The 71,573-nt window shown below is 39.7% G+C and overlaps 3 protein-coding genes across 6 annotated transcripts in view; 1 reads left to right on the top strand and 2 right to left on the bottom strand.

Moving 5' to 3' along the window:
* The window catches only part of EBAG9 (estrogen receptor binding site associated antigen 9), a 19,520-nt gene extending 13,826 nt beyond the window's left edge, over positions 1-5,694 (bottom strand). For both annotated transcript variants that reach the window (XM_039548187.1, XM_039548188.1), the window contains exon 1: positions 5,524-5,694. The gene's annotated coding sequence lies outside the window, so the exon portion shown is untranslated. The remainder of the gene's footprint in view (positions 1-5,523) is intronic.
* Positions 5,695-16,161: 10,467 nt separating this feature from the next.
* On the bottom strand, positions 16,162-22,599 carry ENY2 (ENY2 transcription and export complex 2 subunit). Its single transcript, XM_039548931.1, has 5 exons — positions 22,490-22,599; positions 22,041-22,134; positions 19,709-19,779; positions 17,309-17,383; positions 16,162-16,402 (listed from the first exon to the last, which is right to left on the bottom strand). The coding sequence occupies exons 2-5, from the start codon at positions 22,106-22,108 to the stop codon at positions 16,326-16,328; spliced, it is 291 nt and encodes a 96-aa protein (XP_039404865.1). The 5' UTR covers positions 22,109-22,134; positions 22,490-22,599; the 3' UTR covers positions 16,162-16,325.
* Positions 22,600-22,699: 100 nt separating this feature from the next.
* NUDCD1 (NudC domain containing 1) lies at positions 22,700-59,865 on the top strand. Of its 3 annotated transcripts, none has more exons than XM_039548929.1 (10): positions 22,700-22,949; positions 32,971-33,125; positions 42,958-43,143; positions 44,883-45,063; positions 48,166-48,351; positions 50,355-50,562; positions 52,614-52,758; positions 54,070-54,195; positions 56,278-56,437; positions 57,665-59,865. In XM_039548929.1, exons 1-10 carry the CDS (start codon positions 22,832-22,834, stop codon positions 57,955-57,957), a joined length of 1,758 nt encoding a protein of 585 aa, XP_039404863.1. In that variant the 5' UTR covers positions 22,700-22,831; the 3' UTR covers positions 57,958-59,865. The 3 variants fall into 3 exon arrangements, with proteins under 3 accessions (XP_039404863.1, XP_010403149.1, XP_039404864.1); XM_010404847.4 differs by lacking the exon at positions 22,700-22,949 and adding an exon at positions 29,028-29,121; XM_039548930.1 differs by lacking the exon at positions 22,700-22,949 and adding an exon at positions 37,580-37,798 and having other exon boundaries at positions 33,040-33,125.
* Positions 59,866-71,573: the final 11,708 nt, after the last annotated feature.

Here is a 71,573-nt window from a genome sequence, read left to right as displayed (position 1 = left end):
ACAGAATCCACAAGGATGCTGGCTTGCAGAGTCAGTAGACTTGTGAAGCCCACTGCTGACAAGAATTAACCACCAGAAGTTAATCCATTTGCCAGGTCATTCCCATACATGAATGACTACACTTCCAGTATCTCCCGTGTGTGCATCTGGCAGAGTTCAATAGCTATCACCATTCCCCATGACAATCAGGTAACTTGCACCTCTCCACTTTCCTTGTGGAGATTTTCCAAGCAATGATTTCAGAGTTAAAACGAGACATATGGCCACTTAACATATTTGTGACAGAGCTGCATTTCATTTCAGCTGAGCTAGAATTAGGCCCTTGTTGGGGTTTTAGTTTAGTCTTAGTTTTTTCCTGTTAAAGGAATTTTCTCCCATATGCATGTTGCTAGGGGACAAATAGCTGTACTTAAGAAAGACAAAAAGGGGAGTGGGGCGGGCCTGGCTACTCCTTTGTCTACACCTGGGTGTGGGGGTCAGTTCGCTCGGAGCGTCCGGAGAGAGAAGCTGCAGAGAAAGGAGCTGCTGCTTCTTTCTTTTTGGCCGTTCTTTCTTCCTGCTGGAAACAACGCCGGGACCCCCAAAAAGCCGCTTTCCCTGCCCTGCTGGAGGCTGGGCTGCGGCTGCCCTGCCCCGCTGCTGCTTCGAGCTTTCGCTACGCTGTAGCCCTGCTCGCCCTGCCTGCCTGGGCCTCCGTGGGGTTTTCCCATCTGGATACATCTCACCTGCCACCTGGGATTTGGGTTCGTCCCTGCCACTCCAGCCTGCCGCTCTAGCCTGCCGTTCCCGAGAGCCCGGGATCGGCTGCCCAGGGGTTTGTGAAGCCTTTGTTCCATCCTTCCCGGGATCCCGGGGCACCGGTGCCGCGTGCTCCCCGAGCTCGCTCCGGGAGCGCCCCCTGCAGCCGCGGGGGAACCATCGCACCTGCCCTGCTCACCGGGAGCCGCCAGCGCCCCTGCCGGCTGCGAGCGGAACTGCACCGAGGGGAAAGGGCCCGACAGCCGAGAAGGCTGGGACTGGGTTCGTGATTGCTGTTACTGCCATAGTTATTGTTGTTTTGTTTGACTGGTTTATATACATATATATATATATATATAGTAAAGAACTGTTATTCCTATTTCCCACATCTTCGCCTAAAGGCCCTTGATTTCAAAATATAGTAACTTAGAGGGAAAAGGGGTTATATCTGCCACTTCAAGGGGGGGCTTCTGCCTTCCTTAGCAGACACCTGTCTTTCAAAACTGAGACAGCCCTTCAAAGGCTGGACTTGATGACCTTGGAGGTCTTTTCCAACCTTAGTGACTCTATGGTTTAAGACAGTAAGTACTGTTTTGCCCACCTCTTCTCTGAGCATTGATTGCAGTCTTCCCCATTAAGCTCTATACACTATGAACTGTCAGATGCACAACCAGAGATTTGTCAACAATATGCTATCAGCCAGCCATACTAGTGTTAGCAATCATTCGTCTTTAAAAAGAACTTTTCTCAGTGTACCTAGGTTTTATACTGCTATTTATGATATGAAGCAGTATATCTATATTCATTTTAGCAATATGCTACAAGCTGTTTAAACACAATCTTGAACCAATTATTGTCTCAAGGTAAGGACAAGTCAAGCATTTTCCCCTTTGTCTGAAACAGCACTTGAAACATGTGCATCATTGCTCTAAGAACAGCACTACCTGAAAAGTTAAAGGTTTGCTAAAGGTTTTGAGTTTTGTTTGGTACCTTTTGGGGTTAGGTTCTTTTGCATTCGGGAGTTTTTTTAAGTTAATTAAAGTTCTCAAGCTAAACCATTTCATATTCTAAAGTAGTTGTATGAATACAGATGTACACAGAACCCTAATTTAGGCCACAACATTGTGTCTTTCTTTTCTTAAGCCTTTCCTTGATACGCAATCCCAAAAGGAACTACAACTGTATCAGCAGTCAATTATAACACAGGATGACAGAGACATAATACAAAGCTGCAGTGCTACATCAAGAATCCTAGAACATTTCTTAACTGATAGAGGCAAATGTGAAACAATGGACTAAAATCCAGGAAATCTGGAAAGAGTTGTCTGCCAGCCTGATACATCCTTCTGCGTATCACACCTCATGCCTTAGCTTGCCATTTATAAAACGGGATAGGGATTTTCTTCTCCCACTACTGAAACTGTTTCTAATGCATTATATTTATCAGACTTTGTGTCAAATGAACTTCCGTTTCAACAGACATAAACAAGGAAATAAGTCAAGACATGAATCCTAATCAATTTAATACTCATGGTCAACTCAACAATTTCGTAACAGACGCCAAATTTAGCTGGAATTTGATTTGTGCATCTCATACTGCCTTCCATTGGTAAAAAGTCCTAACAGGTGTTCACATGGAATATGAACACAGAAAGGACTAAAGGACAGCAGCCACGAGATGTTAAACACTTCAGAGCCAAGCCAGAAGAATGAGGCAACTTAAACATTTTAGGGACCCATAAAGGAAATTGAAGGGAGGGAAAGTTCAGAGATTTATTGAACATTTTTACATTTTTTACAGCTTGCAACAGTGGCCTCATTAGAACTCCTGGCACCTCTGACTTCACTGACAGTAGCCAGTGTAGTCCACCCTCAGACGGACTGGTTAGTCAACTGTGGTGCAATAAGCAAGACTCTCACTGTTTATCATTGAATGATAACCACACTGGCACCTGGAGAAACACTTCCTCTTTCATATCTAACTGTACACGCAAATACCACTTAAACAGGATTTCTACAGACAGAGACAACCCTAAAATAAAGTCTCTTTGGGGCACTAAAATTATTTTAGAAACTTGTTTCCTCTCAGTGAACTCATCTTTAATGTCAGTGAAAAAGATGCAATACAGTCATTATAGAGCACCCATCCTGCTCTCCTCTGATCCTCTACAACGCCAACTGTTTGTACAGTGCAGCTTTCTTTAGATATCATCATCTTTGAAATGCAATTTCCACCTTGTATTGCCAGTGTCTTGTGAATTGATTACATTTTCTTTCACATCAGCTCACTTGCGACTCTGGAATGTAAACAGGAACACACCTTGGAATCAGTGATTTTAGCCCATATTGAACACAGCTAGATAAATAACCAGATGATGATGCCTAAAATAACTTGTCTGAAACTGAAAGGCTCCCCTCCAATTTACATAAGGAGACACAAAAAAAGCTTCACCTTCCTAAAGCAAAACAAGAAGTTCATTTCCTAGTACAGAAGATTAACACAGCCTTGAGTGTTTACACTTGTCAGCACCAAACTCCACACTGGTGCAGTGGTGTTTTTGTGTTGTCACCAGAACAGCTGATAAAAACCTAGCAAAGTTTCAGTGGTAAGGATAGAATTTCTTAAAAGTTTATTTTGTATGAAGATTTACGTTAAGTAGAACGGCCACAACAACTTAAAGATGAGCAAGTAGGTTTATAGGGAGATGGAATTTTATGAAGATTAGTAGATAGATAAAAAACCTGTTTTCAAGCACACAAATCCTCCTCCAAATCATGTATGTTACAAGATGTATAGATACTCTGTATTTTTAAAAAGGCAATGTAATGATTCAAGAACAGCTTTCAACCATGTACTGAAAGACACAACCAGCACTTCCTGCATTTCAAAGACAGCAACCATGACTCTGTAGCCTCATGAGAGGATCCACTGCCCTCCTCCTGGTTGGTTTGTTTGGTTTCTTAGTTTTTTCATCACTTTACAAAGAAACGTAAAATTGGAAACATTTGTGTATGGAGGGAAAAAATCTTACCTGTCTTGACCACTGAGTTTGATAAATAGACACATTAAGTGGCAGCATGACTGAACCCTAAAGCCATGCTATTATGGCATTAGTGAGAGAAGCTGAATCAAAAGGGAAGATTAGGAGGCATATCCTCTATCTAATTGTAGGTAAGTGGTTGTGGGATGTTTGTAAAGGTACTGTAGTTTCAACACTGATGTTCCAACTTTCAGTGCAAATACCCTAACTACACGGTTAAAGTAGCTGGGACAGAAGAAAGTTCCCTCACACAAATCATAGGCAGAGTAAAGTCACCTAAGACACTCAAATCCAGAAAGAGATACTATCAAAAGCTGCAGAAGATACCAAAAGACAGAATGTTTGTCGCTCCAACTAAAGGCAGCAAAAATTGGTGACTGCTGGCAATTCTTCAGTTATTTCTAGACTGATATACAATGTACGGAGTTTCAACTCTTTTTTTAAAGATGTTACTCCCACAGCCATAAACTTTCTATAGTAATACCACCACATCTCACCCCTTCCTCTCCCAGAAACTGAATATAGCTCCAGCCATACTAATGCGAACTCCTGAAGCTTTCTGTTCTGAATTAGAAAAAAAAAATCTACTCTTCAAGCAATATTAATTAAAACAGAAAGTTTATGTCCACTGCCTGATCAGTTATTCTTTGACAATTCCTTATCTGTTGCCACTGTCTTCTGAAAACCATAAAAACAGCATACAGAACACTGAAGTAATGCAATCTTGTAAGACTACACTGTAACTTCATTCACCTTTGCAACAAGTCTTTCACATAATGCAGTAATTCATGTAACAACTCACTTCATAAAACTGAAGTTCTCAGACATAAAACTGGAGTTTAAGAGACCCCAATTCTGTTCCAGTCCTTATTTGCCATCCTGGACCTAAATTTTCTGTAACTACATGGAATGCCACAGACAACAAATTTACACACTCATTGTTACTACCACAAAATCATCTTGCAATGCCTGTCTTGACAAGAACCAGCTATTTACAAACAATGCACACTGCAAGAGGGCCTAAAGAAATCTCTGCACATCTATATTTCCACATAGCTATAAAGCAGCAAGCTATGCAATTTTTCATTAGATATGCAACTCAGGCACTTACTCTGTGAATTCATGATCAAAAAACAGTGCCCTACCAGCCATGGTACTACCGACCAACCAAGGCTTAAATATTACTAGAGACGGCATCGAGGCCAGATGGCAGCACTTAATTTTTCTGTGAGCTGTTAGCGATTCTTAAGGCTTTAAAAGTGTGCTAAGAAACCGTCACACTACGTATTATGAAATTTGCCGCTCAGGGTGAACAGTAGGTAACCCCAAGCAATGCTATCCCACGACCAGCTCCGACAGGACGTGTGCCCTCACCCTTTGCCACAGGGTGCCAAGCCCCCAGACCCCAAACACTGCCTATCTACTGGTCGGCCACTTCATGTTCTTCCCAGCCCATGAGATGCCCGCCTCTTCGCCCCGGAAGGGGCCCGGACCAGCCGGGCAGAGGCCGCGGGGCCTGGCGCTCCCGGCCGGCCGAGCAGCCCCGCCGCTGGGCGAGGCCCGTGGGGTGGCGGCCCCAGCGCGGCGGGGCAGGGGCGCCCCGAGCACGGAGCGGGGCGGGGGCGCCGACTCGGGAGAACCGCGCGGGAGGCTCTGCCCGGGAGAGAAGGCGCCGAGGCCGGGCCCCTGCCCAGCAAGGCGGAAGCGGCACCCGGCAGCGCAGCAACCGGCCCTCCCCGCTCACCTGCCCCGGGGGGGAGGCCCTCGCCGGGGGTCGCGGGGCTCCAGGGGCCGAGGCGGCCGCTCCCGCAGCCTCCGGCCGCCCCTCATCCAGAGCAAGGCGCGCGCCGCTCCACCACCGCCTCGCGCGCCGCCATCTCGGCCCCGTCACCCGGGAGACGCGCCCGCCCCTTCCGGCCGCACCGCCTCCCGCCCCGGCCCGCCCCGCTCGGGCCGCGGGCACACGTGGCCGCCCGGGGGCTGGGGCAGCGGCCGAGTGCGGCTGTGCGGGGATGTGCGGGGCTGCCCGCGGCCCGCCCCGCCACCGCCCCGCCAGCGGCCTGCGCCCTCCCCCGCCCGCCTTCCTCCCGCGCCCACAGTGGCTGGAGGGGTCTTGAGCCGGCTCTTTGTCCCTCCGGGGAACTGCGAGAAAACGGCGTTGGACTTTAACCGTGCCGGGTTGCTGCACACGTGGCAGTAAAGGTGTTCCTCTGTGGTCGACAGGATGCTGAGCTGTAAATTTGGATGTTACTAAAAAACAGACGTTGCTGAAGTTTCTTCTGACAGGTGCAGCCCGTGTCCCAGTCTGTTCACTGAGTGCTTGTCCATTTTAATGGCTGGTTAAGTGATGTTAAGGTTAATGTAAGGTATTACAGAGCTCTGTGTAAACCTCCAGTTGTGTTACACTCGGTAGGTGAAGTAAAGGAATATTTTGTCCCTTTCTCCCAGGGAAATCTAGTCAGTTCTAGAACAGTGCTAATACAGCACTCCTTTCAACTCCAAGCTGTAGCACTCAGTTCTTTGTGTGCTCTTTAAATATCTTCCTATAAAGACTTCCTGTCTGCCACTGGATTTACTCAGCTGCTGTGTTCCATAGGTGAGTTGGGCAGTGAGGAGATGGAGATGGATGATAGGAGGATGGCTCTTGTGAGGAGGCACTGGTATCAGATAAATTTCCTTCATTTCCCTTTTCCATGTCCCGACAGACACCATGACAGCATTTCCACAACTCTTCATCAGGAAGCAGGCTCCAAAGGGTCAAGGAGCCAAATATGATAAAGTTGGCCATGGGGCAAGGACCCTGTCAGCCAGGACATGAGCAGGGTGGTCTGGAGGCAGCGCAGAGTCCAGACTACCAGGCAGGTTTCTGGTGATGAGGCAGATCTGAGGACAAGCCAGTGAGTCTGCACTGGTCCAAGATCAGTAGAGTCCATAGCAAATCGGGACACGGTTGTGGCCATGCTTAAGGGCGTCACTCCTATGATGTTGCTGAAGTGGGGATTGACACCCTTATGCCTGCAGAACCCACCTTCAATAAGAGAAACTCATATGCAATGCTGGTTTTAATATTTTAAAACCATTTCAAAACCATTTGTGTAGCAGAGGTACACCTTTCAGTATAACTTTCTATCTGAAGCAGAAACTGGAAAATAGTCTTCATCTGCATTCACACAGAAAAGCAAAACTGCAAGCATGACACACTGGGAAAAGTCAGGTTATGAAGACAGCCAGTTACATTTCTTTTGAGAACACATTCAAGTTTTGGCATTACAGTGTATATACTCAGTAGGGAATATGCCACGGTGAGAAGGAAGCATTTTAATATATGCATATAAAACACCTACACTTAATACAAAAACTGCCAGAGAGGCTCACCCACACTACCCTCCTAAATGCACAACAGACCTGTGTTGACTGTTGCATTAATGAAGAAATGCTGGAAATTGGCTGACCACTGATGGAAAATAACTGTCTTCTCTAAAAACATAATTATGCAGTTTCAAAATTAGTAATAATATAAACATATCTTAATTTCTAAAAGCAATGTCCACAGAGATAAGTACTTCTTTGTTCAAAAATGTCATTAGCCCTCAGCTCTGAAGTTTTAAACTTGGATTCCTTTGGCTCAGTTAATTTTCCTCAAGAGATCTCCGGAAACCTTGTATATTTCATTGCCACATCGAATGCAGTACTGCTACGGTAAACTAATCAAGTTTGTTAGAGAACTATACTTTTTAAATTAATGCTTTTCTTTTACAGATATTAAGACTCAAACGTATTAAATCACATTACCTGACAAATTGCAAGTGTGCTAATGTCACTTCTTTTACATCTATAGCAATTTCCATCACTTCGAAGTTTGATAGTTCCATCATCCTGACACATTCATGTTTCTACTTAATAACCTCATTCTGTCTGTAAAAGGGATACAGTCTCTCTTTCAATATGAATTCTCCCTCCTACAGGATATGTGCTCTATTTGTTTGTTCTCTCACTTAAGTCCTTTTTTAAAGCTACCATAGCTTTTTAACTAAGAGTACCTTTCCTCAATTACAGTTCTGTTTGATTGTGTAGTAATTTGAGTTTTACATTGACAGAAGAAATTATACCTTCAACAAGTGTTCGATTCTGGTCAAAGCAGAGTTTTCATAGTTCGAAGCACAGAAAAATTGCAGGTTTTTAGTGTAAATTTCAGAAGCAATTTTCTGTACTGCTGCTACAAATTTAATCATTAAATCATCTTGAAACTCCAGATGAGAAGAGGCAGTTCCATGGTTAGATACATTTTCTATTCCTTTGTAGTATTCCTATGTACCTATTTTGGGTAATATCTAAGTACCATCCAAAGAATTTGCTTAAGTTTAGACAAATGTGTATCCTAGCCTGTGTGAAAATCTGACCCAAATAAGTAGCCAAGTAGTCACAAAAGCCCCTTTTCTCTCTGAAGGTCTTCCTGGCTGAAGCTGTACTCTCCTTTGCCTCTGCCAGCATATCTTAGATTCCTTCCCTTATTCCCACTAAGGCTTGATATACCTTGTAAAGGAAAATTCCAGACCAGTGATCTTGGTAAGAGGCCTTTGTATGCAAATTCAACAAACTGACTTTTAGCAAGCATATAATATATAAAAAATAATATTCGCAACTTTGAAATGGAGCACACTCCAAGTAGCTCTTTTGGAAGCAATGGCCAAGAGAGGCCAAAGAGCAGCAGTGACTGCCTTGATCTCCCTTAGCTCAGACAACTCTGCAGATTTGGTCTTCTGCTGGACTGGGCAGCTTCGTTGCACCCCTGAGAATGTTTCAGGGGTTCCCTCTCCTTTAAGCATCTCTCTCTGAGGCACTGACCTTCACACTGGAACCTGGCCAGCTAACAGGACCTTTTATGGGGCAGAACCTCTAGTCAGCCTAGAGGAATACCCACCTCAGGTTGAAACTGGCAGGCTGTTTTTTTCAGTGTTACAAAGAACTTAGAGGTGATAAAGAATGTGTGATTTTAGCCTAATGCTGAGTAATTTCCTGAAGAGACTATCCTGGGTTCTTCTCTCTGCTGACAGCGTCAGCTCCTTCTTCCTAGGGTGTTTCTGTATTTAATGTGGTGAGTTAATATGCAGAATAGATGGTAGGAGTAGGTACCAAAATCCAGTTTTCCTTGTCCCTGCAATATTACTCATACTTCTCAACTAAAAATTCAGGAGAGGATAATGGGACCTCTTTTTTTATACCGCTAGTTTACCACTTCATTACTAAACAGAAAATCTTCCTTTCCATCCTGTTGTATGCAGCCATTAAGTAATCTTTCCTGACTTACACACACAGCCTGTCTTTTTTGCCTGTAAGGAAAAAAAAGTGCATTAAGTTCAAGTTATCAGAAGCTAGATCCTAGGCACTGTTCTAGCATTTGAATTCAAATCCTCTAAACACTTGAGTACGTAGCATGTTGCTTTATAAAAATATTTATCGACATGGATATATTTGTGTGTGCATGCCTGCAAGTGTATTATTTGCAGGAAAACTGGAGAGAGAGAGGATAGAATGGAAACAAAAGGTCATGACATTTTGTTGGAAAAAGCATTTAGAAAAGCAAAGGATTTTCTTCTTAGGGTGGTTTTTGGTTGGTTTTGGTTGGTTGGTTGGTTGGTCAGTTGGTTTTGGAGAGAAGAGATTAATGAAGCTGTTCTTTGTTACTTCATACTTCAGTATTTGATAGAGTAATTGCTATGAATTTAGAAAATACAAGTTCCTTTCATTCAAGCCCTTTGCCACATTAAGTTATCTAATTTCAAGAAGAATTATTCTGAAGTTAGGGAAAGAACTTAATAGAAAAAAATTAATAATGAATCCTCCCTTTTCCCATTTTAAAACAATTCAGCAAAAAAGACATATTATAGCCCCAAAACTTCAAAACTTGTGTTCTTATCTGAACACCTACATGCCAAGGCCAAGTGGCTTTTGGAAGTGTTGAGTTCCCAAAATTTTTCTAAAAACAATGCCAGCTTCAGACAAACCTTACTGTCTCAGAAAAATTTGGACTGGAAAATGTAGATCCCAGTTGTGATGGGGGAAAAAAAACACAGGTCATTTTGAATATAACTGTGTGACCTCATGTAGATACAGTCTAAAGGAGAGAACAGTCAAAGAAGGGATATGAGGAAGTAAAACAAATACATTTTTAATTCATGATACAGCTTCCTCTTGAGGGGAAGAGGAGGGGCAGACACTGATCACATCTCTGTGGTGACCAGTGACAGGACCAGAGGGAATGGCCTGAAGCTGTGTCAGAAGAGGTTTAGGCTGGATATCCAGAAAACGTTCTTCAGCCAGAGGGTGGTTGGGCACTGGAACAGCTCCCCAGGGAAGCGGTCACACACCAAACCTGACAGAGTTCAAGAAGCATTTGGACAATACTCTCGGGCACATGGTGTGATTCTTGAGGATGGTGCTGTGCAGGGCTAGGATTTCAACTCAGTGATCCTTGTGGATTCTGTCCAACTCAGCTTATTCTGTAATTCTGTGATTATCAAGTTTTCCTGTTCACTTCATGATAGTGAGGAAGCATTTTAAGTTATATTTATCATTACAGCAGTCAGTAGGCTGAAACTAGGCTTAGATCACACTCTTTTTAATCTTTATTCAACAGAGAAAGATCAGTCCTCTTCTGGCCAATGACTATTTCATGAAACTCCTCCTGCAAAATACATTTCAATAGGTATTTTGCAATGTAAGCGAACAACTCAAATATTAGCAAATTGATCCAGGGTTTGGGCAGAAACTTACCTCAGAATGAAATGTGCATGAAAAAGTCAACAGATTAGCTAGAGACAGCATTTTTCAATCCAGGTTACAAAAAAAGATTTTGTAATGCTTTACTTTTACTACCTCTTCCATTGTAGCTTCCAAGGTCAATGCATTCCACCCAGCTACACCTGTGTTTGGGGCTAACAACTTATGCTTGTGTTCAACTAAAGGAGCATTTCTCTTTGTGGAAAGTGTTTATTTCTGGCTTTCCTTTCTTTTCTGGAAGAAACTGAGCAACTGCTGCCAGCTCCAGGGAGTATGCATAGGTGAGTACTGCATTTCCAGAAAGTTTGATTAACTGGACTAAAGCAGTTCTTCCTTAAAGACATGTTGTACTCAGGAAAGCATTGAAAAATGAAGGATCCACCATACTTCTTCGTAGTTTGTTCTAGTGATTAGCAGTAGTACTTTTAAATTTGAATTTGTCTGACTTCTATTTTTGTCTACTCTTTAATCCTTTCTCTGTTAAAGTTTGCTTTGTTTTCGTTTTTCTCCCTGAGAAGATTATGACACATCACAGCCATACATCGGCTTTCTTTTCAATAGAATAACACTGGGAGATTTTTCAAGCTTAGCTAGCAGTGCTAGCCCTCAATAATTTCCTTTTCTCTTTCAGTACTCCATTTTTTCCTACTTCCTTTCAAAATTGCAAGTTGAGCATCAGACTCACCATTGCAGCACACAAAGCTAGGATCAGTGTTATGCTCATCTCTGCTCGTATGTATTCAAAGAACCCTTGGAAGCAGATGCTGAGTTTTTCCCTATGATTTCCAGTGTAATTGCTTTCAAGGGAATTGTGTTGCTTTTGCCCTGTGCACTAGATGCAAAACCCCAACGCTATGCTGACTTTGTACACAGACAGTGGATGAGAGCCAGGCAGCAGAAGAGGCCAGGTTGCTCTGCCCTTGTCAGTGTTCACACACAGGCTGCCAGACACAGATTTTATCAGCAGCAACTTTATATCTTACCTCAGGATCCGTGATTGAAAGAATGGATATCTCTTTCCTAGCGACTCCAACAAACAGAAATTAGCAGAGATTTCTTAGAAGGACATTTTTTATGATCTGTTACTAAATCACTTCACTAGTTATAAGGTAAGCATAAAAAACATTTTTAAGAATAATACTATTCAGATGGAAAGCATCATGGTAAATGTGAAATAAACTAAATTGAAATTAGGCCTTTTGTTATTCCAAGCAAAATACCAATTAACCTATTTATTACACTAAGGTGGTGAAATATAAATTATTTATGAGGAAAGGAATTTGGTTTTGCTCATTTTGAGCTCCAGTCATTACACACTTGGCTCTGCAGCCACAGCTGTTTCTTTTGGAAAATGAATAGCTGAGAAAAACAATCCAAGTAGAACACAACTCTGATTTCAATTGCAAATATTTAGAAACTTAAATAAAGCCAAATAGACCCAGCAGGTAGAAACACTGGATATTTTTCACTGCTCCAGTGAAAACTCAATCACTAAGTTAAAGCCAAACACTCAAGGGGCTACCATTGTTACAATTAAACATATTCCATAAGATGATGGCATGGATGAGATAGTGCAGAGCTGTCACCTCTAAGGACCCTCCAGAGCGAAATGAGAAGCAGCAAATATTTTGTAATAGCACTGAACAGACTTCAGATGTACTTGTTCTCTGAGTGATAAAGGTCCTTACTGAAACATTATAGCAGTAAACAAGAATGAAGAAGAATGGGGGGAAAAGAAGATAAATAACACCCCACCACCCAAAAATGGAAAAACCTATGATAGCAAAATCATTCTATCTAAGATGTGAGTAAATGTTTGACATCCCAGCAGAAGTTCTTGGTGATGTCACTGGTTTGTAACATTTTTTGACTGGACTATGTCAATATAGAGAAGTATTCATGGGAGAATAATTATTAAGCAAATTTCAGCTCATTGTGCATTTCAGACCCCTCAGGGCCTGACTAAGGGATAGGCTAAGCTAACTTTTTTCTGTTGGCCTTTCATTGACAGTAGCAGAACTATTCAATTTGCTGTCACATAGAATTTGGATTACTGCACATCCGGAGCTATATGAATTCATTCTCATTCTTATCCAACCATTATTTCAATGTCTGTTTACAAACTGATTTTATTTTTTGCAGACTTGCCTACAAAAAGACAGAGCTGAACCAGCTACCAGAATGTATATGCACTGGGCCAGCTAAAAGAAGTATATTCCCACAGTTAAGGTAATTCACATCAATCCTGAATTCTCACTTCATGGCTGTTTAGTTCTGGGTGCTGTCGGCCTTTGTAAGGAATCAGTGCATTTCATGACACTGAAGATGCAGAAATTTTGAAGAAAAATTAGTTAATGCATCTATCTGTCTGTATATGCTAGAGGTATGGAACCTTTAAAAACACAAATCATTGTATTTTTCAGTGTGTGAAAAAAAAACCTCAGCAGGACAATGTTCTGACTAAATCCTAAATGTTACTGTTTTCAATACTCAAACAAGTGAGTAGAAACTGAGACTGTGCAGGGAAGTTAGCAAAACAGGCCAGCCTATGCATCGGAGAATAAACCTGCAGTTAAAACAAAAATATGAGGCCTCTAAGAAACCATCTCGCATTGCTGATATCACCGCAAATCTAACTTCATTCTTAGAAGATCCACTGAGATACCTCTGACCAGGACACTGCAGTGTTATTTGGATCTGCACATGTCCAACATGCTCTTTGCCTGGCTACTGAATGGAGGCCTCACTGGTGTGATTAACAGAACTCGTGGGGAACAAGTGGTGTTGGGCTGCTTACATCAAAGAGCAGCCAGTGGTACCCTGAGACAGGAGCCAGTGGTGTATTTCTGGAATGCAGTCACTCTCCTCTTCCTCCTGGGTCTCTGAACACTCTTGCATTTTAAGCCAGTCTGGGCAGAACTTTACAGCTTATTTTTGGCAGCATGTGAAAGAGCTTGTTGTCAAGCCTTTAAAGTCAGATTGGTCAGCACAATTTTCTGAAAATTTGTACAGTGTTCAGTCTTTATTCTGTGCCAAGCATGAGCTGCCTGCAGAGGACTACATTGCACTTAGAGCAACTGCACTTCAAATGTCATGTTCCAGGTGGAACTTCAAATGTTTACAGATCAGACAACAAGTCTTCCACAGTTCAGTGTATGAACACCTTAAACCTGGCCCTCTCCTACCACAGTGAAGGAAAGCAGGTGGTAGCTCTGGAGCAAGTTAACTGTGTGCCCATGACATGCTGCAGCCGTTCATTAAGCAAAGAATTTTAAAGTCATGTGCAACATATTGAAGAACATCAGCAAAGACCTCTAAGAAAAAAAGAGTAAAACTACAGATGGTATTTTACAGCCATGACATATATAATATTCTGCTAGATTGTGTGAAGAAACATTCTGTACTCCATCAGTTACTAGCATTGGGTAAATCAAGTCTGGAATTAAGAACTCATAATAATTATACATATATGCAATTCAAATAGAACATACAGCAAATTTACAAATTTGAATTAACTGTGCTGGTTTGGCTGGGATAAAGTTGATATTCTTCATAGTAGCTATTATGGGGCTGTGTTTTTGATTTGTGCTCAAAACAGTGTTAAGATATTTTATTATTGCTGAGTGGTGTTTACACAGCATCAAGGCCTCTTCTTCTTCTCACCCCACCCCACCAGTGAGGGAACTGGGGGTGCACAAGGAGTTGGGAGGAGACCTACCCAGGAACAGCTGACCCTGGTGACATACGGTGACATGCTCAGCTCATAAAGCTGGGGCAAGAAGGAAAGCAGGGAGATATTTGGAGTGGTTGCATTTGTCTTCCATAGTAACTTATGCAGAATGGAGCCCTGCTTTCCTGGAAGCATCTGAATACCTGCCTGCCAGTGGGAAGTGGTGAATGAATTCCTTGTTTTGCTTTGCTTGTGTGCATGGCTTTTGCCTCACCTATTAGACTGTGTTTATTTCAACGCATGAGTTTTCTAACTTTTACTCTTCCGATTCTCTCCCCCATTCCACTGGGTGGGTGTTGGGGGAGAGTGAGCGAGCAGCTGTGGGGGGCTGAGTTGCCAGCTGGGTTTGATCCATGGTACATACTGAATGCAAAAACACATCTTAAAAAACAAGATGGATCTTTAAGTGAAATAAAAGAATTTTCTTCTTTCCGACCTCCACCATTATTTTACAGCACAGAGGCAATGACATACAGCAAATATGCTCAAACTAACATGAAGATAGATTTAAAACAGCACAGGCAAGGCCCTCAGGAGGAGTATCTGCAGCAGATCCACGATCCTGGCTCCAGTTACAGTCTTAGCAGGAACTTGGTCTTTGTAGACAAAAGATTTCATGACCAGTTACATCTTGTCCCGTTGATGCTGGTATGGCCCTGTTTATACCAGCTCCTGTCTACTGCCAAACTTCACCTTTAGCTGTTGCCAGACTTCTCTCAGGCCGGCGCTGTCGCTGCCGTTCTGCCCAGCCCCGCGCAGGGCTGAGCGCAGCCTGTCCCAGCGAGCAGGCAGCGAGGGGAGCGCTCACTGTGCTCTGCGCCACAGCACCGCAATTCCCTCCTCGAAGACCAAGGGACTGGGCAGCAGCAGAGGAGCTGCAGAGTGGAACGGGAGCCGCCACCACCGTCCCCATGCACGGAGCGTGGGTACCCCCGGGCGGCTCCTCAGCTGAAAACTCGCAGCAACAGCACAACCCACTGGCACAGGAATGACTTTCTAAGTGAGAGTTTTTACAGTATTCTTCCAATTAGGCGTATGAATATTATGTTGACTCAGTAATTTTTCACAGTAGCCACCGAGTCACAACAGTATCCGACTGCTCGTTCAGTTTCTGCTTATGCTTCACCTCCACTTTACAGCCTATTCAACACCACAAATAGAAGCTGGGAAAAATTAAACATTCTCACTTCAAAGCCCCTTTCCTGATCCTCTCTATTAATGGAATTTATTTTTGCAGCTATTTATAGACCTGGCTGATTTTTGCAGCTATTTATAGACCTGGCTGATGTTACAGTTCCAGATACAAGAATTTAAAATGCATCATGTTATGAGACTTAGGGTGGTAAATTATTGAATTATACTTCAATTTCAAAAGGCCCCAAAGATCCACATTAAAAAAAATAACCAGTAATATGGGCAAAGCTAGAAAACAGTAGTTGTTCAGAATTAGAATAGCAACTCAAAGTAAATGTGAAAAGAATTGCTGAGGAAAAATACAACTCCCTTTTTCTTGAAGAATTGAACCTCTTATGAATTGCTGAGTAAATACTTCCAACCCACATCAGAGACTTCAAACAACTCATTTGCTAGAAAAGAAGTACCAAAGGAATGTCACCAACAGTTTCATGTAGTCTTAACTTTCTCCTGCTTACTCTGCGAAAATCAGAAAGGATATGCTCAGCAGTACATCATATCCCATTTTCCACATTTTTTTAAATTGTTTTCTGCATTTCTGGTCAACACACTTGTTAATTGTGCTTCTTTTCTGAAAACCTTTGCAAGGTTTCACAGTTGTATAAAGTTATGGATTATTAAAAACTGGAACAGGTGACACCACATTACAGTCCACTGAGAGATAGAAGCACCTTAGAACCATGAGTCCACAAAATTTTTTATTAAAATAACACCAAGTTTAAGAAATCAATGCAGTGCAAAGAAAAAGTAATGATTTTCCATCCTTAAGTATGTAAACTGCATTCCAATCCTGACATGACTGATGTAATGCAGAAACACTGTACCCCAGATGAATGTCAAAGTTAAAGACTGGCATGCTGAGCAAGGAAGGTTCTTATTCTTTGCAAGAGTTCTTTCTTTACACTGTCTGGTACCAAAGCTGAAACACAAATAAGAAAGTAAGAAGTAAAAAAAGACAAAACAAGAAGTATGCTAATACCATACTTTTACAACAGCTACTTCTATTCTTTCATTGTTGCAATTCCGTTAATACCTAAAGTAACTGAAAATACTTAATTTTCCTATAGCACATCTATACTTTTCCCATTTAAAATAGACTAAAATTGGGATCTATTGAGAACAATGTTGTTATTGGTAGGTTTTTTTTCCTATTCATCCAGAAAATTGGAAAGTTTGAGGAAAAGGATTATTCAACAGGAAACAGGATATAATCACCAGAAGAAGTGTGATTATCCTACCTTTTTTCTTCGCAAATTTAAGACAAAAAAAAATCTCAACCCTGGCCTCTAAGTAAGGGTCTCCAGCAAGCTATTTTGAAGGCCTATTTTTATTTAGAACTTAATGAAGTTACTACCACTAACATCAAAGCCTGCTAGAGAGCCCAAGAGGAACAATATAAAGAGGACTGCAGTTTCCTTAAGTGATTCAATTTTTTTTGTATCTGTATGCTATGTCCTTTACTCTTCCCATTCCCATTACACTGTTAGTTCTGATTTTCCATCTTAAAAGATTTTGAATTTTAAAACATCTGTGTTGCACTCACAACTTGGGACCATTAAGTCAATTATAAAAATGAATATAGACATGACTAAATAATGTAATCTGCAAAAATACTCTGAAGGCTGCTACGCAATACAAATTTGCATGTTTTATTTGTAGTTTATATCAAGCTATTAACATTTTATTTGTAGTTAATATCAAGCTATTAACGTGTTTCCTTGAATCCAACACAGGCAAGTTCATGATGCTGCTTTCAAAATATTAATGAAATAGAGGTAGGTATGTTTATAGATGTAGTATTACATCCACATTTGTATTTTCTTACCTCTGCCTTTGGGAGTGATTTCTGCCACCAAATCATCAACAGTAACATGTTCTAATCCTTTTTCTTTAATGACATCTGGGGAAGACCAAGACCGATATTTTAAGTCTTTTAATCCATTCATAAGATGACGAAACCTGTGCTGGTGATTAAGAGACAAAACCTGCCTACATAGTCATGGGAGAACATGAAGAGCATGGGACCTAAATATAGGTTATTAGCTCAGTACCTACTGCATTGTACAGTGGATTTTAGTCTCTCACTCATGCCATAGGTTTAAGGATGGGAACCTGTCACTGCTGATGCATCTTGATCAGCTTATATTTTAAAAACAAACATGAAAATGTTTTATCTCATCTGAGCATTACCAGATGTGCCTATTACTGGAGTGTTGGAGCAGTTCACAATTGGCTCACTTCTCTCTTAAAACACATTATTTATACAGTCCTAAGAAAGGTGCAACTGGGAAAAAACTTTGGAACATACAACAAGGAAGAGCACAGTAAATCCTTACTCTTCTTCCAATTGGTTTAAACAAGATTTCTGTACATATTTCAGCCAAGTCAAAAAGTATGTCAGAAAGAAAGGAATACACATTAAAAAAAAAAACCAGTAATATAGCAAAATAAAGGTTATTTTTAATACACATCAGTATTTAAACAATTGTTCACTTATTGTGCCTTGCACACTACTGAAAAGTGCAAAGTCAAAGCTGAGAAGTAATCTCAATACAGTAGAGCATGAACTTAAAATATTGTTTAAAAATAAATGTTTTTAACTGTATGTCAGTACCTAGGATTGATTGTCCCCAAGACACTAAATATGTTTTCTGAACTGACATCACATGAACTATTTGTAGAAACAAACAAACAAAAAAAAACCCCAAACGCCCACCCCCACTCCCCAGATCACAGAACGCATCAGGTTGGAAGGGAGCACAGTGGCTCATCTGGTCCAACTTCCCTGCTCAAGTAGGGTCATCCCAGAGCACATGGCACAGGATTGCATCCAGATAGTTCTTGACTATCTCCAGTGAAGGAGACTCCACAACCTCTGGGCAATCTGTTCTAGTTCATGGTCACTGCACAGTAAAGAAGTTCTTCCTCATGTTCAAGAGAAACTTCCTGAGTTTCTGCCCGTTGCCTCTTGTCCTATTGCTTGGCACCACCAAGAAGAGCCTGGATCCATCCTCTGACACCCTCCCTTCAGATACTGATAGACATTGACGAGGCCCCACTCAGTCATCTCTTCTCAAGGCTGAACAGGCCCAGCTCCCTCTGTCTTTCCTCGTTAAGAGGAGATGCTCCAATCCCTTATGCATCTTTGTCACCCTCTGCTGGACCTGTTCTAGGAGCTGCATGTCTCTCTGTCCTTCCTTTTGAAGGTTATTATGCTCTTAACACAGACAAATAAACTTATTTTTCAGAGTATTTTTCAGTCTCAGCAACTGCAGTTACAGTCCAAAGTACTAATGTAAACCAAGTAATTTTCCGTAACTTTACTATAGCAGAGTATGAAGTGTGTGGTTAAGAAAGCAGATAAACACCCCTCTTGTTTTCTGTAGTACTGAAACGGGTGATCTCTGGCAGTGCCATTAGGTGGACAATGGCAAACATTAATCTTTTCAGGCTTCTTTGCAAATCAAGCTATGAAAACAATTTAACACACTCAGCCCTACACTTGTCGTGGAATACACACTTGTAGTGTAGTTCCCTACACACTTGTAGTGGAATATTGAATTTCCAGGCACAACAGACAAAAGCAGAATTTAAGCAAAAGCTCAAGGGATTTGTTACTTGCTTTAAGGAAATTTCATCATGCAGCAATATTTCTGGATGCTTAAGTACTATTCATAACAGTTTCATACAATTTATAAGTCATTAAATTCCAGCAATGCCAAACACTTAACGCTAAAGATTTGGGTATTCAGATGTCCATCTGCTTGTTTTCTCTCCTCTAAGGAGATGACCTTAATTTCAAGAACTGTATTCAGAAAGAGTACAAAGGCACTTCTTTCTCTCCCATATGCAGATAACAAAGTTCTCCAAGTTTAAAGGTTTTAAGTTGCACACCACTGTATTTGTTCAATTCTCCTTTGTCTTTTTTCTTCTCCTGTAGCAACAGTCATCACTCTCAAAACAAAAAGCTGTTATCATCATAAATATTTAGGGAATCAATTCCTATACTTGTCTGAGAAGCTTAATAAGGTTCAGATCAGAGTTCTTTAAAGATTTTTTTTGCCAAGACAGCAAGATGCTTCCTTGCACGCAAACCCAGTTGCCAGGGATACTTTCCTCTTGCCTGCATCTTGTTTAAACTGGCAGTAAAGCCTTCATCTGGGACTTTTATTTGGCCAGAGTCTCAGCTGACTACAAAGGATATTAATTAATTGACCACTGTTACCTTTGCAATGTGCCTTCAACTGATCCTTCCAGCCACATTCAATTAACTTGGCTCTCAGCAACTCTTTAAGGCTGTTAAGACAATATACAACTTGTTAGAACAGCAAACATTCCTGACAGCTTAAATATGCTCCAGTGTGAAAGTTAAACCTATAATTACTACCCAAGAGCTCCCAGACCAGCAGCAGAAATGGCTGAACATCAGGTGAATCCAAACCCAAATGAGTTCCAATTTCAGTTCACCATATTGGACTATGAGGATTTGGTGCCTCAGGAGCTAACCCACAGAATTGCTCAGGCAGTGTTGATGCTGCAGCCACTGAAAAAAGGTAGAAGCCCTTGAATTACTCGACCTGACTGAGTCTATTCTGGTAGCAGATGTATGCAAACTTTCTAAGTTGGAGTATTTCACTTGATACCAGGTCTTCAAAATAAGTAAAACCTTCCCACTCACCTTTCAGAAACATGAATTTTGCACTACTCAACTGCAGGTTTATCTTCCCAGTTACACATTACCTCGTTTTGGGTGAAAATGAAGGGATCCTATATCTTATCTTCCTAAGCATGGTTAGCTATGTAAGCTTAAGCAACAAGGGTTCAGGCATTAATGGAGAAGACAAAATCTGCCATAATGAAGCATCTACTCCATATATCAAAATAGAATATTGAAAGTTAGCTAAAAAAATGAAAATTAGTACTAAAAAACAGAAGAAGGGAAAATGAAAGTAAAAATATGATAAATAACTTTAATATTTTTACTGTTTTCTCCTGCCTATACTGTACTATCCTAAATAACTCTAGCAAAACCCTGTTTTTATGAATGAAATGACTGCAGCAAGAGGCTGAACTGTGCAGGTCTAATCCCTTTTACTCAGTGAATTGTGTAGAGGGCAGATGAACTGATGACAAAAAGCAGAGTAAGAATACAGGTGACATTGGCTGCTTCTAGATATTTCTCAATTCAAGAAATCCAAGTGCTCTGCCTCTGATCATAGTACAGCTCTGATAAAGCTTGTTTGTAAGAGAGCTTTTGACATCCTGATAAAACCCTTCCAACTCTTAAATTAGGATAAAATAGATCTCAATACCATTTCAAGAAATTGCTTGCTTTGCTGAAGCTCTGTGCAATCTCCAAGGGGATGGTGAAAGCCAGGAAAGATGTAGAGCAGAGATACCACATCAGGCTACAAAAGGTTACACCAGGTACAAGGCTATGACCCAGGAAAAAAAATTGCCATACAGGCCTTTAAAAATGAAGCTTCTGGTGCATGGTGTTACAAGCACAGTGAAACAATGATGAGGGAAATGGCACAAGCACTCTAGTGATATGTGAATACAATGTCAATAAAACAGACTAAAGAGACACCAAAAGGCCAAAAATATTGTGCAATTTACTTGTTTGCCTGTATTGGGATCTCTACAATGACTTGTACAAGTGCTGTTTTATGTATTCTACTGTGTGTTGCTTTACCTAACAAGCGAAGAGCTAGAAACACAAGAAAAACTTAAAAGCAGAAAGGAAAGTTTTGTTTCATTCTCCTTATCAGGAAATAACAAGACTTAACTGCAACAAACTGCATGGAATGATGATTCTTACATGAACCTAGGGCATTTCAACACAAAATACCTGAATAAGAGAAAGTTTTAGAGTTCATAAGCCAATCACTCCCCACCATCTCTTTTCAGTTGTAAAACTAAAACAAAACTGTTCAAAAGGCATTTTTAAAAATAGTTTTGTATAACACTCAAGACTTTCATGTGCAAGCATTTAAAGAATTTAGAGTTGAGTTTACTTTACTTCTAGTGATGCCTTTTCTTGGTCTTAAAATCAAGAGTCAAACACGGTTAGAAGGGGAAAAGGGATTTTACCTTGGTATTTATTTTAAGGATCTTTAGGTGCACACACCTAGGTCATATGCATCGAAATGCACCCTGCCAAAATGCTTACCCCAAAAGATCTGGTATAACATTATAGGTTTTACTAATTAGCACATCTATCAAAGATTCCCCAGTGAGAGGCTCAAGTGAGCCCCCCTCCCCAAGGAGCCTTCTCCTGGATGGTTCTATCTTGGTTTACAGAATATGTTCTGGAGAGGACCTTGGGGTCTGGGGCACACTGATCCCTAGCTACGAAGCTTCTAAAATGTTTAGCCTCTTAGCTTGACAAACAAGTCCAAGAATGTAGGCAAAAAGCACTAAGAATACAGAAGTTGTAAAAAGGTATAACAGGGGTATAAAAGAAAAGGCAAAAAATCTTCATGACATCACTAGGTGTAGTGCAGTTTTGATGTATTTAAAGCCTCTCACCGGGATGGAGTAGGAAGTCAACTTACCGTTCTCGCTCTCCTGTTTCTATTAGCTTTTGGTTAATGGTTGCTCTCATCTGGGCATCTTTATTCATGTTGGAAATCTAGGTTTTCCACAAACCTACCCAGAGCAAAAGAGAGTTTCGACAAGTGCTGGTATCATTCGCACAATAAAAAAAAGTCACCAAAACAGAATGACATGCAGTGTTCTGTTCGCTGACACATGCCCGTGGTTAATGACCGGAGCACCAGTGTGTGACCGGTTCAGGGGACGAGCTCGGTACAGCACCCGCCCGACTGCTCGACTGCCGGGGCACCGGCAGTTCGCCGGGCCGCCTGCGCGGGCGCGGCCCACCCTCGCCGGGCGCGGCCTCTCCGCAGCCCGGCCCTCCCGCCCGGCGCCTCCGGCGCTCGGCCCGCCCAGCGGCGCCCCTGGAGCGAGGGAGCGGCGCGGGGAAAGGAAGGGAAAGTCCGACCTGGTTCGCTCCCGGCTCGCTCCCGGCTCACCGCCCGCCGCAGCGCCGCCGGTCCGTGCAGCAGGAGGCGGAGCCGCCGGCAAGACGCGCCACGCGCCGCCCGCCCCACCGCTCCTGCGCGCGGGCTCCGCCGGGAAACGTAGTCCGGGCTCGGCGACTACAGCTCCCGGCGCGCCCCGGTCCCACGGCTGCCTCCGGGCCCGGACTACAACTCCCAGCACGTACTCCGGCGGCCGGGCGCCCGCGCACCCTCTTCCCTTGGTGCTCCGCGGCCGCTGCCGCGCGTTCCCCGAGGGCCCGTGGAGTTGCCGGCGATTCCCGAAGTTTTCCCGGAGCTGTGGGATGGCGGGCGCCGCCCACTGCTCCCTGCAGGCCAAGCGCCTGCTCCTGGACCCCAAGTTCGAGGGATACAAGCTGTCTCTGGAGCCGCTGGCCTGCTACCAGCTGGGGCTGGACGCGGGTGAGGAGCGGGCGCGGCGCGGGGCTGATCCCGCCGGGCATCCCTTGGGCAGCGCGGGGGGGGACGCATCCCCCAGCGTTTCCCTTCGTCCCTTCGCGGTGCTCCGCGGCCGGGCAGCGGCCCTCAGTGCAGGGTGCCCCGAGCTGGGGACAGCCCGGCCCGCAGCAGCGGAAGTCCCGCGCCTCTCGAGCGGCGGGCGTTTCAGAGACCGAGCGCTTCGTCTCGGCTTTTCTCATTATGATTGCTGCAGTTGGCCAGGGACGTCTGTCGTCCTCCCCCCCAGGTGGCTTCATGGTGGACAGAGGTCTCCGACTTGTCAGACCTCTGCCTTGTAGCTGTCTGTCCCTGGTGCGCTTAGTTCCCAAATGAGTAAGGAAACCTGTGTCCTAAATCTGTGTCCTAAATCGCCTGCTTGTGCAGGCGAGGTGAGGCCAGGTTACCAGCTGAGGTAGTCCAAAGCGGAGTGTGAAGGGAGCACATGCGATTTAGAGAAATACATATTAAATCAACATCTTATACAAACTTCAGCAAATCAGCTGTTTTTCTTTCTTACTCTGCCCACAGTTCAGAGGTGGATCTTCAGGCCATGCATTCCATGCCCTGCTTTCTCTGCCAAGCATCATTAGTGTTTGAGATGCTGCTCCATTAACAGGCTAATTAATGTACATGAGGAGTACATTAGCACAAAGTCCTGTTGGATATGTGCCTACAGTCTTAGCCATGCCCTGAAATCTCTCAGTACCCTACGTTTACCGATTCGTGAAATTCAGGTCTTTTTGTAAGGTGGATGAATTAGTTTGGGGTTTTTTTGTAAAGCTGAGACAGTAAATACAGTTTGTAATTACACAATTTGTGTAATCTCTGTCTCGGTATATTTACTGAACGATATACCTGTCTACAGAGTTACCCATTATATGTTACTTTAGTTTTGTGTACAATACATTGTATTTGTAGTGGATCAGAAAGGTATGTTTGCCATGCTGAATTGTCAGCAGTAAGAAGGAAGTTTTTCAATAAATTTTGTATTGAAGGTCAAATGAATTAGACTGTCAGTGTATCTACGGCAGGACTGGAAAATTTAACAAGAATAACATTTTTACTGTAAGACTGCTTTAGGTGTCGCCTTTCAAAAGACAGTCCAAGTGCAGGTGAGTGGGTGCGTGTTACGAGAGTGCTACAGTTGTGTCAGAGATGTACAGAGATGTGTAGCATAGGTGCAGTGCCTTAATTACTGCCTTATTTCCTGTTCTGCCTATGGTCAAGCTACCTCTGTGGTTCCTGGATAGTCAGTTGTGCACCTGTTCTAAGTAGGTGAGGATTACAGATTTTCATTAGAGTACATGAACAGTGGAGTTGCTAATGGAGAGATGGATCTTCTCAGTTCTTGTCCATTCACATATTTTACATAACAATTACAGGAACTCGTGTTGTCTTGGTTTGAAAGACAGGTGTCTGCTAAGGAAGGCAGAAGCCTCCCTTGGAATGGCAGATGCAACCCCCCTTCCCTCCGAGTTATTATAATTTTGAAATCAAGGGGCTTTTAGGCAAAGATGTGGGAAATAGGAATAACAGTTCTTTACTATTATATATATACCAGTCAAACAAACAACAATAACTGTGGCAGTAACAGCAAACAATCACAAACCCAGTCCCAGCCTCTCTCGGCTGTCGGGCCCTTTCCCCTCGGGTGCAGTTCCGCTCGCAGCCGGCAGGGGCGCTGGCGGCTCCCGGTGAGCAGGGCAGGTGCGATGGTTCCCCCGCGGCTGCAGGGGGCGCTCCGGAGCGAGCTCGGGGAGCACGCGGCACCGGTGCCCTGGGATCCCGGGAAGGGATGGAACAAAGGAGCTTCACAAACCCCTGGGCAGCCGATCCTGGTGTCCGGCCGGACCCTCGGGAACAGCAGGCTGGAACAGCAGGCTGGAGCGGCAGGGACGAGCACAAATCCCAGATGGCAGAGGAGATGTATCCAAACGGGGAACCCCCCCGGAGGTCTGGGCAGGCAGGGTTAGCACGGCTACAACGCAGCGAAGGCTCGAAGCAGCAGCGGGGCAGGGCGGCCACGGCCGGGCTCCCGGCGGGGAAGGCAGGCTTGGGATCCTGGTGTTTTCTCCAGCAGAAAGAAAAGCGGCAGTAGGAAAAACAGCTTCCTCTCTCTCTGGACGCGGAGACCCAACTGCCCACACCCCCAGGTGAAACAAAAAGAGCAGCCAGGTCCTTTGTTTTCCTTATGTACTCAGCCATTTGTTCCCCTAGCAACATGTATAGGGGAAAATTCCTTTAACAGAAAAAAAAATAGGACTAAACTAAAACCCCAACACGTGTGATACAGGATTGGTATGTGTGACTGTGTTCTTTTCTTTCCCCACTTCTCACAGCGCAAAGACCCTGACTCATTTCAGTCTAACCACTCAACTGTCCTACAGAGTCGCTACTACTAACTCACTTGTTCTGTTCTGTGTGCGCATACAAATACTGGTCCTCTGGAGAGTGGAAAGCTTTTATTGTTGTTACTGTGTTTTGGAATTAATAACAGGAAACATATCAGGCCTTAGATCTGTCTTCCAGACATTTTATTTTCAGGCTGCTCTTAGGCTGTACAGCTGCCTCTTTCGCCTTGCTGGTTTTCTTTTGCTTCCTTCAAGGCAGTTTCCTCACAGTGCAGAGGTGTTCTGTACCTGACTTTTTGTATTTCTCAGTGTCAGTACTTTACATGTGTGTTAGATTTAGGGTATCCTTCCAAAACTTGATTTCTGTTTTGTACAGGAATAATGAGGTGAGTTGTAGAGACTATGGATGGGTGTGAAGGCTGGGGCTTTTTCAAATTACTGCATGGGAGAAGAAACCAATATTTTGTGGGAAGGCCAAGAACTTCTGCTATTCAGCACACTTGTGTGCACATTCAAAGCCTCTGGAACATAATGAAGAGCTTGGTAGTTTTTTGATTATTAAAATAATATTTGTCACTGTGTGAAGAATTTGATTTGATTTCGTCAAAGTGGGACTGAGTGCAATAGCTGAAAAAATGTCAAATGTTTAGGAACACTGTCAGCATAATTATTTCTGATTTTTTTCACAATTGCTTGCAAAAATATCATAGTAGAATCTGGAAGATTAATGTAAAAAGGCTGTTGAATTTGTTGAAAATGAGTGTTGAAAATGAGTGTTTGTTTCAAATGACCTGAGATTTATAGTTCTGCCTGTTTGGCATCCCAAATTTGGTGGCAGTTAAGGTAAATATGTGAGTTTTAGAGTACTTGGAATACATGACAATAAAAAGAAATAGGTGCTTATTCCTAAGTAGAACTGAGTTTTAGCTCAGCTGTAGTTGAAGTATTTATGCAGTGTTATTACAAACTTGCATAGTGAACTTTAGAGTATCAGTCTTGTCTCAATATTTTTATCTCTGTTTTTATATTTATCTATTTTTATGAATTTCACTGCTAACTATAAAATAAAATGACCAGAAAAATTGCCCTGTGGAATTGATGCAGTCTTCTGCCACTGGAGCAGGCGGATAGCAGCACATGGTGTTGTGTGACAATGTGTGGTGGTTGTCATGCTCCTGAGGACTACAGCGAGCTTCATTTTCTGACCATCGTGTAAAACTTAGTGTTCAGTTCTAATATGCTTCAACTGCTTGACTGTGGTTGCCAGGAATTTGCTGTGGTCAGATGTGCAACTGACAAAGAAATAATTTTTCAAAAAATATTTATTAGATCTGTGATAGAAGGTGATTTCCTTGTAAATTGCTTAAAATGTATGGTCACAGCGAAGAAGAATGGGGGAAATATGATACCTTCCCTTTTCTTTTAAATACATGTTCTTCTTTTATTTCTTTCTTATTCTAACCCATTCTGTCCTAGTTAATGCTAAACTCTCACAGTCATTTGTTTTCTCATCTCTCATCCTGGTAATATATTTCAACTAGTCCTACATTATTATGCCTTTAGTTCCTAGCTCTTCATCATAAATTTTGCCCTTCTCCTTACTTTTTTTAGTTTCTTTCCATAACTTATTTTCAAATGTTTCCCTTGCACTGAGTTTTGCCTTTTTTTTTTTTTTTTTTTTTTTTTTTGATCACTGAACCTTTAGGAGGGGCAAAAGAGCATTTTGTTTATGGTTGTCTTTTCTGCCCATATCTGATCTCAGGAGAGTCCAAAACAGAGATTGTGGGGCAAATCCTTGTCTCCAACAATGAACATGTCCAAGTTGCACAACATTTTTAAAGGATTGAGACCTTTGCTGTTTACTGGTCAGATGTCTCTTAATTCCTTTTTCTTTCCAGAGGCTTAGAATTTATTCAGATGCAGATGTCCCTGATCCCTTTCCTCTCTACCTTGTCTATATGGCAGGACCACTGTATCTATGATGTAGTAGTGGATGTTTTCAATATAGCTACAGCTGGAAGGCAGACTAGACATTTGCTCAGACATGAGCTGCTGTTGCAAGCCAGGGCAATATGCAGAGAATGCATTCCTTTGATCATGAGCATTTATGAGTTTTATCACTTTATTTGAAAAATGGTGGTAATGCATCCTGTTTAGAAGGTCTGTACTTCAGTGAAAAGTTGCCCATTAGTAGTGGTACATGGAAAAAAAACATGTTTGTGACTCTTTATGGAGCAAAAGGCACTAGTGTTTCAAACTTTTACAGAGATTTTCATTTACATTTTCCATTTGCATTTGAAAAATTAAATATAAAAAGAAATTTAAAGTAATGTATGGGAAATAGTAAGAAATTGTGAGCTTTTAGAGACATTTGCAGCTGTAGTTCATAAAAGTTTAGGTCTCAGGCACATGTTAACAACAAGATGATGCTGCCTTTAAAAATAAGAACATATTTTTTATAATTAGAAGAAAAAGCATTAATGCAGGGTTAGAAGGATCTTTGAATGCTGATACTAGAAAATAAATTATCTCTTCCACTAGTAGATCAGTGTATCTGAAATACAAAATTGCTTCCACTGGGTGGCACTGCAAAACAAGGCATGACATACAAGCATATAGTATTTGATGCCACAAAATATGCTGGTGTTAATTACTTTGCATATTTTGCAGTTTTTTAAAGTTGCTTTGGAGTATTCAGGAAAACATCTAAAAATGGAGGGGCTTTTTGGGGGTTGTTCCTCACCCTTTTTTTCTCTTTTTTTTTTTCACCCCAGTTCTGCTTCATAGTGTTTGATGGCAGATGTAAGACTTCTCTATTCATTTAAAGTATAAGTTCCTTAATAGTGTTCTTTATTCAGAGGAGATTTTTTTTTTTTTTTGCACTGGAGACTAATAATTGTAATAATAATCAGCTAGGGATCTTATTGTAACAGTTAACTATCTTCTGTTGATTATTATGGATTACTTTGTATTTAGTGCTTTTGCTTTCAAGTAAAGCATTGTGAGGAAAAATCTTTAACTATGTTTAAATTATTTTGAGTCAAATTACTCTTTGTAAGCATGGAACTAGTAGAGATAAATACAATTCTAGAAAAGTAGTACAGTTTTCTTTGTACTAGTCCAAAATATCCCACCTAACTAGGGTTGTTGGGAAATAATATTGAAAACTGAGATTTAATTTATGCATTCTGTATATTTGCTTTCTTTTCTGGTATGAATGACAGTGTATGAATCCATGTTTCTGAGTTTTCTTGATGCAGGTGTATTTATCAGAAATTTGATAAAGACCACGTTGTTCTGTTGAATAGCTGCCATTAACTGCTGCTTCTTAATTGAACCCAAACAGACTAGTGAACCCATTGAGACTTGTGAATTAGTCTGACTCTCAAAAATCACATAAACAAAATAAAAAACCACCAAAACCCTCCAAATAAAAACCCTGAAACAAAACAAACCCAAACCAAACAACAACAAATCAGAAAAAAATCCTGACTGAACAACAAAATAAAAACGCATAAGAGTGTGTAACTGTGAGACTGAATAAGGTGATGATCTGATTGAAGTATTTCTTCTCCATTTATAGTAAGTTATCTTTCTCTGAATTTACTTTATTAAAAGTCTCCACTTCTTTTCTCTTTTGTCCTTTATTTTTTAGCACTCAGCTCTATTGGTTTTCTCTTTTTTTTTGAAGGACCATCAAGAAACCTTGAATCTTGAAGGCTGTAGAAGGGAAGGAATGAATTTCACCCTAGTATAGAATCTTCTATAAACTATCTAAGCACATGGTATGTCATAGCAGATGGCAACTGTGCACAGATTTCACTTGATCACAGTATGGGTTTCAATTAATGGAGAATAGAATAGGTTCTATAATTGCTTCATCTTGGCAGGGCTACACATATGTATGATACATTCTGAAAGCCATTGGTTCCCTCATTTGAAGTGTTTCATGACAAGACAGTACACATTTGTTAGATTTCCTGGTTTAAAATCGCCTATGAATTGTATAGTTTCTGACTTCTGTTTATGTGGAATTAATTACATATTCCAATAACACAAGGGATTTGGATCTCCTATTCCTGACTCCCTGTATTATTCAGGGCTTATCAGAACTACAGTCTAGAAAAATCAAGGATAGAGAATTCATGTTCTTCCAGATTTTATAAAGCTTATCACCTTACAATCAGCTAATCAGTAGTTTATTGTTCCAAGAATTTTCTTGAAAAGTTATATACCTTTACTTTAGGAATAATCTGGTTTGGAGTATTTTTCCTGTTTGTTTAGTTACAGTTCTGACAGGAGCAACATAACTAGGGGAGTGGGGAGGAAGAAGTGGAGAAAGGAAGCCTTACCATTTTAGGGTTTTTGTGCTAAAAAATCTTTACATGTTTCTACATGTATATTCTAATTTCATAAGATCAGCTATACAGGAAGTAGATGGTAAGTGCTTGGTTTCACTGAAAATAATTATCCTGGATTATATTTGGTTTGGTCTTTAATTGTTTAGAAAATATTCATGTCATCTCTTGTTGTGTTGGGAAAAAATACCTCTGTGATAAAGCTTGGTTACACAAACAGCTTTAAAATGCATTTTCACAATATATTCTATTTTTTTTACAGTGTTATTTATGGTAAAATATTCTAATTAATTAAAGTAGGAATTGGAATGGGTAGCAGTCCTTGCCATTAAGACAGGTGTATATTCTTCTCACTCCTTTGTTGATATTCTAGCTTTTTTTGAAGGGCCATAGCTTGTGGAACAGTAATTTATTAATTGCAGAGGTACGGAAATCCCTCCTGTGTGGTGAATATGAATAATGATTTGATCTGGGTGGAATTAAAACTGCTGGTTTGCAAATATCAACAGTGATTAGGAGACTAATTGCTAATTATGCTGTCATTTTGCAAGTGTTTTGTATAGTATGACTGGATTTTTTATTAATCAGGCAGTATAGTCTTGCATAGTTTCCTAAAGCCACTTTTATGATAATGGCCAGTGTCTCTAATGGGGTCTGCTCTGAGCCATATAGTGACTCTCTGGTTGTTGAGTCTGTGATAGCTGTGCAGAGGCACTGATGGCACTCCCAAGTGAACTGGTTTTTGCAGAATTGGTGTTCTGACAGAGTAAATGACTTCTGCTGCAGTAGGGTTTAAGTAGATGCTAAAGAAGAGTAAGAAATCTGAGTGCTGCTGCAGAGAGTTTTGAATGGCCCCTGTTTGGGGAGGGATGGAAGTGAAATACTGGAAATAGATTTGATTTGCTCTGTTTCTGAGCAGAAAAGGGGAGAAAGTAGAAGTTGAAAGATTAGGGACTAAAATAACTGTGAACTGCTGCTATGAGAAGGATTAGCCTTGAGGTGCTTTTCCCATACTCTGGGCTTGAGTGCTAATCATCATGAACTGACAGAGTTTACTTGTAACTTTCTAAAGGATTTTTCTTGTGTGAAGTTCAAGGTAAGTTCCCTGTAGGAAAGCTAAGAATCCTGGGTTGCCTGTACTGGAGAATGAAATGGAATTCTGGTCTATCTGAGACTGTGTACAGAAGGATGGATGAGACCTCTGCTAATGTATTTTGAGATGTTTGGTCTACAGCTGCTTCATCTCTGTATAAATATGGAATAGAAGAAAAAAGCTGCACCTAATTTAAGTAAAAACCTGGTTAGTCTTTGACAGATAATCCAGTTCTGATTACTGGTAGCTGAGTAGATGTCTTCTATTTGGAAAAATCTTGCTCAAGTGGATGAGTGTAGGTAGTATGCTTCTTGCCTTGAAGAAGGTACTATTCAACTGAACAGCCATTCTTTGCAGCCTCTTTCAATTAGAAAAACTTAGTCTGAAATTTTGATGATATCTTGGACATTTCTGAAAATTTCAGCCTTAATGAGAGTGCTAAAATCATGGTGGGGGGTTGTTGTTTGTTTGCTTTTGATTTTTGTTGTTGTTTTGTTTTGTGCTTTTGTTTCTGGTTTTTTTTTTTTTTTTTTTGTAATTACTGTGAACTAATTCTGCTTTGTAGTGTTTTAATCTTTTGCCTTTCAAGTGTTGATAGATTAGTTAAAAATTTAAGACTATGAAATCCATGTAATTATATGGAGTATTTCTTTTGGCTGCTGTTTTCCTAGAGTTACTACAGAGCAGACTTTTTTCCCCTTACTGTAATGCAAAGTAGGTTTGATATTGCTGTTGCATGTGTGTAGATGCGTGTTTCATCTTGTGAGGGTTATTGGTAAGCTGGACCTCAGCTCATGCTGGTGAGAGACAGGGTGGAGGTGTATTGGGTTTGCATGGCAGGGTTTTGGTGGCAGGGGGCTACAAGGGGTGGCTTCTGTGGGAAGCTGCTGGAAGCTTCCCCCATGTCTGACAGAGCCAATCCCAGCTGGCTCTGAGATGGACCAGATGCTGGCCGAGGCTGAGCCCATCAGCCATGGAGGTAGCATCTCTGGGGTAATATATTGGAGAACGGTAAAAAGTTGCTGTACCAGAACTGCAGCCAGAGAGAGGAGTGAGACTGTGTGAGAGAAACCACTCTGCAGATACCAAGGTCAGTGAGGAAGGAGCGGAAGGAGGTGCTCCTGGTGCCAGAGCAGAGAGTCCCCTGCAGCCTGTGGTGAAGAGCATGGTGAGACAGGTTGTTCCCCTGCAGCCCATGGAGGTCCATGGGGGAGCAGAGATCCACCTGCAGCCTGTGAAGGACCCCATCCCGGAGCAGGTGGATGCACCTGACTGAAGCTGTGATGGCATGGAAAGCCCAGGCTGGAGCAGGTTCCTGGTAGGACCTGTGAATTCCTGGGGAGAGGAGTCCACACCAGAACAGGTTTGCTGGCAAGACTTGTGACCGCGTTGGGCACCCCCCCGGTGCAGTCTTTCCTGAAGGACTGTGACCTGTGGGAGGGAGCCACTCTGGAGCAGTTTGTGAAGAACTGCAGCCTGTGGGAAGGACTCATCTTAGAAAAGCTCGTGAAGGATTGTCTCCTGTGGAAAGAACTCCATACTGGAGCAGGGGAAGAGAATGAGGAGGAAGGAGAAGCAGAGCGGTGTGATGAACTGATCTCAACTCCATTCCTGTCTCCTGTGCCACTGGAAGGGGGAGGAGGGAGAGACCAGTGGGAGTGAAGTTGAACCCAGGAAGAAGGGAGGGTTGGAGGGGAATGTGTTTTAAGATTTGGTTTTACTTCTCATTACCCTAGTCTGATTGGCAGTAAATTAAACTAATTTCCCCACGTTGAGTCTGCTTTGCCTGTGACAGTAATCAGTGAGCGATGTCTCCCTGTGCTCATCTTCCCTCATGAGCCTTATGTTTTCTCTCCCCTGTCCAGCTGAGGAGGGAAGTGATAGAGTAGCTTTAATGAGCATCTGGCATTCAGCCAAGGCAAACCACTGCAATAGGCCACTGTAAATGGTAATAGTGATGTCATAATCAAAGCAAATGGCTGCAGTGGCCTTTAGGGCAGATGACTTGCTTTCCAAGCTTATAGTGAAATTTTAAACTATGTATACATAATATATTTTTCTTCAAATAAAGCATACCTATGGAATGAAAATGGAAGAAATGTTTTTATATTATTAGTTTGAATTTTAAATTACTGAATTGTAAATACATAATTGTTAAAATAGTCTTTTTCTTCTCCCTCCAGCTGTAGCAGAAGTGCAGCTTCGTGATGATCAATACACCCTTGACCACATGCGTGCTTTTGGCATGTATAATTATCTTCACCTTGACTCCTGGTACCAGGATAATGTCTACTATGTTGATCAGTTTGGAAGGATTATGAATCTGTCAGTGACTCTGGTAAGAATAAAGTTTTTTTTTTAAAACATTGAATTTGAAAAGATAGGGGCAGATGAGATAGAAAATATTGCAAGTAGGATCCAAATGCAAAAACTGAGGGAAGCTATTGCCAGGAAGACAGGTTGGTCAACAAAAATGCATTTCACCAGGAAGAATGAAGGGATTTCAAGTGAGGTTTCTGACTTCTTTGTGTTAATAATATTGATTAGTGTTGCAGTAGTGTGTGGCATCCACCCTTAAAGGGGACAGGAGTACCCAGGATTTGAAGATGCTCGTGGTCAAAAGGAGCAACAAAAGCCAGAGGGTTCACAAAAGCTTTCAGAGTTTTTTAGTGAGTTACACACTTGGCATGGAAATTGGAATGTTAGTCCCTGACCTCCTAGTATAAACACACAGCAGTGGGCTGATGGGATGTCCAGGGTCCTGGAGATGCTGCCTGGGCTTGGTGGGAGTACCTGTTTATGGGTCGGTTTCTCCGCTTGGAAAATAGGTGACTCCCTTTCTATACAGGTTAGTTATCATGTGCAGTTTATTCTTCCAGACCTTTCTGGAAATGGGTTGGAGGGCTTAGAGGGGTCTCTGGTGGTCTTGATCTCCCTGCTGCAGTCCATGTCCACATGCACTTCTCCACATTATTTCTACATGTGTGCTGGACTGTGCTGTGTTTGTCTCTAGGAGCCAGAACAAGGGTGTTTGTCCCAGAAAAGTGCTGTCCTACCTCTGTATGGCCGCTGTCTCCAGCCACATCCTGTTCTTTCTCACAGTGTGTTATTACCAACAATCCTTGGTTGAGTCCACAACCTATGGCTATCACTTTTGGAGACAAACACATTAGCTCCTTTTCTTTTAGGCTTCTATATAGTGTTACATCTGCTTCTGTTCTGGGGAAGATGGACATAATGACAAGCTGAGGAAAAGGGAAGATGCTTTTCTAGTTGCTGTCTCTTTCTCCCTGACATTCTTGATGTTTGTTTGCTACCTTGAGAACCCAATCATTGTATATATGTTAGAATTAGAAATGCTTAATCTAGACATCATTTGTTGGATGCAAAAAGATGCTGGTGGCCCTGAGGAAACTCAAAATAGTGTAAGCAAGCTAGGCCAAGTCAGAAATTTCTGCTTTTATACTGGTGGTCCTAAGTAGTCAAAATTTGTATTTCTTTTGAGCCATTTTAGTGCATGGATGCTTTAGTTTCCTTTACAAAACTATACTTCATTTCAGAGGGGAAAGGACACCCCTATGGACACCATGTTTCTAGCACATACAATTGTAGTGCTTGGGCATTAATGAAGAAAAGACTGTGTGGAAAGGAATACCCATTGTCATGCTACCAGAGAATTTGACTTGTAACCCTGTGAAAACACAGGGCAATGTGTGAGTTTGTGAGAGCATGTGGCTTAGTCTGTGCAAGGGGACAGAAATTACTAGGTCAGGACAAAACTAAGAAAAATTCTGAAGTTGTAGTTTTAGATTTTCAGGAAATATAGGTTTCCACAGGATGATAGGCTGAGAAGTGAAGCTGCAAAATAGTTCATTTGCTATTCATAGTATATAGCAGTTAGAGCCTTTGGCAGACTCTTAGTGTGACAAAATAATCTTCTAGGACTTTTTCCAAAACTTCTGAGATCATCTGGATTCCTAGTAGAAACATCTAAAAGAAAGCCTTCTGTTAATAGTGGCTTGTCACAGTCTCATTTTTTGTTTTATCCTTGAGGTTGATTAACTTTGGCTTGCTGCTGGATGCCCACCCAGACACTCTCTCACTCCCCGTATTCAACAAGATGGGGAGAAAAGAAGAGAAAAGCTTGTGGATGAGGCTAAAACCAGGGAGATCACTTACCAATTACCATGATGGGCAAAGCAGACTTGACTTTGGGGAAAGTTATTTAATTTACTGCCAGTTAGAACTAGTGTAGGATGATAAGACAGAAGGTCACACGAAGCTTGTACCAGGAACTTGCTCCATTGTGTGCTTTTGCATGGCCAAAGGTGTGGATATCTGTCCTCTGTGGGTTTCAGGGGGATAACCTGCTTTTCCATGGTCTTCTCCAAGGGCTGCAGGCAAACTTCTGTTCCACACCGCTGTCTTAGCTGACAAGCTCAACTATCTCTGATGGCAAGCCAGTGGAGCTGGCTGGAAATGGCTGTATGTGCACAGGGCAGCCCTCACTGAGGCCAACCCTGCAGGTCCCTTCTGCCTGCACAACACAGACACTCAACAAAAAAGGGATACCCTGCCTTTATTAGGAGGGCACTATGTGTGTAAATTTATTTCTTAGCAGATACAGGATTTTACAACAGGCCATAAATTGACCTAAGAAATATTCTTCCCTAGGACCTATTTCAAGATAATGGCACTTGATTAATATCTGGTCACAACTTTCGGTTCCACCTGAAGTGGGAAATAAAACTGATTGTACTGGGAAATAAATAGGCACCATCTTGTGTCCTAATACATGATACTGTGCTGTTAGACAAAGGAAACGTGCTTGCATATGTATAAAAAGCGTGTTCAGAAACATCAACAAGGTGTCTCATTACAAATGTGCCTGGCCATATATTAGTCAAATGTATATTAAAAATAGGATTGTTTTTGGCTAAGTACAGCTTACAATTAAAATTAATGTCAGTCTTCTTTAAAACAGAAGATGGAACAGGTTAATGTGTTCATCCTAAAATCAGAGTGAAAGAACACAGGCTTTCTAACACATCATTATTTCTAGTTCTGTTTCTTATTTTGGTTGCAGCTTTGATTCTAATATGACAGTGTGTTGGTTATCCAAATATCATGAATTATCCCTGCAACTTAGGTGTTTAAAAAGATGCCATCTGTGGAGGAAAAGAAGTGCATATAACACCTTTCCACTTGCTCAAAATCACACATAATTGAAAAAAGAAAACTGATCAACACAAGCAGTTCTTCTGTATTGAGGGATGAGTATTGAAGTGGGCTTTTTATACCAGGTTGAGGAAATTGTTACTATAACTTGGCTAAAAATACTGTATAATAGCTTTAACATTCTCCTATTACAGCTGTTGGACATTTTCATTCAATATGTCAGCAGCAATCGATACTTTGCTTTGAACACCCAATGGGTAGAGTAGTGACGGGATTACCAAGTTGGGGTTTTTTAGGTCATTTTTTTGCATCTGACTCAACTTTGTTGATTGCTTGGTGTTTGTAGTATTCAAATATAGCTGGAAAACATTCAAAGTTTTCTCCTTTAGCAGTTGGACTTGGTTTCTTGACCTTAAGCTCTTCTTGCAAAGACAACTTTGTTTCTTTTTATGCTCAAATAATCAAATTGAAAAATTGTGCCAATAGGAACTCTTCTGACATGTAATTAAAATCCTTAATGGTGTATATATTTTCATATTTTTAATTTCCAGTAAGAATTATCTATGGAATACTGTTTCTGTAACTTGGTTAACTTCAATTCAGAACAACTGTTAGTGGCACCAGACACAAAGTGGGAATTGTATTTGAAACAAGTCAGAATAAGGAAGCAGATAGAGAACAACAAAATCTTTCAGTGTTCTGTTTCAGGGTTTAAAATACTTGTCTCTTTGTTATTCAGAATGCTGGGTAAGGACTTTTTTTGCAGTTAGAGAGATGTGTCAAATGCCTAGGTATTTTGATTTTTCATAAAAACAAAATCTTGTATTTGTTACTGCTACTTTGTGGGAATTGCCTGCCATATGACTTGCAACTTCATTTTTTCCTTTCTTTTTTTATTCCTTTATTCCTTCCTCATTCCCTGTTACTTCCTTGAAAAATTAATTTTTATTTTAAATTTTTTATAAAATATCTCATGTTTGTACAGTATTGTTGTTTAACCCCAGCTGACAACTTAAGTACAATGCAGCTGATTGCTTACTGCCCCTCCTCCATCCCCAGTAGGATGGGAAAGAGAACCAGAAAAAGGTAAAACCCATGGGTTGAGATACGAACAGTTTAACAATTTATATAAAGTAAAATTAATTAATAATAACAACAAAAATAATGATGATAATGAAAAGAGAGAGAAATAAAATAAGGAAAACCAAGTGATGGACAATGCAGTTGCTCACCAGCGCTGACCAATGCCCAGATCATTGCTGCCTGAGCAGTGCCGAGTTATTTTAGCCAGTTCTTGCTGGTATAATACATGACTACAGACTCTCACCATCCCCTCATACTTCTAAAGCAGGGAGTTACTATTACCTCAGTTAACCACCTGGTGAACAGAGAAACAGCAAGTCAAAAAGCTAATCTGACACAAGGGGTTTGAGGGCAGGTTTTGTTTCATCTTCAAGGAAGTCGATCCTTTTCATTGTCAGAGTGAGGTTAGAGACTGTTCTAATAAATGCCTAAAGTTAAATTAGTGAACAGAAAATTTGTGAATGAGATTATTTCCTTTCTTGCCTATTGAAAGAAAGCCTTTGTAATAAAGATTATTCTTCATTTTTTCAGGAGATTGAGTTCTGAAATTCCTGCTCAATGCTGATTAATCTGATGTGAGCTTTAGAAGATTAAGTAGTTGATAATTTTTTATTTTAATTGCATCCAAAACTATTTGAAGCTTACTGTTAAGATTCACTTGAAGGCTGACAAAAGTGTGGTCTTCTGTAATGTTGTATAGTATACCCCTCTAAGTCCCTGTTAAGAGGAATGATGCTTCTTCTTTCCATGGTAAGATACACAGGATTTTGACTTTTTTTTCCTAGGCTCAGTAGTCATTACTAGTTACAATGGAAAGCTTTTCTACTTTCTTTGTAGCAAAAAACCATGCCTTTCCGTAAAATCTAAGAATTAAATAAAATATGAGGAAGCCAAAATGCTATGTATCTAGTGTTTGAGTGATATTTGTTTGGGTTGTGGGTTTGGTTTATTTGGGTTTTTTCCTTTTAATTCTTTCATTCTCGCCTTGTGAATGTGTTACAAATTAGCAGAATAGTCCAAGGGGTGTAGTGATACAACTGAATCTATAAACTGACCCTGAATGCTTCTAATAATTAAAAATCAAATTTGCCATTTGCCAAAATATTTTCCATTGCAGGTTTCATAACCTTCCTGTAGCACACAGTAATCTCTAATACGAATTTAAGTAGGCCCAAAAGGCAGGCAGGCTATCTGTTTGTTATCTGGTCTTTTTTTGCTGTTGGTTATTAAAATGGTACTTACCCAAATCAAATTTCTCTTGCTTACCTTTGAACATATGTTAAATGCATATCTGATTTTACTAACATCTGGAAAATATGAAAGATTTGAAATCCCCTCGAAGGCGGGATTCTCAATAAATGAGGCCACTGCACGCTTTGCATGCATGGCGTGCTCTTTCTGTCTTGTATACACGTGCCCAGGTGCAAAGGACTCTCTTGGAGATGGTCCTTTGTATGTATATTTTTGACTGCCTTATTTCACAGAGCAGAATGAGTAAGTTTCTTTTGCTAAAAGTGGATTATTCCCCCCAGGCTACTGATTGTTTGGGTGAAAATAGAGGGACAGAGGATGTTCAAATGATTTGTGGCTGAATATTCAGGGTCTGTAATGAGACACAGTTTTAATCTGGTATGTTTTCACTGATATTTCTTAGTCTCATGCCTTATTACATTAAGAATGGGCCTGAGACTAAGAAACATTTTGGGTGTCACAGAATCAATAATTACTTGTGTCCCACCCAGGTTTTCAATACAAATGTATGCTTCTGTTTGTGTTTCCTTTTACATACTTGTCGATATCTTTAAAAGTGTCCCTGTAATATTTTTCAAATTTTGTTTTTCTATTTTTACAAATATATTTCTTCTTAAATATATTTTCATTTTAGTGACAGTAAAGCTGACTTTTAGTAATGAGGGAAGAATTTCTGTCTTGTTAAACAGAGGTTTCTGATATGTGGACCTTCAAAAATAATTGTAGATCAACTGACTGGAAATGAGCCTAGTAAAATAAAACAAAAAATAGTTATTTGTCTCTGTAACCATTTTTTATGTTCTCAACGTGGTCTATTTGTTGTTGGATTAAGAAGATAGATTGGGTTTGAAAAGGGATGATCTCTAAAGGTCAGTCAGGCACCTTTTTTTTCAGAGATGATTTTATTTGTTCAAATATGTGTAGGTACACTAGCTTGTAAAATACCTATGATACCATTGTATCTAATTTGGTTTCATATATGATACACATATATATAAAACTCTGTGAGATTAGGGGAAAGGACCATAACTTCCTGAGAAATATTCCTCTAAGATACAGAAAAGAAACAACAGGAATTACTTTTCTTTATCATTACTGGAAGACCTCTTTGAAGACCACAAATCAGATCCTGAAGTCTATGAATTATAATATTTTAAATTATATTTTTTGTGTCCTGTGTTTATTTTAGAATCACAGAACAGCCCAGATGAAGGGATCTCAAAAGATCATACAGTCCAAGCTTTCATGGCAAAAGGAGCCTAGATGAGGTTGTCTAGCACTGTCCAGTTGTGTCTTGAAAACCTCCAGTGATGGAGATTCTGCCATGTCCCTGGGGAGGTTGTTCCAGTCATTGATTGTTCTCATTGAAAAATTTCTCTTATGTCTAGATGAAACCTCTCCTAATGCAACTTTTAGCTGTTGTCCCTTGTCTTCTCTATGCAACTTCTTGTGAAGAGAGAGCCCCTGGTCTCTTTGTAGCTGCCCTGAAGTACTGTGATGAGGTCTTCCCTGACTCTTCTCCAGGGAGATGAGGCCTAACTCCTTCAATCTTCTCACATAGGGCAAATTCTCCAGCCATTTGATGGTGTTCATGGCTGTCCTTTGCACCTTTTCCAATTTGTCCATGTCTTCTTTCAGTTGTGGACACATTACTCCAGGTGGGGCCTGGCAAGCACTGGGTAGAGTGGGATGATCACACCTCTTTTCTAGTGAAACTTCTGCAGATGCAGCGCAGGATCCAATTTGCCTTTGGTGCTGCAGCATTGCACTTCTGACTCATGGTCAGCTTGTTGTCCCTGTTGCCCTTAGGTCCTTTTCAGCAAGGCTGCTCCCTGCCACACAGATCCTGGCCTATTCTGAGCTCTCAGGTTATGCCATTCCAGGTGCAGGACCATGCTTGTCCTTGCTTATTTTCCCAGCATTCTTGCTGCCCTACTCTTCCAGGCTCTCTGTTGCAGATGGCTTTTCCTTGTAGGTACACGTCTACCTCATCACTTAGTTTAGTGCCATCAACAAATGTGGTGAGGGTGCTTTCAATCCCATCACCCAGGTAACTTATGAAGATGTTCAGTGTGTGGGGCCTGGTATCAATCCCTGAGGGACCCCACTTGTGACAAACTTCCAGCCCATTTTATTTAACAGCTTCTTACTTCAGTTGAAAAGCTTCAAACTATTAAGTTCCATTTTGGTTATTTAAAAGATCACAGAGATGTGATTCTGATGTCGCTGAATCTGCGGTTTGCATCTTACATTTTTCTGTAAGAATAATTTGTTTGTGCTCTTAATACTACAGCCTGATCTACTTCATAAGTAGCTGATCAAACTCTATTGCTGAGAAAGCATGTCCTGACTGGTTTTTAAACTGTGATGCCAAATTCTTTTCAAAGCATAAAGATTTTGTTAGGGCTTTTTTTTTTTTACCTAACAAGCCTCTTGGGTATTCAGAGATTACTTCAACACAAAAAATGGAGGTAAATCTTAGTCCTAAGCAGGCAGCAGCATTGCTGACATTCCATGAGCCAAATAATGAACAGAAAGTCACAAAGCCTTATTCAGCAAAGAGCTGTATGTGAGAGTGAAGGCAGAAGATAAAGAATAATCCGTAAAAGATATGCTGGAAGACATGTCGCTGTACTTAATGAAAACAGTCGGAAATCCAGTTTTCAGCATGAAAGCAGTTTTTTTCTGTTAGAATTAGCAGGAAATTAAGAACACAAAACAGAACTAAAGCAGACTTATGAGAACAATTACTAGAAATACAGATGGAATTGGTAATCTAACATCCATTTTGCACTGTTATTGAATCAAGCTGATTTGTGTAAAGTTAACAGAGCAGGAAATAATGGATTTTTTTTTTTTTGTAAAATGTAGTGGTATGCATAATTTTTTAAAAATCCATATGTCTTGATTGTTCACTGAAGAATTACATAATCTGTGCAATTTGTTCACCATAGTGTCTCTGTTTATTCTGGTCAAAAGCTATCTGTAGTTCAGATAAATCTTAAAAAAGATTGCAGTGTGGCACTGCAACAGGATGCTAAATAAACTTGTCTTGACATGTAGTAGAATCATAGAATTGTTAAGGTTGAAAAAGCCTCTTAGGATCATTGAGTCAAATCAGTCACCCAGCACTGCTAAGTCCATCACTGAACTGTGTCCCTAAATGTCATATCCACACATCTTTGAAATTTATTCAGGGATGCCCCCAACTACCCTGGGCAGCTTGTTCCAGGGCTGTTTCCTTTTGGTGAGGAAATTTTTCCTAATATCATCTAAACCTCCCCTGGAGCAACTTGAGGTAATTTCCTCTTGTCCTGTCACTTGAGAAGAGACCAACCTTCACCTGGCTACAACCTCTTTTCAGGTAGTTGTAGAGAACCATAAGGTCCCCCCGAGACTCCTTTTCTCCAGGCAAAACAACCCCAGCTCCCGCAGCTGCTCTGCTCCTTCATAGGACTTGTGCTCCAGACCCTTCCCCAGCTCCATTGCCCTTCTCTGGACACACTTCAGCCCCTCAGTGTGTTTCTTGTAGTGAGGGGCCCAAACCTGAACCCAGGATTTGAGGTGCAGCCTCACCAGTGCCCAGTACGGGGGGACAATCACTTCTCTAATCTTGCTGACCACACTATTTCTGATACGGGCCAGGATGCCATTGGCCTTCTTGGCCACCTGGGCACACGCTGGCTCATGTTCAGCTACTGTTGACCAGCACTCGTAGTCCTTTCCCACTGGGCAGCTTTCCAGCCACTCTGCCCTCAGCCTGGAGTGCTGCATGGGGTGGTTGTGACCCAAGGGCAGGGCCCAGCACTTTTTCTTATTGAACCTCATACAATTGACCTTGGCCCATTGATCCAGCCTGCCCAGATCCCTCTGCAGAGCCTTCCTGCCCTCCAGCAGATCGACAGTCCTGCCCAATTTGGTGTCATCTGCAAACTGACTGAGGGTACCCTCACATCCCTCATCCAGATGATGGATAAGAATATTAGACAGGACTGGCCCCAATACTAAGACCTGGGGAACACCATTAGTGACTGACTGCCAACTGGATTTAACTCCATAGTATAATAATAATGTGATGGAAAAGTTATTTTTAATTATGGTATGAATTAGCACAGCTTTTCTTTGCTGGCTAATCACAGGTCTTACTTCTCTTAACTTACTGAATAAAGTGACCACTCTAGGAAGGCTGAGAAATTGTATTTGCCAGTTGTGCAACAGAATAAGCTAAAATTCTTTTAAATTTACAGGTGAGTTTTATGTACTAGTTCGACTACAATTCTGTGGCTTTCACTTCTTTTTAAGTCTCCACATTTTTACTGGGACTAGAATTATTTGAGGTAAGTGATTATTATATAGGAATGCTAGGGGAAAATAAAAGCCTTTTCTAATACACAATATAATTACTGCTGTAAAGTTGAAGAATAAAAGTGCTGAAATATCAGTTAGAAAACACTCATAGAAACCAGTTCGATGAATTCGCACCACCTTTTCCACATATGTGGGAATTACGCTTGCTACCCACTTTTTCCCAAATATGCTCAATGACACGCAAAACTGGTAAATTGCTACTAAGATTTATTATTCTTAATTTGCCTGTAATATTTACTGAAATTAATAAATACTTCATGAAGTCTTAGTTCATGACTTTTTGTTTATAGGACACTGCTCTACAAAAACCAAGAGAAGTTTTCAGGCTACCTACAGACTTGACTGCATGTGATAACCGCCTTTGTGCCTCAATGCATTTCTCATCCTCCACATGGGTTACCCTTTCTGATGGTACAGGAAGACTGTATTTAATTAAATCAGGCAAGCGTGGAAGCAGTGCATCTGAAAAGTGGGAGGTACGTCTTGTAATAACGTATTTAGGAGTTATACATACATCCCTATCAAAGTGATGTTAACTGCATTAATAATGGTATTCGTTATCCTGCTTGGACACAACAAATATAATTAAGTTGCGTTTCTGCCTGAAATTGTGAGTCTCATGTTCTGTGGTTAGTTCCTCTTTGTTTATGAAAGATGAAGCTGGTAAAAAGTGCCCACATATTGCACTATTTTCTTTATTAGAGGGTAGTTTCCCAAGAAACCACAGATGTTTTAGTACTGGCAGAAACGTAGGTGTACATATTGAAGTGGAAGATTTCAACATGATGGATTAGCTCATTTTTCTACATCTTTTGAGAGTTCAGTAAAGTAAATTGATCATCCTGTTTTTAGATGCTTCATAATAAATACCAACTGGTTTTTATTCTGTTGTGCGTGAGAATGCTGACACATAAATAAGTTATGTTGAAGTTGTCAGTGTAACAAAAATATGAGATTTATATGTGAGGATCTGCTGCCATATAAATTGACTTGTTGAGTATGTGGGGCACCCAGTGGTTTAAAGTTGTGTTAATATCACAACCCCATAAATCCTCAAACTTTGTCAGGTTTCAGTAACAACAGCTGGATTGAGTCTATACTCATTCAGCCACTGCATCTTGAATTCTTTGTAATTTATTCTTTCATTTGTTCTTTCATTTTCACATGTTAACCTTCTAGCAAATATTATTTCTTTTCTTCTTCTTCCCTGTTGTTTGGATTCATTTTGTTTTTATCTTCATGGGTTTTTGCTGAATGAGTACTTTTTGAAAAAAGCTGGAATACCTGTTTTTTAGAATTAAAACTTCCAGCTATAGGTACCAAATGTCTCATGCTATAAGATGTGGAGTCCTTTGTATGAAATTAATGAAATAATTTTCATAGAATATAAATAATTTTCATGAATTAATGAAATTTATAATTTTAAGTTCATAAGTAATGACATTTTATATTCACAGTGGTGCTTATTAGCCTTTCAATAGGACAGTAATATTTATGTGTTCTGCCTACCTAGTAACATCCAAGTATTGGATGGACTTTTCCAATCCATGTACATAAATAAAAATTCAAGAACTTCTGACCCTAGCTTCTCCTAAACATGAATATTATTTTCCTTCATTTCATTATAGCTTTTTGTTTCTTACTTCTTAGAAGAGGAAAATGGGATCTCTTTGCAAAGCTAAATAATGGCACGTTTGATAATTAAACACTGGCAGTGATGGCTTGGACCTTTTTGTCTTCTTGTTTGTACATGTCAAGGTCTACAAAGATTTTCAGAATGTTGAAGTATCTAGAGAACTAATGAGGGCCTTGGGGAAATGCCTACATTTTCATCTTGAGTGTGAGACTCTTTGCCCAGTTGATGGGCAGTGTTTATGGACCCTGTTATGCTCATCAGTTGCTGTACCTCTATTTATTGCAGTACTAAACAGCCACAATGCAGACAGGTTTGGGGATCTTTGTGCTTTGTTTAATGGGCTCTTATAGTGATTGTTCAATATAAACAATAATGTTTTAAAACATTTCAGTACAGTAGCTTGATAGCCACAGAAGGAGGAACCAGAAATGTGTGACATTTGTGGGTTCATATTGGCACAGAGATTTGTGGGACACAAACTGTTACTGATTTGACATTCACTGAAACCCTTCCCTGCTTTCTGTAAAAGAGCAAGGCTTCCAGCTTTAACTGAGTTTTTATTACATTTTTGTCTTCTAGATTGTGTTTAATGAAGAACTAGGAAGTCCATTTATTGTGGCACACAGTGTTTCATTTGTAAAATCGGATGCACATTCACTTGCTGTGCTGCTGCTTAGGGTAGAAAAAGATGAACTGGACACAAAAGGAAGTGGATTTCATGTTACCTTGGAATGGGTTACAATTGCAGAAAAGAAAGAGGGTAAGTGTTTTACATTTATATTACTGGTGAGTAATATTTAAAAAAATAAAAATCATGCTTTTATTCTTTGTCTTAGAAGTTACTTTTCCATAGGTTCTGATATTTCTTTTCCACAAAACTTCAGCTTAGATTTTACATAGGTAACTTTTTCTTACATTTTGAGATCAAGTTATTGGTTGTAAATCTAAATTCTGACAGACATTTGAAAAACAGGAAGAAGTAAAGTTTTACACTTGTGTGGTTAAGATAATTAGAAAACAAGGTAGAACTTTACTTGAATGTTATGAAACGCAATTTCTGTTTAGCTTGGTCTTGCAAAATCGAGATTATACGGAACTATTCAGGAAGGACATTGAGATGCTTGAACGTGTTCAAAGGAGGGCAGCAAGGCTGGTGAGGGGCTTGGAACACAAGCCCTGTGAGGAACAACTGAGTGAGCTGGGGTTGTGTAGCCTGGAGAAAAGAAGACTCAGAGGTGACCTTATGACTCTCTGCAACTACCTGAGAGGTGGTTATAATCAGGTGAGGCTTGGTCTCTCTCCGGGCAGCAGCTGACAGAACAAGAGGTCACAGTCTTAAGCTGCACCAAGGGAAATTTAGGTTGGATGTTAGGAAAAAGCTTTTACTGAAAGAGTGATAAAGTACTGGAACTGTCTGCTTGGGGAGGTGGTGGAGTCACCATCCCTGGATGTGTTTAAAAAAGATCAGTTGAGGTGGTGTTAGAGCATGGGTTGGACTCAGTGATCTTGAAGGTCTCTTCCAACCTGGTGATTCTGTGTGTGATTCTATTCCTAACTTGCATCTTGTTGTATTTTTTTAAATATTGTACAGCTGGATGTGAGTCTTTGGTTATGTTTTTTTGTTGATTTTTTTTTAGCTTCCAATTAATGATGTAGTGGGATTGGAATTAGTATGAGATAAATATAAGACCTGTAGACCTGTAAGACCTTTATAAAAAGTAAATACTGCATATTCTAAGTTTTCCTGCTGTAAGAGTATGAAGTTATTCCGTTAATTTTAGAGCAACACATTGAAAACTTATTAGTATGTTAATACCTACTAATTAATATTTTATCCTAATAAAGTTTGACAAATGATACTTTATATATTCAATATGACCATATATATATGTACATTAAATATCATGATTTACATAAAGGATGGAAGACCCCATGTTTCACTGTCTGATTTAAAGATGTGTGGATTAAATTAATAGACCTTCTTGGAATGACTGTGATATAGTCTTGCTCATTATGTTCCAGGAAACAGAATTTTGATACTGATAGAAACAAGATCTTTAACTAGTTGAACTAAAGCAGTTGGTTGCATACTTTGATGTTACTAGCCAAATGTTCTTCCATCTCCTACATATATAGTATGGATAGGATAGGATAGAATAGAATAGAATAGAATAGAATAGAGTACGATAGTTCATTTGGAAGTGACCTACAACAGTCATCTAGTCCAGCTGCCTGACCGGTTAAAGCCTGTTGTTAAGAGCATTGTCCAAATGCCTCCTAAACACTGACAGATGGGGCTTTGACCATCTCTCTAGGAAGCCTGTTCCAGTGTTTAACCACCCTCTCAGGAAAGCAGTGCTTCCTGATGTCCAGTCTGAACCTCATCTGGTGCAGCTTTGAACCATTCCCACATGTCCTGTCACTGGATACCGAGAAGAAGAGCTCAGCATCTTCCTCTCCCCTCCCTAGGAAGACTGTCGACAGCAATGAGGTTGCCCCTCAGCCTCATTTTCTCCAAACTAGACAAGCCTGAAGTCCTCATCTAGTCTTGGTAGGACATTCTTTCCAGCCCTTCACCAGCTGTGTTGCCCTCAGTAGCTTTAGTTATATTTTCTGCTGTTGAAACCTTGGATGATGGAAATATTTCTGAGAAAGCCACATGAGACCAACTGCCTTAGGCTTTTGTGGCCAGCTCAGCAAGAGAAAGAAACCTCTGAACATTACTGGTTATAACTTAGAAGAAAAACTAAATCAGTAACACTGCCAGTCGAGAACTGAAGACTGCTACTTAATAAGAGCACCAACACAGAATTTTTTTATGTTTTTTAATACTGTACACTCTCATAATTTTTTTTACGTTGTGTGTTTTATGACTTATGACAAATATTCTTGGAATCCATAAAAGTGGATTTAAAAATCTTTCAAAAAGTCTTTCCAGTTCTCCAGCATTTCCAGGGAACAGAAAATTTTTGAAATTACTGTCAGTAGAGATGTAAATAACAAAATTGAAAGCAATCCTTAATTATGAAGAGAGAAATAAATTTTGATTTCATTTAAACAAGCATCTCACAAATCAAACTGATGTATGAACCAGTCTCAAAGATAAAAGTTGTTTTGAGGAATTACAATACCTTACATTCTCTTTCATCAGTAGTCAATTGCTGTTGCTTGACTTTTCTTGAAACTGCGCCTGTGGGTGCAGTTTATTCAATCAGACTGTAGTAGAAGTAAGTAGTTAATGAACAAGCCATTTCTTAAATTACCAAAATCAGGGCTTCATCAAAGCAAAGCCTTAAAACATGGTTATGTCTCTTGACACCAACAACTGGGACATCTCTGCCCTGTTTGGTAGACTGGACAAAGGGATCACACCCACCACTATTCTGTTACCAAAGAACAAAAAAATGGAAGCATAGAAATGAATCAGAATGGTGGCAGTAGTTAGGTCTTTTCATATCTTCTGTGGTACTTCAGAGGACTGTAACAAAGGTATATACCCTTTCAAAGTTGGTTTTCTTTCATTAACCAAACTTTTAGGAGTACTTGCTGTAAAAGCTTGAAATGAGGAACCACCATGCTGCCTTATGAGATTCAGAAAATGTGATATGCTTAGCTTTCTTCTGACCTTCTCTACAAGAAAAAAAATGTATGTACAGAGGCTGTGCTGGGCTAGCTGTGATCAGCAAAGACATCATAAGAATAAAAGGCAATCTTAGATTAATCCAGTATAACACATTGGAAAACCATGGTACTGTGATTTAACAGGTAGGATTGCTTAGTATTTTTAAATGTGATGTGTTCCTTAGATAATAATTTGTCTTTTAGGCATATATCATGACTTTTTAAAAATTTTATTTTATAGGTGATCAAAGATATGAAATTGTTAAAAGGAGAGTTTTGCAAGGAAAATCAGTCCCCCATTATGCAGCAATAGAGCCAAGTGGGGATGGTCTAATGATTGTATCCCACAAACCGTTCACATTTATGCAAAATGAAAGTGACAAATTAGAAGAAAATGATGATGCAAAAGTATCAAATGAAAAGAAAGGTAAGACTTAGTCTGACAGGTTATGATAGGCTGCTCTTTTCTTTGATTTAGAACATACCTTGTTAGTTTAGCATTTGTTTGGGAACTCTAGGAATAAATGTTTTAGTATTTATGTTCTGGACAGATTGACTTTCGTTTGTTTGTTTCCCTTTACTGTTGGAAGTTGTATTGTGCATAAACCTATATTAGGACCTCTTTTTTGGATAGGAGACACTTAAACGATGTTTTGCAAAAAGACCTATAAGTTTTTTGGTATTGGATTGCTAACACCTAAATTTAGGTGTCTGTCTGAAGTAGTCAAATTAAGAAGCCAGTCTTCCTAGATGGTAGTGGGGGCATTGACCTCCCCAAATTGTTGTTCATCAGAAAGCTTTCTGTTATGTAATTTATTCCTGCCTTTCTAAAATCTAAATAATTATTTTAAAAAATATTTTTCTTTTGAAGAATGAGATTCCTGTAAAAGATTCTCTTTTGTCCAGTGGGAAAGGAGTTTAGAAAAAGTAGTAACTTCCACAGAAGGCATTCATACTTGTTTTTCTTTGCACTCAAAACAATACTAAGTATGTAAAAATGTGTTAATAGAGTTGTTTATTCTTAAGTATCACTGAGCTCCATAATATGTATGTTTATGTAATTATGTTGGATCATTTCATATTTTATTTTTGCTTCTGCCTATCAGGTATTGGTTAATGAACAAATCCTAACTGAAGGATACTAGCACAATCTTTGTCAATAGTATGAAAACCTATTTGAAAAACAATATGAAAGGATCAAATTTCTGGAATTTAACAGTGTTAAACACTGTGACAACTGTGATGTTCTACTTGTAATTTTATTAAGAACAGTCTGTACACATAAACCTTGAGGCAAAGGAGTTCAGTGCACTGAGCACCATAATGCAGTGTCTATGCAGTTGCCTTTTACATTAGGTTTGCTAAACCTAATGTAGGCTCTAATTTTAGTTGCACTGTTATATAAAATTGCAGGCATAATGGGCTTTTAATATCAGATACAGTTTGTGTCAGTGTTTAGAATTTTGAAGGCTGCCAAGTCTCAGATGGTAGTAGTTTCTGGGGAAGTATAATTGTAGCACCTGTTGACTGCATTGCAACCAGGGCAGTTGGGGCAAAGGGCAATAGTACAAGAGTCCTTCCCGAGTCACAGTTGCTGGTATGAAGCTTTGATCAGTGGAATCTTGGGTTGGGTTGTGATGACTTGAGAGCTTTCACGGGGAACCCATACTTCACTTTTTCTCAAAACAGAGAGGTAACTTGTACAAGATGTTTTTTAGAAAATGTATTCATCTGTATTTGTATTTTCTGTGACCAACGGTGCATTACCCACTCATGCTGTCATAATATTCCTTTTGTATTAAAATTTATCTTAAAAGGCCTTTTCTTCTAGCAGTTTAATAATCAGACAGATTCTAGACACAGTAGAAAAAGCCAATCACTACCTCTGGGCAAGCAGTTTTATTTCATCTCCATTAGCTGAGGCAGATTAAGACTACTTCTTCTTATAAAATCATTTCTATTGAGTAGTCAATGTAGCTTTTGGGACAATATATAAGAAAAAAGTGTTCATATCTCTGAATGGCATATAGTTCTAGCATCAGTCAGTATACTTCACCTGATGTCTCTTCAACCAAATTATTAATCATTAATGTTTCATTGTATTTAAGTACATTTTGGGTTCCAGTTTCATAATGCTACACTAAACTTAAGAGTAACAGTTAATGCCCACTGTATAACTATCAGCATATTTGAGTACAGACATGAATATAAATTACTTTCCAAATGAGGGACACAAATGATTGTTAAGGTGTTTCTCCGTTTTATGATCAGAATGTATTTTGTGTAAATTGATCACAGTAAAAGTTAATTTCTACTCTTTCAAAAATGCAGTGTCTTTCACAAAATTCCATATGTCCCAGCATTGCATGCTGTGGAATCCAGAAATACTTGTAATCTAGTCTGTATTTTCCTGCATGTTTCCAATTGTAGACCCTCTCTACTACTGGCAGCAGACTGAAGATGATGTGACAGTAACAGTTCACCTGCCTCAAGACATCACTAAAGATGACATAAAAATACATTTTTCCCCTGATAATATATGTGTTATGCTGAAAGACCAGCCTCCTTTAATGGAAGGAAAACTCTATTCATCTGTGGACCATGAAAGCTGCACATGGATAATTAGAGAGGACAAAAGGTATTGTATATATTTTTTAGTTTTCCTATTGATAGGAAATGATTTAAAAGCATACACCATATCTGACTTCTGGCCCTTCTGGGATGATCTCATTTAATGCTACACCACATTTCCCTTCTTTCAAGAATGTCTCCTCTCCTGAAAACAGTTCACTGGCTTTTGCTGTCTCCGTACTGCTTCTTTATCTACTTGTGAAAGTAATCCCTTCCTTTTGCAGTTATTTGCCAGGAAAAAAACCCACGCAGGTATCAAAATGTTAAACATAGATTTGTAAGAAGAGTAAACTTAATTGGTTCAACAATTATTTTTTTCACTATATTTCAGGATTGATTTGTCTGAATGTACCTTGTTGTTTGTATTGATAATTTCTCTTCAACTTTCCACAAACAAGCATTTTGGTAATAATACAACAGCAATTCTTTAGGTTTGATTTATAAATTCCTTATTATATTTTCCTAATCCGTTATATATGATGTGCCTTATAGAAAATTAATCTGGGTGCACTTAAAATGCTGTAGATCTCAAATAGAAATGTTTGTGCTTTTATTTGAGAGGTAAACTTTAGGGGTTTTTTTCATTCTGAAATAAAAGTATGAAAGAATGAAGAGGGTGCAAAAAAATAATTCAGCGTTCCCGAAGACAGTCAGGTTTTTCTTTTGTGAGGGCTGAGCTGTGTCTCCACTTAGCCATGCTGGCCTGGTTATCTCAGAGATACTTATACTCTTTAATGAACTCAAGAAGAAACATGTACACCACCAGGTGGTCCACTCAACAGCTGATAGCTGTTTATCTAAAACAAAGGCTACCCCTTGAGTTGTGATAAAGTTGGCTTTTTGCAGTTTCCAAAAGGTTAACTGTAAAGGATAGTAATTCTCAAAAAAAATTAGAGGGACTAATGTTTTTATATAGATTATACTATTACTGTATATTAAAATTCGACTGTGATTAAAATGTGTGGGGTTGTTGGTTATTAGGTATCATGCTGAAAAATAACTTATCTGAATAACTTGATTTTTTAATTACTCATTCAAGTGAGTGTTACTGCGTGAATCTCAGGTTTCTATTTTAATGAGAAAGAGTAATTCCATGTTTCAGTGTGATAAGTTGCACTCAGTTCTTAATGTTCCTGCTGCAGCTCTGCTATAAATTGATTGATTAGAAGTCTAAAACTTTCTCCAAACATCTTCTGTAAAAATATGCTATTCCTAATACCAGTGTAATTGCTTTGGAAACTGATTCAGAGTTTACTAAATAGTTGCTGCTATGGTGCAGCAACTTAGAGGGTGTTCTGTCAGGTATACTACAGCTGTCATTGCTGGAGACCCTAGAAGTGTATCTAAAAAGCGAGTATAATGAAACTGACTTCAGTTTTATCATTATCTATGTGTTTGTCCAACACAGTATTTAAATGGAATTACTATGTTGGTGCATCAGGCTGTGTCTTATTTTTTGTTTACTTGATTAGTTATTCCTAACAGTTTAGTGATTATACTGGGTTCTCATTTTTGTAGTTGTTGGGTTTTTTTTTTTTCACATGTTACAGAAATCTTATCTCTTGTGAGATATGATTTTAGATAGACAGTATAGATAATTAACTGCTGTAGTATTTCTGAGGTCTATAAAATACCAATATTTTTGTCCCAGATGTCATATAGAGGTAAAAAAGCACACTTAAGTACTTATGTTCCAAATAAACCTCTGTAGTAAACTTCTGTCAGTCTTTGAATAGATTACTTTACAAGTGATTTTGCTGCCATATTTGAAATATTTTAATGAGACTGCTTCAGGGTAAACTGCACTTGCATTCAAAACCCTGAGGTTTGTGTTTAGGCTAATAGAAATCCCATACTTGGCCTGTTTTTCTTTAGGATATATTTTGTTAGAATAGTTTATTTTATAATTTGAATGCTAATGGTTTCTGTTATGTGATTTTCATTATTAGTTCAGTGTGAAGAGAAGTGCTCTTATCTACATTTAGAGCTTTTTGACTAATCTGACAAATGGATGTTGTGTTTTCATGTGCTATTCTTTGTCCTGTCTTTGCATTTTAGTCTGGAAATTTCTCTGATTAAGAAAAATGAGGGATCCCGGTGGCCAGAGCTAATCATCGGTGACACAAGAGGGGAATTTGTTATGGACTCTTCCCAGTGCTCCGAAATATCTGAAAGCCTGATGCATCTTACTTCTGAAGTAATGGTAAAGAGTTGAGAACCAAACATTTAAAATTCTTGTACTTTTGCACGTTGTCTTTTCTTGATAATTCAATTTGCACTGCATTGACCCAGCTCATCAATTCATTCACTACTTAGAGTCCTAACTACATTCATTTTTAATCGAAACTGTTAACAAACTAATGGCACTAGAGCTGTGAATGTGCTTTGAACAGTAAAATCATCTTCAAGGGGGACAGAATTTAACTTATATGATGGTGTCTGTGCACCAAACAGAAGCCTGATTTAACATTGAAAATAAACTTTGTTCCTCCTGTTTAGGATGTGGCAGTTTGTTTTAAAGCAATTAATTTAAATGATTTTGAAAGATGTCTGATTCTTGTTTATCAATAGGTTAGCAAAACTTTTATACTGTCTTCCTAGGGGTGCTGTACTTGACCTACAGACTGTGAGTGTAAATGACATGTTTAAAAGGAAAATTTAGGAAGCTATAAACATGACTCATGAACTTCCTGGAATTATTGTTGTACAGGAAGTCTGCTTGAAGTAAAATGTAATTTTTAGCTGCTATTTGCTTGATACTTGGTTTAATTAGAAAATGGCATCTCATCTGAAACTTGTGAAGTGTGACTCCTTGTGGATTTTGATATATTAGGTTTCGATTGTTACTTGCTTTTAATAAGGCTGAAAAGTGTTATTAAAAGAAATTCTATTTAGTACTCCAGATTGATTTCCCTTGTCTCTCCCCCAGCATTTGTGAGCAATATATTGTAGTATATCTTTTGACCATAGATTTATTTGGAACTTCAAATTACTTTTCTTCTGTACCTCACACTGAGCTTAAAGTGAGGATTTTTTAATCATTAGTTTTCATGAATTTTAAATAGATTTTAATAAACTAAAATTATTATTAGCAAAACTAAAATATGTCATGTATTTAGAGCTGCTTACAAAATGAATTAATACATTTTTTTAATAGCATTTCTGATGGCAGGCTGAAACAAGCTTTTGCTGATGTACATTTACTAAATGTGCATATGTTTTCAGGGTTGTATACTTTTGCTGCTTAAAGAAGGAAATTTATTGTCCGTGGTTTAGTAGGCTTATATACCTTTCCTCAAACTGAAATTGATTTTATTGTACCTACCACTCATGCTGTCCTCCACAGCAGAAATCATTCTATTAATTTTGAGTAAGTACATAATAGCTTAATCTTTCAGTATGTATGGATATGCAAATGATTCTTCATGTTCAATTTTTTTTTTGTTATAAAAAGGATTCATATATATTTTTTTCAGTAGTTTAAATTTTCAGTGTAGTTCATTCTTTTTTTCAGAATCCAAACCCTGAAAAGGAAAACCCACCTTGTAATGCTCAAGAATTAGAAGAATGTGATGCTTTCCTTGAAGATGGTGCAAGCTTGTGCAGATTTGATGGCGATACCTTGAAAGTCACTCATATAGTAAGTACTGCAAATTACTACAGAAGTACTTCAAAACATTGTTTAATTTGGAATTTGACTTCTATTATTGGTACAAAAATCTGTAGACTATTGAAATCACGTAAATTTCTCACATAATATCAAATCACAGTAGCAACAGTAATTGTCAACCCATATGCGTCCTTCAATGTCATTTTAATATAAAAGCAAAGTTCCTTTTGTTCTGATTAAAAAAATACATATACAAGTGAGCCATTTGAAAAGCCAAAGTTATATCACAATAATTGTAAGAAAAGGATCTTTTTCAGTGGCATAAAATTCTTTAGATGACTTAGTTTGCATTTTCCTCAGTAATTTTTCAGACAGCCTGGTAGAAACCTGACCTTTTTTACTAAGAAGCTGGAGCATAGATGACTTTATAATACTTCTTTATCAATCGCACTGAAAATAACAGACTGGGGGAAACTGCTTCAATAGTGGGCTTGATCTGGGCTGTAAGGAACCCTGACTAACATTAAGTTAGGATTTCATCTGGTCTGCTGCTAGAGTTGGAAACAACAAAATCCTGTGAAAACCTTACAGATTAACTCATGGTCTTGGGATTTTTTTGAAGATGTTTCTAGCAATAGAAACAAGAGATTAAAACTGGATGAAAGCAATAACTACGTCATGGTTGTAGCACAGTTTGGGTTGCCTAGTAAGTTGTGCAACCTCTGTCCTTGAGATTTTCAAGACCAGACCGGATAAAGTTCTAAATAACTCAGCTTAAACTGCTGCTTCTCGCACTGAAGGGTAAGAAGTTTGTGCCCCAGAGACATTACACACATTCAAGACCAGACATGTTGAAAATGGTTTCTTTGGCCTTGAATGAGTTAGACAGATGGTATCTAAGCCTGATGTATTGGCCAAAGTCTCCCAGACATATTCTTTTGGTTGTTAACTGGGAAAGCTGCATTGCTTAAAGCAATCAGTGAGATGATAAGGCACAAGTGTAATACCTGATTGAGCTTCACCCCCAGCAGCTTTATCCCACATAGGAATCTCTGAGCTGTAACACAACTTCTACTGCACTCTTACATACAAAATTTACACCATTAACTTTCCCACTTTTTGCATAAGACTCAGTCCACAGTTCTCACACAGAAACAAAACTGATGTCTGTGGCATCGACAGTAGTGTTGACAATCAGGAGGAACATGAGATCATAGGATCAAGAAAGGCTGCTTTCTAGCAGGCAGCAAGACATTGTGGAGCAAGTTTGAACTCCAGGGTTCTTGTAAAGAGTTCTTAAAGTGGGTGGCATAAAAGTAATTCACAGGCTAATGTGTTGAAAGCGTTATGGTCAAAGGACAGTAACTGTGGGTAGGAAATACTAATTTCAGCCCCTTCTGTGGGAGCTTGTGGGTTTGGTCCTTGTTGAAGTATGTAGTAATATGAGTATTTCAGTTTATTTTTCAGCGTACAGAAATGTATTTTCACTTTGATTTAGTTCTTCTTTCATGTTGTTTGGGGTTTCTTGTTAGCAATTACAAGGCCTTTTCCTTCAGAACTGTGGCTGGTGCAGCTTTTTACCCAAAACTCCTACAAACATTTTTATTGATGAGTGTGCTCATCTGAAATTTAGTAATTACTTGATTGTGAGTAAATTAAAAAATGTTGACATTTCATAATTTCAGTATTCTAATTAATGCTTGTTTCAGTGCTTGGCAGCTTTTACCTGAGAGGGACAGTATTTCCTTCTCTGTTAGCCCTGCAGAAAAGCAGATGTGATTACTTAGAAAGCATCTTTTCTTAACATCAAAAGTTGTAGGTTAGGATCTGTCCTAGAAAACCATTTTTGCACAAAACTCATTCCTATTTGCTGGTGCAGCGGACATAATGTTTCTCTAAATATTACTCTAACAAACTCAATTGCATCTCCTTGAAATGCGTAAGGCACCTGTGGTGTATTGAGCTGTTGATTGGTGGGATGCAGCATAATGTATTCAAACATTTTGTCAACTAACAAACACAAAACTGTTGATCATCTAACTTTGGCAGTATGTATAACAGAATCTGCTATTTATGCTTTGAATCAATGTTTTGTATTTGTTTTGTTTTCAGATTAATCTTGGAAGCAACCAGTATCTTTTCTCAGTTGTTGTGAATCCCAGAGAAATGCCATGCTTCTGCCTGAGGCATGATGTTGATGCTCTTCTCTGGCAGCCTCACTCTGACCAACCAGAGAATATGTGGGAACACATTGCAACTTTTAATGCTTTAGGTAAGAAATTAACTTCTGTGTCACACACCTCTGAGACTTTTCTATCTGAATACTTCTGCTATGGCATATGTTGATATTTCACTTACTTAAGTCTGAATTGAAAGTTATTATAATTCTGTTGATAGCGGCATGGTAGCTTAATTTTAGAAATAAGAGAACATAGAAATAAAATGTTTATGCCCTGGGATGAAAACAAGCCTTTTCAGACCATGTATAGGATGTAAGCACAGTACTGCACAGTAAAAAGGAGAGTTCCTTGGCTGAGTGACCTTGAGTTAGACTGAAAAGCATAATCACCACCTTAACACTCTCACAGACATTGTCGGGGCAATAGCTGCAGTTAATTGATTATATGTCTAGGTCTATGTAATCTTATGGTAAGGTGTTTCAATAAGTCACCTTTAGATTTTTCCTCTCTTCTTGTCCCATGTGATAACCATTGGCATGCATTGTTCAATGGAAGTGAAGCAAATAACCTTTCAGAAAGATGGTAGATCACTTTGAAAAGATTGTATCTCAATTCTCTTTTCAGAAGTGTGAAAGGAAATCAGTCTGAAATTAATCTGTTTGCTACTGGAGTCCTGTAATGACAGTGGAAAACGGAGGCTTTTTTTCCTTCTGAGTGAATAGTAACAGAAATTAAAATGTGTTAAAAAAAACCTCTTTTTTTTTAGTCATTTCTAAACAGAAGACAAGTTTTAAGTGTCTGCTCAAGATTAGGTAGACTCAGAAATCTTCATTTTAAAATGTAATTAATTGCCCACTGGGAAATGAGGAGAGAGAAGAGATCTATTCTGCTTAGACTGCTAATATTGGGCCAAGATTGCCCATATGGACCATGTCTGTCCCTTATGATCCTGCTGAGAAAATGAAAGACCTGGTGAGGCAGAGAGGAGCCAGATGTGGGAAGAGTATCTTGCTATACATATGTATCCAAAACACCAGTTAAGATGAGGTACACGAGAATTGTATATTGGTATTAAACTGATTAAACTGGTTAATGCATTCCTTCAGAAAGTACTGGCTTATGTAATAAGAATGGTTTGGTGGTTTGTTTGTGGGAGTTTTTTTGGTTTTGTTGGGTTTTTTGTTTTGTTTTGTTGTTGTTTGTTTTTACGAATTGAGTATTATTTTTTAAGTTAAGCTTGGGTTTTTATCAGCCAGTTAAAGTTCTGTTGAAACACATATATATTACTTATCCCATCTACTCGGTTTTGGACTGTATAGGTTATGTCCAAGCATCGAAACAAGACAAGAAGTTCATGGCTTGTGCTCCAGATTACTCCTACGCTGCTCTTTGCGAGTGCTTGCGACGAGTTTTCATCTATCGCCAGCCGACTCCTCTGGCCACAGTTCTCTACAACAGGAAGGAAGGAAGACAAGTAGGGCAGGTTGCTAAGCAGCTGGTAGCAACCCTGGAAGCCAATGATCCTATCTTAGGCTTTCAAGCTACGAGTGAGAGATTATTTGTTCTCACAACAAAAACCTTGTTTTTAATAAAGGTGAACTCTGGAAATTAATTGTTCAGTGTGCTCTGCTGTAGTTTGTGTTAACAATTTGTTATAGAACTGGTTAGGTAGACAATCTGATGAGTTCAGTACAATTTGCTGAAAATCAAAAAGGGGATATTTTACAGGGGAATCAAATTTCTTCATTAGAATTTTTCTGTAAGAAATTGAGAGTTTTTTGACTTTGCTGCCATGGAAGTAAGCTTTTTCAGAGCTATGGAAAAATGTCTTCTGCATTAACATCTTTGTCAAAGTAATTGTCAGAGGCTGCTATTGCATAGGTGAATAGATTAATGCATTGCTTTTTCCAAGTGACTTTATTCTCTGTACTTCTGAGTTTTGAGAATTCACTTCTGTTTTTAAATGCCACTGTTTACCTCTGAAAAAAATAGTCAGATAAAGAGTTACAAGCATATGATATGCAAAGTAGAATGTATCATAAAGAAAAAAATCTCCAGTTCAAATACTGTTAACAAAAAAACTGATTTGATATTTTGACATTCAGTAGTTTTGAGTGAAATGTGAGTGAAATGAATGGGTTATTATGTTTCTTCTACAGGTAATTAAATGGAGCAGTTTTATTGTTTATGCACATATTAGATTATTGGTTTGGATATTTATTTATCCTTGCAGTAAAATCTGTTCACAATTCTAGAATACACTTTAGTACCTTTTCTAGAAGCAAAGTAAGGGTCAATGTATAGCTGGCAATGATACATCGAGTGCTATTAGTTAAGGTCTTGTTATACTCTCAGTTGTGCCATTTTCATTTGACTTTATACTTCATTTCAAGTGACTCATTTACAATGAGAAAATGGCTGACAGAAAAAGCACCAGTGTTCTAACATGGGATGGGAAACTCAGAGGTGCTGCTTCTTCCTCAGATGCCACTGTAAATGCTGCATTGTCACTTAACTGTTCTGTCTATGATGCACAAGTCAAAACATGGTGTATTTGCAATGTGAGAGTACTCAGGGCAATGAGGATGCTTTGGTGTAACAAACTGGTATGGTTAATTGAGTTGAGTAGTTGTATCTGAAGATTTTTTTTCTTACTATAAATTGGCATTGTGAATACATTTAAACCAAAGAGTCAGTTGTGACAGCTTCACCCTGGGTTAGGCTTTTTTCATAGTTGGCTTACAGATCCGTAGCAAAGAATGCCTAATATGTTGTGTACTGGCAGGAAACCTGCTGTCATCTGTGGTACCAAAGTACTGAGACACAAATACAAGCAGCCTTTTAGTTTGCATCTTCCTACCAATATTATTTCAGAACTCTAAGAATCTGTTGAGAGAAGAATAAGTGTTTCTTTAGTTGTGATTGTTTTGACTGTCCTGGAAATTCTCCGGATTTGTATCAGTCAACTGATTAAATAACAAGAGGGAGGCAAGCAATTGTGGCGTGCAAAAACCCTCCAAATGCAGAAGCCTTTCAAGGAACCTGATTTTCCTTCTCCTTACAGCAGGATTGTATTGTATATCCAATATTGAAAAGCTTTTCTTTACTTTTACCTGGGCGAGTTAAAACATACTGGATTTGTAAACCTCTTTTCATTCTGTCCTTTCAAAACTGTCTTGAAAATGCTTTTTGAGAAGACTCAGTGAATGTATTACTGTTGCATGACTGTTTTGCATCTAAATTTTATTGTTGGCCAATAGCGTCAAACAAGATGGTAGAATTCCTTCAGAGGTCCTATAGAAAAAATTTTATATAGTTTATTGCTTTGGAGCATAAATTAAGTGCTTTTCAATGTATATGAATATTACTTAGTAACCTGAGGTTTAATCTTTGGCAACACAGAGTTAAGAACATGTAATATTTGGGAAATGGAGGAATGAAAGAGCAAAAGAATCATAGTCAACATGCTTTTGTCACCTCTGGTCTACTGCAGGTAGCTTCAATATAGATGAGAATTTCAGCTGTTCTTTGTCAAATTCTTCTTGCTGTGAGTTACGTGTCTGGAAACATGCTCTGCTGTCTCCTGGCACAGAGGGAACAAAGTCAAGTAAAATGGTTACCTCTTCAAAGGTATTACAATATGCAAAGACTAGAACTCACATTCCAAATGTGTGTCTGTTTCAAGAGAGTTCTTGTTTGCATCTGGAAATAACTGAACACGGGGAAAAGGTTCATCCTTTTTTCCATGTTACTCATCTGTAATCATGGTTACCAGGAACAACGTATCAAGTAGTCTCTCTCTTATTTTGCTTCTATGAGAATCAAGGATATTTTATTATTTAAATTATTACCTTGAGGAATCTGCACAGCAAGCTACTATGCACCCGAGGAAGGGCAATCCCAAGCACAAAAGGAGGCTGGGCAGAGAATGGACTGAGCCGCCCTGGAGAAAAGGACTTGGGGGTGCTGGTGGATGAGAGGCTGGACATGGCCCAGCAATGTGCACTGGCAGCCCACAAAGCCAAAGATGTCCTGGGCTGCATCATGTGAAGCACAGCCTGCAGGTCCAGAGAGATTCTGCCCCTCTACTCTGCTCTGGTGAGACCCCACCTGCAGAAATGCATCCAGATCTGAGGACCGCAACATAAGAGAGACATGGACCAGTTGGAGCAAGTCCAGAGGAGGGGCACAAAGATTATCAGTGGGTTGGAGCACCTTGTCTGTGACAACAGGCTGAGAGAGTTGGAGTTACTCAGCCTGGGAAAGAGAAGGCTCTGGGGAGATTGTAGAGCAGCCTCTTAGTACCTAAAAGGGGCCTGCAATAGTGGTGGAGAGGGGTTTTGGACAAGGGCATGTAGTGATAGGACTAGAGATAATGGCTTTAAACTGAAAGAGAGTAGATTAGATTAGATTAGATTAGATTAGATTAGATTAGATACTGGAGGAAATTCTTTACTGTGTGAGTGGTGAGGCACTGGACCAAGTTGCCCAGAGAAGTTGTGGATGCCCTGCCCCTCGAAGTGTTCAGCACCAGGCTGGATGGGGCTTTGAGCAACTTGGTCTAGTGCAAGGTGTCCTGGCCCATGGCAGTGGGGTTGGAACTAGATGATCTTTAAGGTCCCTTTCAACCCAAACCATTCTATAATAATTAAATGGCTGCAAGCCACCGGGAGACACTCCCTATGAGCATTTCCATTTCTGTGTTCAATTACTCTTAAGGCTCATTTGTTCAGATTATCTTAAATAGGCTTATACAAAGTATAAAACGTGGATATTTTAAAGAGATGGTTTTCTAACAACCATGCTTCAATTTTTCTAGGATTTTGTTTCTTGAAATCTTATTTTTTCAGACAGTTCTTCCTGAGACGTCCCAATCACAATCTGTTTACAGAATTTCTGAGAAAATATTTGGCCATTACAGGCTTATTTGGCTGTTACTGCATTACTAGATTTTATTATTCTTTTTCAGTGCTTTCCTTGGCTGCATGTTTGGAATGTATCATGTATTCTTCTGCAAGTTTAAATAAATAGAAAAAAAAGTTAAAATTTAAAAATTATTTTAAAGGATTTATGTTAATTTCAAATGTGTGTCCTTCCTATGCTACTGAAATAAAATAGAAAAATAGAAATAAGAAATTACTTAAAATAAGACTTGTGTTAAGGAGCTGTCTGCTAGGACAGAGTTCTAACAGGTGTCTGTGCTGCAGGGCCAGGGCTGTTGCACTATTGCACTCCTGGTTTATCTCTGTGAAATCCCTTGTACAGCCTTACTAATGTTCCATGTCTGCCAACACACAAATGTACAGAGGTAGTTACTGGAGGGGGTTGATAATTATTCAGCTGTGTTCTTGTGTTAAAGTGCACACACGGTGCCTCTTATCCTGTGTCTTCTTTATGTACAAAACCCGAATGGTCTGGGCAAGCCCTTCTAGATGGAAGAGAGAGAGTCTGTCCTTCCTTCCTCTCCCGCTACCTCAACGTGGGTGCTTTTTCGCAGGAAAGTGAAGGAAAAGAGGAAGGATTTGGTCTGTATATATGCCCTTTGTCATAAAGTGGCTCTTCATTAATGAAACAACGGATCCTGTGTGAGTAACTAGTTTAAAGCTTTTATTTCAGTTTTTTGTGCTTTGTTTCAATAATGGGCCACTAGAACTTTTTAATTTCCTTGCCTTCTGTCAGGTTATGTTTTCTGTTCTCATTATGCACATTAGATGAACTTGAAGCCTGCAGTCAATCACATATTAGCATGTAATAAAAATTCTGGTTTAAAATTTTGTGCCATCAGTCCTATGAGCCATTTGTAACACATTTCTGGAAATCTGGTGGGATTTGTTTCCCCTCTTCCCCATGCAATACATTGTCATTTGTGTTATGGATAAAAATCAGCAAGGTCTAAAGATAACTTGACATCTTTGAGGTGGAAGAGCCAAGCATCAAGCAAGCCTTTTGGTCAAGACTGTTGCAATCATTTCAAACTCAGGGTATAGTCCCTTTGGCTTGGAGAAGTGTTTGCTGGAGTAATATTTTTTCGTTTATAAAAGGTTTAAGCTACTTCTGAAAAACTTTCTTTACACAAAGATGTTTATCATGAAGTGGTAGCTGGGTATCAATTAAAATAGATATAATTAACAGTTTAAGATGCAGACCTGGAAAATACTTACCAATCTAATACTCTATGCAAAGTATCCTTTACAAACCATTCCAGTGCATTTTTGCATTCTAATGGCAGTTGCAAGGAATTGTCAAGAAAAAACACAGAAAAGCAAATCCTAAAAAATGAATCATTTTAGAACGTGACTTTCATTACGCTGTGATGAATATACACTTTCTAGTGGTGTATTCCACTAATACATGTATTAATGCGTTAGCTATATTCTGAATATGCAGGACTTGTGTGTGTACATTTATATTTTCATCTATATATGCACACACCTGTATGTATTCATACTGCCTTGAGGTACTGGGGAGGGTGGGGTGGCTTTTGGAGAGGAGAATCTTTTAACTTTATTGACAGCAAAGCTTGGAGTCTTTATTAACATGTTCATGAGTCTGCCATATGCATGCTGTAATGTCATGATAACTGCTTTATGTGAAAACATCAGTCATGACTCCTGTGGTGTTTTCCTCTGCTGAGGATTAAGTAGGAGATAGCTCAGTATTTCATTTTACCCAAACTTAAACAGGTCAGAGGCCAAGTATTGAATAGATGCCCCAAGTTGACAGAATTGATGCAGAAGCAATAAGCATTTATTTTTATCAGAACAAGTGAGGTTTAGAGGGAAAAGAAATAAGACCTACTGAATACTAATTCAGTCACTTTCAGCATTGAAATTGCAACTGATTGGCTTTTAATGATTTTTCTCTTTAAAGTTATTCATTCTCCCCTTTGCATGTGTCCTCTTTAATAAATACAGAATACATTATGGTAATACGAGGTTGAGCAATTTATGGGAATTTGCTGAATAACTGAATTATGCTTGTGTATGGGGTATCTAAAATATGGGCATGAGGTACAAGATGGATACATCCAGTCATAAAGAGACCAGGAACTCAAGCTCTTGATTTGATCAAGGGCTGGTGACCATCTGAGCAGAAATAAAAACAGATGCTTTGAAGACATTTTTGTGAGTTGCAATGTCAGATTCTAAAAAGAGTAAAAACATGGGAATCTGTGCAGAAAGAATCATGAATCATAGAATGGTTTGAATTAGAAAGGACCTTAAGGATCATCTAGTCACAACACTCCTGCCACGAGCAGGGGCACCTTTCACTGGACCAAGTTGCTCAGAGCTTTATCCAACCTGCCTTGAACACTTCTAGGGACGGAAGATCCACAGCTTCTCTGCGCAACTTGTTCCGGTGCCTCACCATCCTCACAGTAAAGAATTTCTAATCTAAACCTGCCTCTTTCAGTTTAATTACCTTACCGCCTGTTCTATCACTGCACGCCCTTGTCAAAAGTGCCTCTCTGACTCTCTCATAGGCTTCCTTTAGGTATTGGAAGGTGCTCTAAGGTCCCCGTGGAGCCATCTCTTCTCTGGGCTGAACACTCTCTGCCTGTCTTCACAGGTGAATAAGCTTGCTTAAGCAAGATAAACATACACAGGCTCCCTTTTAAAATCTACGGATATATGCAATACTCCATTCAAAGCAGCTGGATCAATCAGAAAGAGAACTTGTTTGTTACCAAGACCTCCTCTGTTGCCATTTTCTTTGTATGTGGCAAGGGTAACTCATGAGTAAAACTGCATAGGTATTGGTGTGATTGGCTGGAGTCACTCCTTTTGTCCTGTTTCTTACCTGGTGGTTGCTGCAGTCTGAAAAATTCAGTTATAATTATATTAATATATATATATTAATAGTTATATAATTAATAGTTATAAGCTATAAGAATTGACTACTGTTAGCAACACAGTTGAGTCTCTTTGCACCCAATGTGACATCTGATAAAATCTGCCTTTTCACATAAAACAAATTAAGAAAAAATCCCACAAAAAAACCCAAACCCAAACAAACAAAGAAACACAAAAAAACCCCGAAACACCTAAAACTCAGGCTGCTTTATTGTTTCACTTTTTTTTTCTGAGAAGTACACCAATATTGTTTTTCTTTCTGCTCTTAGAAAACTTTTCCTGTGCTATAAAGAACAGATGCAATATCCTCAAAGTTTAAACCTCATGTCTCTTAATGCCGTGGGGACAGCAGGATATCTGTCACTGATACAGTTGTGTTTCAGGGACAAATTAGCATGCAACTTGGTTAGACTGCCAGCTGTTCCATTAGGAAGTGAGGAAAAGTGAAGTCAGGTTATTTTAATAGGTTCACTGTGTCTATTTGCATGGCTGCATTCTCTGAGGTCCAGGCAATTCAACATACTGGAAGGTTCAGGTGCACAAACAGGGAGCTGTGAGCACAACATTTCACTGTATGAACCCATCTGACGTATCGACACAGTTTGGTGCTCTTTCTCACTTACCTGCAATCACAAATTATTTTCTATTGTCTGTTTCCTATGATAGCAGAAATAAATTAATTTGCTGCAGTATGTACTGTGGAAGGAAAGAGCATACAGTAGATGCTTGAAGATATATTTCTATTTCAGATGTGATTTATACCATGACAAATCAGTTACATGGTTTTGACTTCAAGTTAATTAATGTTTACAATTAATGAATTCCCACAACTCACATTTTCTGGTGGAATTATTCACAGATTTGTAGTCACACATATGAGAACATTAATTCAGAACTGGGGATAATTAGCACTTCTCATTAGTATTTAATTTTCAGTTGGTTATTCTGCCTTTATTATGTGAACTAAATTTCTTGAAACCTGTAAGAACTAGTTCACTTTGCAATCTTAAGTGATACTGACTAAGAAAGTGGAGCTTTGCTTCCTAAGTACTGGCAGTGAGTGGTCAAAGTCAACAAGGCCAGAGAGGACTAGGGAGAACTTCATGGTGCTTTAAAAGCTACCTACCAATGCAGAGGGAGTGCAGATGCTTAAATTCTACCACTTCTGGATACTTCCTGAGTTTAGCAGCCCTCATTGCTCCAAAGCAAGATTATAGCCTAGGAAGAAGCGTCCTGCAGACCCCAACCCCTCCTGCCCTACAGCTCTGCAGAGATTCTGACTGTGTGAATTTAAACAATAATGTGTTTGTACCAGTGATGTCCAGCTGTGTCCATACTCACAGCACATTCCTCTGAAATGTGTGTAGTTGGATGTGAGATATAAAACATGTAATAAAGTGGTCAGGCCAAAGGTCAATCTGTCTGTCTGTAATTTCCCTTAAGCAACTGCTTTTGGGTACGCCATTCCTCGTGCTTTGTCATTGGCAAACAGGCAGCCAGTGCTCTGCTGTCTGCAGCTCTGAGCCCTTCAGCTTTAGGCTGCTGGCTTTGTAGCCAGCTGTGGTGCTGGTACCAAATGGCACAGCTCTGGTTTTCCTTCTAACCTGCCAGGTTGTGCCCAGCTCCTGGTGTCTCTGCCATTCAGTTAGGGGAAACTATCCTGTGCTGGGAGTTACAGCCACACACCACAGCCAGGGTTTGCCTTGTGTGGTTGTGGCTGTCGTGGTCAACAGAGCAGAGAGCTGAACACCACACTGCCACTCCCTCACTCCCCACTGCCAGTGGGATGGGGGAGAGAATTAGAGGAAAAGAATTAAAATTTGTCAGTTGAGATTAAAATGGGTTAATAATAAAGAAACTGAAGAGAAAATAATATTAATAGTAATAATAATAATAACAACAACAATAATACATTGTTGCTGTACAGAACAAGCGGTGCAAAACACAATTGCTCACCACTCACTGACCAATGCCCAACCAGTTCCTGAGCAGTGGTCCTCTGCCAGATTTCCCCATGATTTATATGCTGACCATTTGGGGTCAGCTGCCCTAGTTGTGTCCCCTCACAGCTTTTTGTTCACCCCCAGCCTCCTTAATGTCAGGGTGGAGTGAGAAGCTGAAAATTCTTGCCTTAGTGTCAGCACTGCTCATCGGCAACTAAAACATCAGTGTGTTATTAGAATTATTCTCATCCTAAATCCAAACCACAGCAAAAACAACTAGGAAGAAAATTAACTCTATCCCAGGCAAAACCAGGACAATGGCAAAACTGAGCCCTCCTGGGCTTCAGGCAATGGGTATGTGCATCCCAGGCACACCCAGGCAATGGGTGTGTGTTTGAAGAGCCCAGAGGGAACTGCTGAATTGCCCACTGGGGGATTGCTGGAGGATTTCCCCATCTGCTGCACAGGTAAACTCTAAACACATTTCCAGGGGCAGGGGAGTGAAGGCTAAAAGATGTCAGGAATGGGTTTGAAGAGTTGTAATAAGATGAGTTTAAAGGTAGCATGATACATATGTGCAGGTCTGGTCCAAAGGGTTTCTGTGAGAGACAGTGTGGTTATCTGAGCCATGGCTAAGCCATGTTGCTTTAAGGTCCTTTTTGGGCCAGCTTTCACTTCCTTCTCTGTTTTAATGAATGAAACTTTTGTGCTTTTAGCTGTGGTGTGGGTTAGAGTTCCTGTGATGACAGCACAGAGCCCAGATTCAGGGAAACTCTTCAAAAGCCAGGCCAAGGAAGGTACATTGTCTTTTAAGCTGTTTTAAATTTTTCCCACTAAAATTGAGTGGAAACAGGATATATGATTACTGCCAATTGAGAAAATTATTCAGAGAAAGACAAGGGTATATTCTAAATAAATTGAATATCATAAGTGTTTATATGCATGAAAATGTGCACAGAAGATGAGGAGAGAAGAGAGCCATATGGCAGTGGGTTACAAATGGCTCTACTGCTTAGGAAAATTAATAACCCTAAGCTTTGATATATATGAGCCTGCTGGGGTTCAGATGTTCTCATGCTGGTGCTTTAAGAAACTAGCTGAATCAATAAACAAACATATGAAAGACAAAACACTCAGCCAGCATCCAACTTAGAAATTCAGAGAAGACACCCTTAAAAAGGACTTAGAAAAAGGTTGGAGCTTCTTCTAAGACTGAAATACAAATAAGATTAAAATAAGCTTGTTTATTTTCATATATTGTGCTGTTCTGTGACTAATTTTAAGTATGTTTCCTGTTTACAGGTTTTTTGTTTTAGCCTCTGAAAATATTGTATTAGCATCAATATTAACTTCTTTAATTACTGAATCAGAGTAATTAAAAGACTCCATTAGAGATACCAATCACTTGTAGTGAAAATACAGGCTTACCACCTTCACAAGAAAAGATAAAACTTTGTATACAAGGTTCCTTCCTTTCCTCTGTGTCTTTGTCAGAAGACCAAACATTTATCAGGGAAGACATGCACTGGAAACTGCTCAATGGTAAGTTCTCCACTCAGTAGTGGTTTCTTTGCATTTCAGCTGAGACTTTGCAAGATCTATGTGCCCTAACCCACATGAGTGGGACTTCTTAATGTTGTGCTTTCCTAGGAAAGAAAAGGGACAGGCATGGTAAACAGTAATAGTGCATCTCACTGTTTGTGTAGATTTACTCTGAAGGAATATCAAAAATCACATCATATTCATGTGAGACTGGAGAGTGGTTCCTTCTAAGGAAATGTAATCAGATATTAATTAACTGACAATCAGCAGCATTCAATGTCTCCAGTACCCTGAAGAAGTCCAAGCCACGAGCAGCCAGCTTTTCCAGGGGAATGCTATTGGAAGTGGCATCAAAGGCTTTTCTAAAGTCCAGGCAGACAACATCCACAGCCTTTCCCTCATCCACCAAGCAGGTCACCTTGTCACAGGAGAGCAGATCAGCCAAGCAGGACCTGCTTCTCACAAACCCACACTGGCTGAATGTGATCTCCTGGTTGTTGTGTTGTACCGTGTGATGACACTCAAGATGATCTGCTCCATGACTTTCTCTGGCACTGAGCTCAGGCTGACAAGGCTGTACTTCCCTGGATCCTCTTTCCCACCCTTTTTGTCCTTGGGTGTCACATTTTCTGACCTATAGTCAACTGGGACCTCCCAGATTAGTCAGGATTGCTGGTAAATGACAGAAAGTGGGTTGCTGAGCATTTCTGCCAGCTCCAATTTGGCCCCAATAGACTTGTGTGTGTCTAAGTGGTGAATGTGAAGAATGTGCTCCAGTCTCAACCCATTGCTCAAACCCATTGCTGATGTGACTGTCATTAACTTGTCTTCACAAGCATTTTTTTTATATGTACATCATCTGTCATTTTAATATTTTTGTTTCTCTTGGGGAGAGGATAGGGGATGCATTTATCTTTAGATGAAGTAACAATGCATATCCATCATGACTTTCCTCTCTACCTGTATTCCTTTATATCAAGTCCTTAGTTGTCCTGCTTGCAAAACATACTCTGTGGTCATTCTGTTCAGATGTCATCTCCTGAGTTTTTTTGTTTTGTTGTTATTTTATTTTATTTTATTTCTTTTTTACCATTCCAGCTGCTTGGTAACATGTGTGGCAGGCTGAGGAGCTCCTAGTCAGGCTAAGTATCACAGCATGGATTTATACCACCTTCTGAACTTCACTGTAAGCAAGAGAGAAGAATGAGTCTGGCTTCACCTGAAAGGCAGCCACTTATTGTAAATCATCAAACAGGGACTGCAGTAAGTTGTGGAAAAAAACCCACAGGATGTGATGCCCTCAAAATTCAAGGTCCTTTTGTCAGTCAATAAAAATTTAAATGGGAGTAGAGATACTGAAACAGCTTCTTTGTTGCTTCAAATTTGATTTTTCTGCCCAGGACATTACTAGACAGATTAATTTTTTGAGCTGCTTTGTTCACACTGAATCCCAGGTACTTATGAATCCTGAGATTTCCTCAACAAACTAAAGACACAATCTGTTAGAAACCTTCAGGTTAAGAGTGCGAAAACTCTTATGGAAATATGGGTAGAAAGCTCTTGCTTGTGAAAATAAATCATCAATTACTTGATTCAATTCATATTCCCCATAAGGATCTCACTTCTTTTTGCTGCTAGGGATTTTGTCTGGCTTTCATTTGCATGCCAGAAAGCAAATATTGGCAAGTTCAGACTTTCACATCATCAGCTGTTTGGGATCCATGTATTTGTAAAGTACTCTGTACACTTAGCTCTATATACAAATAGAAATGATTTAGCTATGACTTGTTGAGGATTAATACCTAGGATGAATTATATCTTCACACTGCTCTCCAGTTGGCTGTTTAAACTAGAGGATTTAGTGATTCCTATTTAGGTAGAGCCACTTATTTATGATGCTTGCTAATAAATTTGAAATTGGTGTCTTACTTGGCAGAGCTTGTTTGTTTCTTCTCATTTTTAGGTTTTAAGCACAGGTTTGTGAAACCATGACAGGTTTTCTCTGCTGGCAGGGGTGGCTCACGTGGCACCTGGTCAGCCACAGCTCTCATACTAAATTGTATTGGGCTGGATTTTCCCTTGGGCTCAAATGCTATTGATGAATGATTAAAAAATAATCCCAAGGGAAAATGCTAAGTCTTGATTTTTTCAGTCTGCTCTGGTGTTGACTGAGATGAACAATGTGTAAGTGCTTGTGAGTCAGCTGGAGAAACAGATGCATGGGTTGCCTTTTCCCTGGCCAATGCTGGCTCAGACACACCTAACATAGGGTCATACCCCAGATTAGGGCACTTTGCAGCTGCTAGAGTTTCTCCTTCCTGGAGAGGATTCAGAGTTACTCACAGACACACTTATGATGAGGCCAAAGGAGAGCTAAGGAACTGGCTGTAGGTCGGCACCATTAACAGATGAGTTCTGGAGTTCATCTCTGCAGCCATATATGAAAGAAAGAGGAAGCCATGAGAGATAAAGCTTTCTGCTTTTGCAATAAAGTACATTTAAAATGGTCTTTGATTACAGTATTAAACATTTCTTAGTGAAGCAGTTGCTCTTGTGGAGAATATCCAAGTCCACCGTAAATGAAGATGTGCTAAAATTTATGCTGTGAATGGAGGCTGAAGAACTTTCATTGCACCTGGTTCTCCTCTTGGGGTTTAAGTGTTTCTTTATTACTGCAGGCCTGGGCCCTAGGGTATATCACCGTGTCCCGCAGCCATAAGGAGGAGGAGGAGGAGAAATCCAGCAGGCAGGAATTGTGCAGCAAGATTTATTTATTTAATTTTTTTACAAACTCTTTTATAGACTTTTTTCTTCATGGTCTAATTGGACAAGGATCAGCCACCCCTTGGGGGTGATTGGCTAAAATCCTAAAACATCCATTGTCAAAATATTTTTCTACTATACCATAAACAAGACTTTTCAAGGTTGCAGGTGGCTTGGTTGTTTACATAACTCTGCTACCTCTTCTGTGAGAGAGAAAAGTCTCTCACGGACTTAGAAAATAGCAAGAAAATCCTTGCTAGCAGCATTTTTGTATCCACATTTCTTTATGATCGCTCCTCAGTTAAGTAGCTGAAAAGAGATGGTGGTATTCTCTTAGAAAGCCCTGGAAACTCACAACAAAGGGTTTTTTGTGAGAGGAGTTAAACAGCACATTTAGAACCTTTGGGTTTTTTAATGTTTTATTTGAAATCCGAAAATGCAGTTATTCTGGAAAGCTCTCCTTTTCAGCGTGTTGTTCTCCCTGAATGGATTCTGACCTGTCCCTGCTGCCGTTTGCTGTGCAGCCAGGGAAGTTCCTCCCAGCTCTGTCCTGCCCTCTGAGACCCTCGCTCAGAGACCACCAGGTGTGGATTCATTGCAAAGGATAATTCTCTGGTAGGAGAGAATTTTCCTTTGCTGCTGCCAGAGCAGAACAAAATACTGAAGACAGTCAAAACTGAGACATAATTTTTGTGGTTTTCATGTGCCTTTACGGGCAGCAAACCAGCCCATGAGAGGCTGCTTTTTGTCTGCCTGAGGAAGTTTGTACCTGCAGAGGGCTACTAGAAAGACTTGAGGGGAGAAGGGAAAAAAGATCAGTCTGAACCTGAGGAGAAGCACAAAAGAGAAGAGGTCTTTTATGTCCTAGAAGTACCACCTCTGAAGGAATAAAATCTATTACCTTTCTTTCTGTTACTCTTGGAGACACTCTTGTTGACAGGGTTTGGAGTTTTTTGGGGATTTTTTGCTACATCAAAAGAGATGGATCTTGGCAGCCTGGTTTATCGTCTCTCTTTTTTTCATCTTTTTATCCTAAAAAGAAAATTTATGTGTTTTCTGTGGTATGCTCAGTGACACCACAAAAGACTATGTGTAGTGTGTTGCACACCAGCCACTCATTCTCTATG

This window comes from Corvus cornix, chromosome 2, assembly GCF_000738735.6.
Source record: "Corvus cornix cornix isolate S_Up_H32 chromosome 2, ASM73873v5, whole genome shotgun sequence".
Classification (NCBI taxonomy): domain Eukaryota; kingdom Metazoa; phylum Chordata; class Aves; order Passeriformes; family Corvidae; genus Corvus; species Corvus cornix.
Note: the sequence above shows the minus strand (reverse complement) of the source record. Positions and strands in the feature narration are given on the sequence as shown.

Bases quoted from the DNA above. Each gene is read 5' to 3' on its own strand.
- NUDCD1 (XM_039548929.1), top strand. From the start codon at position 22,832: ATGGCGGGCGCCGCCCACTGCTCCCTGCAGGCCAAGCGCCTGCTCCTG. The intron at 33,126-42,957 runs GTAAGAATAAAG...TTTTGTTTATAG, and splicing joins TGAATCTGTCAGTGACTCTG to GACACTGCTCTACAAAAACC. The intron at 56,438-57,664 runs GTAAGAAATTAA...TGGACTGTATAG, and splicing joins TGCAACTTTTAATGCTTTAG to GTTATGTCCAAGCATCGAAA.
- ENY2 (XM_039548931.1), bottom strand. From the start codon at position 22,108: ATGAATAAAGATGCCCAGATGAGAGCAACCATTAACCAAAAGCTAATA. The intron at 17,384-19,708 runs GTAACAGTGGTC...GGTCTTCCCCAG, and splicing joins GTTGAAGGCACATTGCAAAG to ATGTCATTAAAGAAAAAGGA. The intron at 16,403-17,308 runs GTAAGAAAATAC...TTTGTGTTTCAG, and splicing joins AATCACTCCCAAAGGCAGAG to CTTTGGTACCAGACAGTGTA.